The sequence below is a fragment of the Carassius auratus genome, chromosome 35 (assembly GCF_003368295.1).
Source record: "Carassius auratus strain Wakin chromosome 35, ASM336829v1, whole genome shotgun sequence".
Classification (NCBI taxonomy): Eukaryota; Metazoa; Chordata; class Actinopteri; order Cypriniformes; family Cyprinidae; genus Carassius; species Carassius auratus.
Window position 1 is genome coordinate 4,849,234 of NC_039277.1, and position 72,089 is coordinate 4,921,322.

The window sequence follows — 72,089 nt, forward strand, 5'->3', positions numbered from 1 at the left end:
ATTAACGGGAACATGGAACACATGGGGAAGAAACTAGACACACCTGAAATCAAATAAACAAACCACACGGGAGACAGAAACTTGGTCACTGGGGCAAAAGCACACATAATGAGTTCAGGGGTGTGGCAGATACTTCCAGGAATAGACTTTAGATCCACAACATGTTTTAGAAAAAAATGTCTGGTGTGTGACATAGCTTACCATTTTTCTTGATTATTGCTTAACTGTTGTACAGTGTAGCCAAACTCTTCTACTGCAACACCTGAGAAGATTTTAGCTCCTGCAGTCCCCACATTAAAACCCTGAGTGTGAACAATACAGAAACCTGTGGGAAAAGTTAGACGTTCTCTCTGTTTATAGATCGACAGATAGATAGATAGATAGATAGATAGACCTAAAATAATAGGTTAAATAAATTATCTTAAACTTATTTATTTTTTTAAATTGGTGATTTTTTCAATTTAGTTAGATTTATGCTTTAAACTATTTTTAAAAAATGTCATCACAGAAGGAAAATAAACTTATTTGAAGATATAATATATTATCTGAAAGTACAAATTCATACAATTTATATTTAGCATTTTAAGTTGATCATTTTAAGGAGGTTACAGTATTTGTGACTATTTAAAACATTTTCATTATTAGATCATTACCACAAAATGTCATGTCTGTCCACCCAAATGTAAAAAAAGTTATGAAATTATGAAGATTCATTAATTGTAAACCATATTTGGGAAGCAAAACAAGTACTCACTCTGCAATAAAATCACTAGTATCACAACTTTTTCCATTTTGTCCATTGCTGGAGAAATTGTTAAGGTGAAAGAGCAGATAGTGATTACTCCGGTCTTGCTGTCATGAAACAACCGAAACTACCCCTTGGCTCAGGGTAAAAGTTACTGTGAGAGGATATGATGTCAGCCCTTCAGATCTCTATCTTTATTTCACGTTGTCATTAGCCAAAGATATACAAATAAATGACCAAATAAGGTAAAGGTCTTTACAGCTGTTCGTTCATTTGGTTTAAATGGGCGTCACCTTTTTTTATTTCATGCCTTGTTAGAATAAAACTGGAAAAGGGAAGAATGAAAAGATAAAAATAGCAGATTATGAACTATGGAGAAGCCAGTAATGGACACAATTTAAACATGAAATAATGTCAGAAGACTGAGTCATAATAGATTGACAGCATGATGAGAAATAGTGTGCACAAGCAGGTGCATCTCAACTACACTGCTATTTTTACGAGTTACTATTGGCTGAAACTTATCGTGAGGTGTTCCCTCTGCAGACTATGACACACACACATACACACGCACACACACACACACATGTTTGTTTTTGTGAAAAGTGGGGACATCCCATAGGCGTAATGGTTTTTATAATGTAGAAACTGTATATTCTATCGCCCTTCAGCAACCCTACCCCTAAACCTAACCCTCACAGGAAACTTTGTGCATTTTTACTTTCTCAAAAAAAAACTCATTCTGTATGATTTATAAGCGTTTTGAAAAATGGGGACATGGGTTATGTCCTCATAAGTCACCCTCTCCTTGTAATACATGTGTCATACCCATGTGATTATACAAAGTTGTGTCCTGATATGTCACAAAAACATGCCCACACAAACACACACACACAGACAATGATTAACCCCAGACTTCTGACGGAATTTTATCTCTCAGACTGGGATGTAATTGAAGAGTTTACCTATCTGGCATGGTTTCAAAGCAAACAGGAAATGTTTTAAGCAATATCTTATCTCAGGCAACTTGTTCAATTTCTGCTGAATTCTGAAGTAGCTTTACAGGTCAAGACTCATGATGTAAACTACAGCTTCTGGCCAATAAAACATGCACAGAGATTCTGATTTGGCTTCCTTTGGAACCATTTACCGTACAATAAAAATATAAACAATTTTGTCTATGCTCACATTTACAGAAGTAAATGTAAAGACACAGTAAAGAACACTAAGGCTACATTTATAAAATTTAGCTGGACTTTCACAACAATGGTTGCAATCATCAAATGTATTTGGCTAAGCATTACACTGCTACATTGTTACACCAGTAACTGTCTTAATGAGCGAGTCATTGAATTATTCTCTCAAATGATTGTTCAAATACATTCAAGAAAGAAAGAAAAAAAACTCCCATGATTGTGTTTGCAAAGTTTCTGAAAAAAACTCCCATGACATGCAAAGTTTCTGCTTTGGCTTCCTTTTGTGCAATTTTTGTTGTAATTATGTGTATGCTCATTTCCTGTAGTACATCAGTACTGTATAAATAAAACACACACATACACACATGCACGCACGCACGCACAGTCTGGTTAACTATCCTTGTAGGGACTGCCCATAGGCTTAGTGGTTTTTATACTGTACAAACTGTATTTTCTATTGCCTTACACCTAAACCTACCCCTCATAAAAAACATTCTGCCTTTTTACAATCAAAAAAAAAAAAAAAAAAAATTATAATAATAAAAAAAACTAATTCTGTATGATTTATAAACTTCTGTACCCATGGGGAACTCAGTTTAGTGATACAAGTCCCCATGAGTTGGTGTGTATTTCTATGTAATACAAACCAGTGTATTACATAGAAACTTCACAGCAGAGTATCTGACAAGTGCCCAAGCAAACCCGGCAGCTTCAGCTGCATCCATGTTAGCACGTCACGTTTACACACAGGTTTAAAGACTTGTTCTCGCCCCCTACAGATTCGGCTAGGTATACATCCGTGCTAAAATATGAAGGTGAAAGTCATCATAGCTCGCATTGTATAGACCCAGCTCCCAACCCAACTTTGAGAATAGATTAACGGTGATATTTTTTTTCATTGCTCAATAAGAGTATCCCGTTAACGCAGCACGTTAACGCCGATAACGGCCCACCACTAGATAGACATATATAAATGTATGTGTTTGAAACATGAATACTGTTGATTGTGATAATTTTTACAATATAATCTTGGTCGACATCTCATTCAATAAATTTAAAAAGTGACTGGATAATACAAAATATTGACAGTGAATGTTAAAGTTACAGTGTCAAATATGAAATTAAGTCTGTTGACACCTTTTGAACCCACACAACAATAAAAAAAATTCATGACAACTTAAAATAAAAAAATATTATTATTATTTTCATATAATAAGCCGTATACTACATAAGACCACATGAATATTGAAGATGCCCTTTTTTTTTAAACTTCTTGCGGAACACTGTTCACATCTTTGCATTTATTTTTCTTGTTTTACTAAAAAAAACACTGATCTGTTTTTACCAATGAATGAATGTTCAATTAAACCACCAATTAAATAGAATAAAATAAATAATTTAATTATATGTATCACTCATATTCTAAAGCAGAAGAACAGAGTTGATATCAACTCTGAATATCTTCAATATTCACACTTTTGAGGTTTAAGCTGATGTTCTAACATCATATTTATCATTTTTGGCAATAACAGGAACATTAAAAACCAAATATTTTGCAAATGGTGAACTTAACATGTAAATTATGGTGGTTTGTGTTGCTTAAATATTTGCAATGTAAGTTTCAAAATTCTTCACATGGTCTTTATGGTTTATGGTTAATAAGGAGAAAGGAGAAGGAAAGAACTGGTCTAAAAAGAAAGAACCCTGAAAAGTACAATAACTGCTGAACCAGAAACATAGTTATATAGTTTGGGACTATTTAACATGTGCTAGCATGTCACTTCACTGCGAAGTATTGCCAGTTTACCTGCCTTAACGAGCGTTTTCCTTGTGATTATTCTGACTGCTTGTTAGATCACGATTCTGCCTGTTATCTCGTTCACGTCTTTTGGATTGCCCCTTTGGATATATTGCTTGATTGGAGTGATGTTTGTGTTTGACCTGTTCGCCTGCCTACTCGTCTCTGCCTATTGCATAACCTCTGTGTATGTTGAAAGATCCGATATGGTATTGACACATTGCCTGGTAACAAGACTCTGATTGTACGATCTTCCTTTAATAAGCTCCTGAAAATGGATTCACATTCAGCCTCAGTCTCTACGTTACAGAATACTTCGCCTCAACTGAATCCAGCAGAAGTTTCTAACATGCAAGCAGCATTCGCTTATCAAGTCTTATGAAGTCTTAAAGGGGTACTAAGATCAGTTGCGTAAACTTCAAGCAGTCAACGAGCACTTGACGAGCTACATCCAGTCACTTCCAGCAACCACGCCCAGAGCAGTGAGTTTCGCACTACCAGATAAATTTGATGGGTCTGCTGATAGATGTCAAGGCTTTGTTCGTCAAGTAAAGATTTATTTTGGCAATCAGGAGGACAAGTTTAATTCTGACAAAGAAAAATGTGCTGTCATGATGTCCTTGTTGTCTGGAAAGGCGATTGACTGGGCTACAGCTGTTTGGGATACTGACATGAGATTCAGACGATCCTTTGACTATTTCCTGCAACAACTTCAAGAAGTGTTTGAATATCCTGCAGGGGGCAAGGATATATCAACTCAACTTATACAAATGTCGTAAGGAAACAGAACAGCCGCCGAATACGCCATCTTGTTTCGCACCCTCGCTGCTCAGAGTGGGTGGAATGAAGTTTTCCTCAAAACCGTATTCCAGAGAAGTCTTAACACGGATCTCCAGGCAGAGCTCGTATGTAAAGGAGAACATTCATCGTTTACTGACTTCATCACGCTTGCAATTAGGATGGATAATTTGATGTTACAGACTCCTCAAGGAAAGTATATGAAGGAAATACCGCCTGTTACCACGACTGTGAATAAAACTATAACGCTCGAAGAACCCATGCAAGTCAACTATACCAAAATTCTGAAAATGAACGAGCACGGCGATGCCATCTCCGTCTCTGTTTCTACTGCGGTGAACCAGGCCATCGTTGCCAGAAATTTCCACACAAGGCCCAGAAGCCCATTTTGGTAAATATGGAACACTTGTTGATACCAAATAATCAATCCTTCAAGCTTCCCCTTACCTTAACCCCTTACCTTAACCCCTTACTATTAACCTCCCTTTTTTGGCATGGAGACAGAAATGACATACCCAAAATAAAAAGGTTTTTGCTCATGATTCTTTCTGACTAGATACATAATCAACCTTTTTTCACAAAGCTGACACTTCAAAGTTTTTTGTTCAGGAATCAGAATCACTCAGACTGTTATGATAATAGAGATATATAAGCTCAAACATGATAACAAAAATAAAAATATTAAAAACATATTTTTTAAATGTACTAAAAAAATTGTTGATGTAGGATATGAGTTTGAAAATACGGTGTAGCTAAAGCCACAAGTCTTTTGTCTATAAATCCTTATTGACGCTGTTCAGTGAGTCTATGTGAACACAAATAAACTGCTGCTGACGTGACTGAATATGAATGAGTGGTGAATTTCTATTCAAAATGTGGCATTATAGGATTTATTATTTTGCACTCCTGACATAAATCACTAAATATCTGTCACTGCAACAATGTTGTATCAAAATGTTGGTCAAATATCGAAGCTAGAGTCTTTAAACTTTCAATTGATGCACAGTTTGCCCAGATCAAGTAAGAGAGTGATGTTTAACGTGCTGTGAAAGTGAAACAATAATAAACTGGGGCCGTCGGCGATGTTTGCACGTAAAGGGGTTAAAAACTGAAGAACTGTCCATCTCATTGACAGCGATGATCGACTCCAGAGCAGCATTAAATTTAATTCATGAAGATATCATCAAGAAGTATAACTTACCCGTCCAACCATGTAACCCACCCATTAAGATCAAGGCCATGAACGACACAGCAATCGGAATGGGCATAATTCAACAAACCAAGACACTTACATTACAAGTGGGGTTATTTCACCAGGAGTCCATATCCTTCTATGTTGTTAACTCTCCTAAGCATGAAGTCATCCTCGGATTCCCATGGCTGTCCATTCACGACCCCGTCCCCGTGTGAAAGTAACTGTTTCTCATCAGTGCCTCAGTCTTGTTGTATCACTAGTGTTGAAAACCCTTCAAGCACCAAGACTGTCAACATTCCCTCCTGTTACGATGACCTAGCAGAGGTATTTAGCAAAACTAAGGCAACACAACTACCACCTCATCGTCCCTGGGATTGTTGTTTTGATTTACTCCCCAATGCCATGCCTCCTAAGAGTCGTGTTTATCCCTTGTCTCGTACAGAATCCCAAGCCATGGAGGATTATATTGAGGAGGCCCTGAGTTCAGGACTCATCTGACCTTCCACTTCTCCAGCTGCAGCAGGGTTCTTCTTTGTGGAGAAAAAAGACGGAGGACTCAGGACCTGTATTGATTATCGGGGATTAAGCAACGTCACGATAAAATTCCGCTACCCTTTACCATTGGTCCTTTCAGCTCTGGAACAGCTCCGTGAAGCAAGAATTTACACCAAATTAGACCTACAAAGTGCATACAACCTTATTCGCATCAAAGAGGGTGACGAGTGGAAGACTATGAGTATCAGGTTATGCCGTATGGACTTGCCAACGCACCCGCTGTATTGTCAGTCCTTTATAAATGAAATCTTCTGTGACTTGCTGAACCAGTATGTTATTGCCTACATTGATGACATTCTCATCTACTCCAAGTCTGAAGCAGAACACATTGACCATGTAAAGACCGTCCTCACTCGGCTCCTGAAGAATCACCTGTACGTCAACCAGACTTCATTCCTGGGTTATCACATTAGTCATCAGGGTGTTAAGATAGACGAAGCCAAGGACAACGCAGTAACGGAATGGCCCCAACCTTCCTCTATCAAGGAACTTCAGAGATTCCTGGGATTTGCTAACTTTTACAGAAGGTTCATTAGAAATTACAGCATGGTTGCAGCACCACTGACAACACTCCTCAAGGGTAAACATTCCAAACTCAGGTGGAGTGAGGAGGCTACCTAAGCATTCAACCTCTTAAAGGATAAATTCACCACGGCTCCTATCCTCAAGCACCCTGACCCCAACTTACCATTCATCTTGGAAGTAGATGCCTCAGACTCAGGCATTGGAACTGTATTCTCCCAGCGCCATAGACAACCGGGTAAACTGTACCCTTGTGCATTCTTTTCCAGAAAGTTAACGGCAGCTGAACAAAACTATGATGTGGGGAATAAGGAACTCCAGTCTATGAAAGCAGCAAAAGAGCAATGGAGGCACTGGCTCGAGGGAGCAGTCCACCCCTTCTAGGTGATTACAGATCACAAAAACCTAGAGTACATTAAAAGTGCAAAACGACTCAACCCTCGCCAAGCCTGATGGTCCCTCTTCTTCACACGCTTCCAATTTTCAGTAACTTATCGCCAAGAAAAAAAAACAGTAAGGCAGATGCACTATCCAGGCAGTATGATCTCCTCATGGCCAACAAAACCCCCGAATACATTCTTCCTCCATCAGTAATCATTGCCACAATTACTTGGGATATTATGGAGGAGATCCAACGGGAACAGATCCAAGATCCAGCTCCTACCAATTGCCCCCCTAACCTCCATAATGTTCCACAAAGTCTGCAAAGTCTGCAAAGTCTATCTCCCGCACTCTACACCTGGTACGTAACTCATTCTGGGGGCCTTCAATGTTGAAGGACGTCACAAATTATGTCAAAGCTTGTCAGGTTTGTGCTCAATCTAAGACCCCCAAGGAATTACCCACTGGAATCCTGCAACCTCTGCCAATTCCACCATGTGCCTGGTCTCATCTCTCAATAGATTTTGTTACTGACTTACCGCTGTCCCATGGTTTCACGACAATCTGTCAATTCTCCAAGTCCTGCCGGTTAGTCCCCTTGAAAGGACTCCCCACCGTCATGGAGACGGCACAGGCTATGTTCCACCACGTGTTCAGGAACTATGGAATCCCGGAGGATATAGTCAGTGACAGAGGTACCCAGTTTACATCCCAACCATGGAGAGCATTCTGCAAACAGCTGGATATCAAAGTCAGTCTCACTTCTGGTTATCATCCCCAAGCCAATGGTCAGGTGGAACGCCTGAATCAGGAACTACGCAGATACCTACGGTCCTATTGCAGCAGAGAACAGCATCGATTGTCAGAATTCCTCCCATGGGCAGAGTATGCACAGAATTCACTGGCTCATTCGTCAACAGGCCTAACCCCTTTTCCAGTGTGTCCTCGGATACCAACACGGCTCTCAACACGGGATCTCAAGTTGCGGCTACCAAGCAGGAAGCTCAGCCCAAGGTACGTTGGCCCTTTCAAAATTCTATGAAGAATCAATGAAGTCACGTACCAATTAGAGCTTCCTGCTAACTACCGTATCTCTCCCTCCTTCCATGTCTCACTGCTGAAACCCCAATCATGAGGCTCAAGAGCCACCACCGCCACTGGACATTGATGGAGCACCTGCCTACACGGTCAAGGAATTACTGGACTCTAGAAGGAGAGGGGGTCAGCTCCAATATTTTGTGGACTGGGACGGCTATGGACCTGAGGAGAGGTCATGGGTAGCCGCCAGCGACATTCTGGATCCGTCTCCATGGAGGACTTCCATCGAGCCAGACCCGATAGACCAGTGCCACGACCATGGGGACGGCCACGCCGAGTGCCAGGAGGCGCTCATAGGGAGGGGGATTCTGTAACGCTACGCCAGCAGAGGGAGCCCTCACCGAAGTATTGACTGTTCACCACTCCCTCTGCTTCTACAGTCATTTCCTGTTTGGGACTATTTAACGTGTTAGCATGTGACTTCACTGCAAAGTATTGCCAGTTTACCTGCCTTACAGAGCGTTTTCCTTGTGAGTATTCTTACTGCCTGTTTGATCATGATTCTGACTATTATCTCGTTCACGTCTCTTGGATTGCCCCTTTGGATATATTGCTTGATTGGACTGATGTTTGTGTTTGACCTGTTCGCCTGCCTACTCGTCTCTGCCTACTGCATAAGCCCTGTGTATGTTGAAAGATCGGACTGCCCTTACAGTATTGACACATTGCCTGGTAACACGACTCTGATTGTATGATCTTCCTTTAATAAACTCCTGCAAATGGATTCACATTCAGCCTCAGCCTCTTCATTACACTAACATTGTCTCTGGTTTAGCATAAATCATTAATTTTAATGCATGATTAATTAATTCATACATTCATTTCATATTTATTTATGCTTTAATTAAACGTGTGAGATAAAAATGCAAAGGAAGATTCTTCTTCCATTCAAAGACCCAGAGCATATAGGTGGTGCATTTGTAATATCTGTTGTTCTGCAGAAGTGCTTCTCCTTAGGCTTCATAATCATAAAAAATAAAATTATCGTTAAAAAATATCGTTAATAAAAAATACTTTTTCGACTCCAGATTAATATGAAGAGTTAACTATAAATCATGTGTAGGTGAGTCACCTTAAAAGTATAAACACTGCCTCAAACCATTTCTCTGTTTGTTTGATCCTCCCAACTGTCACGAATCTGGTATATGAACTTCCATTCACGAGTTCACACTTACATATAATTAGCTGAAGTATTATAATGCATATTTGGCATGCTGTCCGGGGACGGGGCTCCGAGCTCGGGAATGGCCTGAACCTAGAGTACCCCCCCCCCCCCCCCCCCCATATGTAAAAGTGTAAAATGAACTCTAGTGGAGGAGATGGGCTGGAGGGGGGATGCTGATAAACCGTCAATGGAGAGAGGTAGGTTAATTCAGCTGTATTTATACCCTAAGGTTGATTATCTTAAGTGGCTCCACCTGTGCTAATTAGGCTAAGTATCTGACGTGCTCCTCCCGAACCTTGTTATGAAATTACATTTCACGAGTTCACACTTACATATAATTAGCTGAAGTATTATAATGCATATTTGGCGTGCTGTCCGGGGAAGGGGCTCCGAGCTCGGGAATGGCCCGAACCTAGAGTACCTCCCACAAAGCAATAGCGGAAAGGACAGCCGCCAGACTAAGGACCCCCCACAATAGCTTTGACATCTGGCGGGGACTGATATTTTAAAAAGGCAGGTCGGAAGAGCCTATGTACTCCAGTGATTGCAACTTTACCTATTGGAGAAATAGGCACCACCGGCTGCTTGTGTCGGACTATGTGATTTAGGGCGCCCAGTCGGGGGGGTTCAAGCCGTTGCACAACCGGAGCACCTCACTGCATTGGAATGGATGAGCCCCACCGGCCGATAGCCGAGGAGCGACGTGATTGGATTGCCCGACCAGGAGGGCCCGAGTTGTCTCAACCGGAATAGGTCACGGTGTTGGCGTACGGGCCCTACTGGCTGATGAGCCCCTGCTAGTCACGAGCACAATACTCAACGGCATCAGTCGGGTAAGCCTCGCCGGCCGGGGAGCGGGAAAACGAAAACCCGACTGCGCGGGCTCTCGCAGCATCCGATGGGAGATCAGGACTCAGAACATCGAACGGGTAAGCCTCACCAGACGGGGGGGATTTAGACAGAGTTTGGCGGGAAGTGGAGACTCTTGTCGTCGTATGCGAGCACCGCCACCCGTCAAGCAGGAACAAAAGTTTAGGTGACCGTGAGACTCTCGCCGACGTCCGATGGGAGCTCAATACTCAAGGCATCGAACGGGTAAGCCTCCCCGACCGTAGCATGGAAAGGTAAAGTTTAAGTGGCTGGGAGACTCTCGCTGACGTCCGATGGGAGCTCAATACTCAAGGCACCGAACGGGTAAGTCTTGCCAACCTTAGAAAGGAAAAGGTAAGGTTGTCTAGCCGGGAGGCTCTCGCCGACGCCCAATGGGAGCTCAATACTCAAGGCATCGAACGGGTAAGCCTCTCCGGACGTAAGACGGAAAGGTAAAGTTGTGTTGCCAGGAGGCTCTCGCCGGCGTCCGATGGGAGCTCAATACTCAAGGCATCGAACGGATAAGCCTCGCTGACTGTAGGAGGAAAAGGTAAGGGTGTGTGGCCTGGAGGCTCGCGCCAGTATCCCGAGGGAGCTTAATACTGACAGCGTCGGATGGGTAAGCCTTTTTGACCAAAGGATGAAAAAAGTTGTCTGGCCGGGAGACTTAGCAACCATCTGACGGGAGCTCAATACTCAAGGTGTCGAATGGGTAAGCCTCGCCGACCGTAGAAAGGAAAAGTAATGTGGTCTAGGCGGGAGGCTCTCACCGACGTCTGATGGGAGGTAATTACTCGCGGCATCAGACGGGAAAGCCTCTCCGAACGTAAGACAGAAAGGTAAAGTTGTATGGCCAGTATTTGGCCAGACAGTGAAGGAGGGTTTTTTTTTTTTTTTTTTTTTTACGGAAAAGGCAAAGGTTGGATCAAGCTGGGAGCACTCTTGCAGTGCCTGACGGGGGTTCAATACTAAGAACAATTTGGTTGTCTAAAGGGTAGATGCTATGAGGATTACTGCATAATTGTTTAATGAATCCAATGAGCTGCTTCCGATATAAAGTCAGAAAATCTTGGTGCAGTCATTGTATTTGAAAAATTAAGCGTACAAAAAATAAATAGAATTTCCTGTGCCAGTGTACCTCAGATGAGTGCCATTAATCAGCGATATGGCCATTGTCAATTGTCATCTTGCCAGTGCGTGAGATCGACGATACCTATACGTATGTAATCGTGCTTGGGTGGAGGACGAGAGAGACTCTGTTCTTGTCATGGCATGACTTTTTGCTGTTTTAAACCATGCAGGTGAAAGAAAGAGAGCCTATGGAATCACCGATAGTCTAAAAGAATATACTTTCAGATGCACTGATAAACTGATGTTAAATATGAAATTATTATATTTAAAACAGCTAGTTCATGTAATCGGGTACTACGGTCATATCACTTGTCTTGTGAAAAATTTGCCGCATCTGCACACCGAAGTTATCTATCTAAATTATCTGGAAATCGGTCAATGGTGAAACAATAGAGGATTGCATTTAAAGTTCAACAATTAAACCCTAATATGGACGTAAACGAACATGTTAAATATAGTATTCAAAACCGGTAAATATATTTGGAGTAAGGTTTAGTTGAAACTGATGCATTGGTCGTATGCGCTCCGGACCATGCGCCTCATGATGAGACCAACACAACACCACAGAAACAAAAGAATGAGATACATTGTAACATAACTGAGGCATTAGACTTAGTTAGTGAGGCTTGTTTAAAATATTGCGCATACCAGATTACTTGTTAAAGTGCAATGAAATACCTTGTATCTGCAGACGATGTACGTCTGTTTGTGGATCGCCTACAGGCTCGAATCATCCTTGCAAGCACGGGCAAGCGTGAAATGGAATAACAGAGCAGTTTGGTAGCTGAATTATAGTGGCCGCCTAATAATGATAATAAAATACAATAATAGGAGAATGAGTCTAATATCGTCTTGACTATAATCGATACGTAATACTATCACCACCACCTAGGATGAATAGGCATAACTTAGAAGCGGAGGTGATGTCGACTTTTGCCAGAAGAGAACCAACGACCAATTGTTTTTTGTGAGGAGATACAGAAAAGGCTCCTGCGGAAGCAGACACTGCTGCGGCAGTGGGGAGATACAGAAAAGGCTCCTGCGGGAGCAGACACTGCTGTGGCAGTGAGGAGATACAGAAAAAGGCTCCTGCAGGAGCAGACACTGCTGCGGCAGATACAGAAAAGGCTCCTGCGGAAGCAGACACTGCTGCGGCAGTGAGGAGATACAGAAAAGGCTCCTGCGGGAGCAGACACTGCTGTGGCAGTGAGGAGATACAGAAAAAGGCTCCTGCAGGAGCAGACACTGCTGCGGCAGATACAGAAAAGGCTCCTGCGGGAGCAGACACTGCTGTGGCAGTGAGGAGATACGGAAAACAGATAAGTAAAGGGGAGCATGAGAAGAAGAGGAGTGATAGCTGCTTTGGCCGCCTGCGGAGCTTGCTTCGACTGCTGTAGTTGTTGAAAGTGAAAAAAAAAAGTGAAAGTGACATGACATTCAGCCAAGTATGGTGACCCATACTCATAACTCGTGCTCAGCATTTAACCCCTCCAAGTGCACACATACAGCAGTGAACACACACACACACACCATGAACACACCCCCGGAGCAGTGGGCAACCATTTATGCTGCAGTGCCCGGGGAGCAGTAGGGGGTTCGGTGCCTTGCTCAAGGAAACCACGGTCATGATATTGCCAGCCCGAGATTCGAACCCACAACCCTAGGGTTAGGGGTCAAACTCTCTAACCACTAGGCCCATCTTCCCCCTCCTTGGCTGTGGGAAGAGTAGACAGGTTAGTAACATTTGATGGGGCAACCTAAAAAATTAATGCGTAGCCTACTGTGTTGCCAGCTTAGCGATTGGTTGCCTAATTTGACAATTCCTTAAGCCTTTGTCCACATTAGTACCTTCCTGTTGGAAAAGCATCATTCCTCTTGTTTTGGCCTTCCGGCCTTTTTAAGCAGCCTCCAAAACTGATAAATTTGGAACACTGGTTTCACATTGTAGTATAGACTTTGGAAACAGAGGCTTCTGAAAAAAAATGAGCATCATTTAGTCTTGTAAAACGTACCAATAGACATGAGTATGGCAATAACATTAATTGCAGTTATGTGCTATTCACTTTCAAGCATTTTCTAAAGATATTTACTTGCATGCTTTTCATATTAAAGACCTAGAAAGACAACAGAATTTTACTCACACTTGCTGTCCTGCGGCAAAACGAGGGTAGTGGTGTATTAGATAAATTCTAAGCGATCACGCCAGTAAATGGTGAAATATATCCCTAAATAAATTGATCCTACCAGAATAAATGTCTGTGTGAGGTTTAAACATGCACGGTAAGGCAGATAATATCTTTGGACATTTCAGTGTGGATGACGACTATGGGAAAAAAGCCTTGGCTTCGTGGTAAAAATTGCCATCGTCATCCAACAGAACTATGTCATAACCTCATTTAACAAACTTTAAGCCACCTTCCATGGCACACGACATTTGGACATGATTGTCACATTTCTCCCTCTAGGCAGTCGTGCAGAACTTTCAAACTGGTCATGCAGCAACTGTTACCTAGGCATGTTCACCATGGTAAAATTAATAATTTTAATGAATATAATGCATGAATACATCGTCACAAATCAGATGACCCCCCAAATAAAACCGTAGGTTTTATGGGGCTAATCAAATAAATAATGGTTTAATAATTATTTCTCCCATAATTATTATAAACCACCATTTTACATAAATTGTGTTTGAAGAATAATGTTAAAGTTAACAAAATATTGGTAATTCTGACCTCGCACCGATAGATTTGATTAGAATACGTCACATCCGGTTGGGCGTTCGCATACGGTCTAGTCACAGAAGTTCAAAAATTTGAACGCATCCGAGGCTCAAATCGGATCTGAAATTTCCGTATACGTATGTGATCGGAACTCCACGCAGCCCCCGCACTACTTTCTAGCCGCGAACCTGTATTTAGCGTCTTCACCTGAAAATTTATTGATTACGACGCGCGGTCTGTGCCGCTAGAGGAGGCAGCCTCAAACTGCGTCTCGGCCGGAAAAGCCGCGGCGGCAGGCTGAGCCGCGGCGGGTAAGAACTGAGGTGTGATTCCAGCACTCGAGGAGAGCCCGGTCTTGATCGGATCAATCGTGGTGTCAAGCGAGGCGAGCTCGGGCTTAGCATGGTCTATTGGCCAAGACGTGTGGCTTGGCGAGAAGAGCAGCTGTCGCGATGATGTTTGATGGTGCTCAACGGCCGTGTTTAATGATCATGGGTATCAGCAAAAGTAGCAGATCTGAAAAATCCCCGGTATGGATCTCCTCGGTGGAAGGAAAATTGGGTCTGTGATAAGATGGTAGACAGAGCGAACCGGAATGCTGATAAACCGTCAATGGAGACAGGTAGGTTAATTCAGCTGTATTTATACCCTAAGGTTGATTATCTTAAGTGGCTCCACCTGTGCTAATTAGGCTAAGTATCTGAAGTGCTCCTCCCGAACCTTGTTATGAAACTACATTTTATTCATCACCAGAGGTCACCCGCTCACTACATGGACTCCGGCACTACACCCACTGTTGCACTTCACCCCGGATTACAGTTCCCATCACCCATTGCACTAATTGCACACACAGCTGAAGACACTTATCTCACACACACTGCTGAATATGCTGATTGCACACAGCTGTACCCACCACACGCAGTATATATAAACACTCAAGACACCTTCAGGATGTCAAGTATTGTATGTACTTATCGCTAGTTAGCTGATCGTTACCCTACGGAGCCTGCTTTGGAGTTTAAAGTTTAGTCTTAATCCTGCCTTGCCTGTTTCCCTGTGTTCACTTCTTTGCCTCCTTGCCTAGGATTATTTCCCTTGTTTAGCTCTGTTTGGATACTGTTTGCCCCTGCCTGGACCTTGCTAGTACCTGGATTAACCGTTTTGTCTCACCCTGCTGGATTACGTTTGCCATGGACTGACCCTTGTCAGTTTCTAGGACTGCTCTAGCCTTTCCTTCTACACACCTGTTTGCCATCACCTGATCCATGCCCATTTCTGACAATATCTTGTCAAAAGCTTGGATCCACATGTCTCCCGTCTGGTTTTCCCCCTGTTACACCAACAACAGCAATACTGACTCAACCAATGGTGTGAGTTTAGGGCAGGGCTATCGACCAATAGGAGAGCATTTGGGAATCCTGTTTGAAAATAGTCGTTATTTACTGTGCAGCTGCTTTAGTGGTGGAGGAAATACACATTCTTACTTTAACATTTCAATTTCAGTAAAGTGATTGTTTTTCTATTATTTACATATGGGAAAAAAATTAACAAGATAAGTCGATTACAGTCCAATTTTATAATTCCAGACATTCACTGGAAACCATCTGGAATACCTGAGAAATGCAGGCATGAAGATCCTTTCTGCTTCAGAAAACCAGACATGTATCACACTCAATGCAGATGACGCAATCATTTTGATAAAGTCATTAATTTATCATTAATGTGATATTGCAAACATAATTTTATATACACTTTAAAGCTTTACATTTACAGTACAGACCTTTTTCTCCTCATTCCTGAAGACAAAAAGTGGGAAAACTGTCAGTGCCAAAAAACTACTTCGTGAACAACAACAAAAAAAGTAATGTGCCAATATTCATAGCCCACAACACTAATCAAAATTAACACTTTGAACTGAAAAACATCACTGTACAGCGGTTCATCAAAACAAGCTCTAAAAGTGAGTTATTGGAAAAGACCTCCATATTGAAACCGGTTGCCAATAAGAGTGTCTGGTTGTGATTACAAGATTGCAGATCGCTGTAGACATTGCCAGGTCAGGTTCCTGATCCCTGCTATGCTGATGATGAATGCCGTAGGGAGGTTAAAGATGAGGGTTTAAGGGTGGCTGGTGGGATGTCAAGTTCAGGCTAGATGAATCTTTGGTACTCTGCTTTTCAAGCTTGACTCTTTGGGTTTGGCAAAATTTTATGGCATCTCAAAGGTTTACATGAGTTCGCATTTAGTCAAATTTTGCAGTGAGCAACATGAAGATAAATCACAGTGTCAAGCAAAGCACTGGGTTCTCTTTGGTATGACCAATAATTTGCTATGTGTGAACCCAGATGTTCTACATGACTCTCATTGTCAAATTCCTGAATGTCCCTGGTGACGCTTCTGTTTTGTGATCTCCATGACCTTGGCTAGCATTATAGTACGAGTTGACCTGAGGGTTGGAGGCTACAGATCCAAAGCCTTCAATTAGAATCCTTCATCTCTTCCTTCATGTCCTCAACTGATTTTCTCTTGAAGAATCCAGCCTGGAGGAGAACATTCAATATAGTCAACATTCATAGTCAACTGTGAGTGTGCCGCGATCGATACTCAGCATTGCATGTACAATCAGCATTGCATTTACAGAAGAACTAACATAAGCAAATTACTGATGCTTACCTTCCATAAGGCGAAGATAACAAGTGACAGTATTAAAAGTCCTATAAGAATACTAAGGATAATTATCCATAGTGGGATTCCACTTCGCACGTCTTTGGTGACTTGAATCTTCACCTGCAGTAAAGATGTAACACTAGTCAGGATTTCAAAGCTAAAATGGCGTTCAAGTGCTAATTTAAAAGTGCTCCAAGAGATTTAAACCATTTTGTTAACTTGGCGGTCTGTTCACACCAAGGATGTTAACTTTAATGATAACGATATAGTTTTAAAGTCCATACTACAACTATACAATAAAGGCAATTTAGTTGGAATCATTTTTAGAATTTGTTTTTTTTTTCAGTTGATGAAAGACAAAATCATTGACAGTCAATCAGAATCCATCCTGCTTTAAAGAGCTTGAGGCAGACATCACAACTGTAGCACATGCTTATAATAAACAGACTTCCTATCATGTGTTAGTGTGGACACTAATATAGTTATTATCTAGTTATCTAGATAACACGGTTATGGTGTCAATGGCCCTTTAGTCAGTAACCAGTAACAAATGAAGTAGCAATAGTTATTTTCTTCCATATTGTAACACACATCTGATTGAAAAAGATTATTAGAAAAGAGAAGGATGTTGGGGGGACTTGGTTTAGTCCATCAGTTGTTGATTGGATCCAGGCAGATCTGAATGTAAGCTTTTAATCAATCATGAAAAAGGGAGGGTTTAAGTAACAAAGTCTGGCATTCGTCACCAATGGGAATTCTGATGTTTCACTGGAAGTTATGACATGTTTATTTAAAATTAATAATAAAAAAGATCCTCATGAATTGTTCATAATAGGATCAATAACATGCATTTAGAAAATACACAGTGTGAATTATAATTTCCACTAGAATAGTATGAAATAAAGTATTATGTAGATATGCAAGAAATATTAGTACCATATTTGATAACTGACCATTTTATTTTATTTTTTTACAAAAAGCTGACTCGCATTGTTCACTTCAAGGAACTGACTCACAGAGCTACACATCAGTAGTTCCTGTTTTCATAACCCAAGCTGTTCTCATGAGTTTCTATGTATTACTCATTTGGTTAACTTTCTACTTTAGTTCTTTATAACTTGTGTTTCAGTTCAGTTTGTTCTCATCACTTTATGATTTGGTTTATGTCTGTGTTTTCTCCTGTGCATGAGTGTTTTGTTTTCATTAAATGTGCTGCTTGCAATAAATACTAAAAAAAATTATTTTGCCAACGTTCACTTAAAATAAATAATTAAAAACAGAGGAAATCTGATGTACATTATAATCCTAAAATGCCTAAATTCATTTGTTAGTTTTTAGTGTTTTATTTTTAGTTATCAGCCAACATGAAAATGACAATTCAGTTCTAACATCACTACGTTCCTCCTGTTTTTCTCTGTGTGTTGCCTACAGCTCAGAATAATCAGGGGTTACCCATCAATAGCAAAAGGTAAATATTCATGACTATAGTGTAGTCATGACATAATTTTAGGATGATTCCAGATGGATTATTCACAACACATACAGTACAGGTCAAGTAACTGGCTGGTACTAGGGATATTTTACGTGTGAAATGAAAAACAATTCCTCACAGCACTTTTATAGTATACATATAGACTCAACCTGATGCAAATCTAATTTAATCTCAATGGTGCTCATATTGATATCAGTGCAGAATCCAGGGCTGGTTTGATTTCATACCTCTCTGATCTTGATGTTATCATTTAACACAAACAGGTCCGGGTTCTTGCTCTCCAGCTTGGCGTCAACAGTCATGTGAATGTTGGAAAATTCTCCCTATAGATGAATTATTACTATTACTACAGAATCCCGACAGATGACATGCAGCAGAACTATGAAAGCAGATGAGAAGATGAAATGTGTACTTTGATGAAGGTGGGTCGCCACAATCTGAACGTGGTGTTGATGTGCTTGATGTCTCCAGGTGGGATGAAGCAGCTAAACGACATGCAATGATCTCCATTTTCTTTGCAACTCTGAAAGAGAGAGAGAAAAAAAATTATAAGATAAAAACTTACCGTCAGATTTCCATTTCACATTCACTCAAGAGAAAAGCAATGCTTACCAAGAGATATACACTCAAGGTCTCTTTTTTAGGATTCACCGGATAAGGCTTGTCAGGCTTGATGCCTAAAGGGTTAATCACTCCACTGGTATAACAGCTGATGTCCTATAAGAATGAAATGAGGTACTTGAGATATTTCTGAGCCAGTCACGTACTGTGAGAAATCGAACCACCTACCGCTGTGTGGGTGAGATCTGTCAAATACAGCAGAAAGTTTTTGACAGCTGTTTGATATGGGAACATTATCGTGAGGAGCAGTGGAGGACTTGGCATTTCAGGATCTCTCTCAAGCTGTTGAATGCAAAGGGAAATCAATCAGAAATGGATCAATACATCAATACAGCATTCACATACAAATCTGGATCATAGCCACACCAATTGACAATCTGGCAGATCCATTTGGCTTCAAGATGACTGGTCGGCCACACAGTATCTTAGTTGAGCCATTTTTACCATTTTAACTACTGTAACCCAGACATAGTTCTCCTTTTAAGTTCTTCTTTTTTTATTCACATGATGCGCTGAAAGAAGTGATTCAACCACCAGGTTGATGTTTTAAAGTCTTACCTTGTAGCTGATTTTCACCTCGTCCCCGATCACACTAGTGTGGTTAAAAACACTGGGTATCTTCTCCTTCTCTTTTAATACAATGTGGTCCCCCTTCATGTACTTGATTCTAAAATAAAAACATGATTTGATACTCTGTCCAGTACTCCTGGTGTATATACAATTTGAACATAATTTCATATTTAAGAAAAATTTACTATACAAATGGTGCCAATTACTTTATATTTGTTAAATCTAGAGTGAGTTTTAGATATATTACAGAATGAAATGGCTATAATGTCAAATTCAGTAAAACAAACTGAATAAATCTCATCTGTAAATATTGGTGCAGTTCATCTCAGTTGCTGGTTGGTTTAAAAAGCCACTTACGAAGAGAATCTCAGGTTGACTTCATGCTTCACAGGGATGACGATACTCACAAAGTTGTCTTTCAAATCTTTGTCCTCACTATCACTGCAGTCAAAATTTGAAATATATATCAAAATACTGTACCCTTATTTTATGGAAGCTTGTTTCCACCACAAAATGAAAGTGAAAAAGATAATTGCAATTGTAACTTTTTTCCCCAACAATTGTGAGTTTACATCTTGCCAATCAATTCTCACAATTCAGAATTGCATGATATAAACTCACAATTCTAACCTTTGTCTCAGAAAAACTCCTGAGTAACAAGTTATAAAGTCTAAATTGCATGATATGAAGTTGCATTTGTAAGGAAATATTCTTTTTTTCCCTCAGTTGAGAAAAAAAAGTCAGAATTGCAAGAAGTTTTGTATATATATAAATATATATACAAAAACCATTCTTTATTTAATTGAGTCAAACAGTAAAAAGTGGATTTAATTAGTAAGTAGTCATGGACATAATTCTTACCTAGTTGCAGTAACATTTATCACAATGTCCTTACGAATATGAGAGGGATTGGGCTCAAACTGGATTCTGAAACTTTCCTGTTTGATAAAAAATGTATACAGAATGAGATACAGTATAATAATGCACATTATTTAATTTATGTTAATTTAGCAGCAAGAGGCAAATCTCACCTTTTTATTGGTTTTAAGGAAAGGATATCCAACTGCACATACTATTCTGGTAAAATTAGTTTCACAGTCCTTATCTTTGGGCTGCAAAAAAGTGATAACAGATATGATGTTTTTTTTTTCATTGTAAATATATTTGTACATATATTTAAATGACATCAGCTTTCACTGATTTGTTCCATCAAAACGTTTTTATTTCCACATTACAGATGACAAATCCTACCTCAACTTTTACATAGTTGAGATTTTCTGTGTGGCTCAATATAACCTTGGTATTGTAAGCACTGTCTCCGCTGTTGTGGATGTCGATGCTGACATAAAACTTCTCCTGGCTGTTTTTTATAAGAAGACTACAGAAATACAGAAGTAAGAGAAAGACAAAGTCAGTTTTCATCTAGTGCCCTAGGTCGCTTCTGTTATCTTGTCTTAATGTCTTTCAGACAAAATTCTAAGGCTGATCATTTTAACAGAACAACTTGTGCTGAACCTAACAGGGAATATTTATTCTCTCAGAAGTCAACAGAAGGGGGCAGCAGACAACAGGAAATGACAAAAATACATGGGTATAAACAAGGAATAATTTACCATATGAATCATACAACCACTAACACCTCATAATTATCTGAATTGTCATTTTAGATATATATAAAATCAAAGAAATAAGCAGAAAGAGAAATATGACGATTTAACTGATCTCATATTAAAAACTACTAATAATACCTTGAGATGTTTGTAGTGGCTTTAAGGTGTAGATTAGCAACACACTTCTCGTCATTCCCGCAGTCCACTAATGCAATCTACATCAAAGAAAATACATAAAAATGTTAGAAAGGAAGATTTATTCTGACATATACTTGAATGGTCATAAAACAAACTTCAAAAGCATCGTCATCCCTTCAAGCTTGCCAAACATTGTTTGCCAAAAAATGTTGGTCTGAAACATTCTCCTGCCTGCTGTACAGTATCAGATTTAGCTTCGTACCCTTTCCCAACAATGTTATTTAATTGCAGTTTCCCACAGATATTTGTGTCGGGATTTGTTTTCATTCCTGATTGCTTTTACTAAGGAGAACATAAGAACAACAGAACTTCAGGGAGCAACAGAGACGAACAATACTCAGTGATGTCTCCAGGAAAATATGCTCTTCCTCCCAATAACCTTATCTTGTGAGTTTGCAAAGCTGTCTGCTTGGGTATCTTTGTGTATGTGTGTGTGTGGGGGTGTGTGTGTGCGTGTGTTTGTGTGTACCTACTTAACCATATTTTGGGGAGATATATATATATATATATATATATATATATATATATATATATATATATATAGGGTTAGGGTTAGGCTAATCACTTTTTTTTAGGTACGCCTGTTTAATTGCTTGGTAACACAAATTGCTAATCAGCCAATCACATGGCAACAACTCAAAGCATTTAGGCATCTAGATGAAGTGAAGACAACTTTCTGAAGTTTAAACCAAGCATCAGAATGGGGAAGAAAGGGGATTTAAGTGACGTGGAATGGTTGTTGGTGCCAGATGGGCTGGTATGAGTATTTCAAAAACAGCTGAATGGTCTGAAAATGCCTTGTTGATGTCAGAGGTCAGAGGAGAATGGGCAGACTGGTAAGAGATTATAGAAAGGCAACAGTAAATTGTTACAACCAAGGAATGCAGAATATCATCTCTGAACGCACAACACATCGCACTCTGAAGCAGATGGGCTACAGTAGCAGAAGACTACACCTGGTGCCGCTCCTGTTAGCAAAGAACAGGAAACAGAGGCTACAATTCACACAGACTCACCAAAACTGGACAATAGAAGACAGGAGATGAGTCTCGATTTCTGCTGCGACATTCAGGTGGTAGGGTCAGAATTTGGCGTAAAAATCATGAAAGCATGGATGCATCCTGCCTTGTCTCAACGGTTTAGGCTGCTAGGGGTGGTGTAATGGTGTGGGGGATATTTTATTGGCACAATTTGGACCCTTTAGAACCAATTGAGCATTGTTTAAATGCAACAGCCGACCTGAGTATTGTTGCTGACCATGACCATCCCTTTACTATACAATGTTCCCATCTTCTGCTTGTTTCTCCCAGCAGGATAATGCACCATGTCACAAAGCTCAAATCACCTCAGGCTGGTTTCTTGAACACCTTGTTGCATCTATGCCACAAAGACTTGGCAGCTATAAAGGCAAAAGGGGGTCCAACCCAGTACTAGCAGGGTGTACTTAATAAAGTGGCCAGTGAGTGTGTGTATATTATACATTACAGCTAAATTGCAAAATACATCTAAAAAATAAACAGGATCTAATGTTCAAGTAATCAAATCTTACAATGAAATTGTTCAGGTTGGTTCAGATTTGAATAATTATACTTCACCTGTCATGAGCAAAAAAGTGAGCATGTCATTTATGTTTAAGTTAATACAAATAAATAAAAATAATTTTGGCCAACTTGTCGACTGGCCTGTTGGGAAAAGTCTAGATGTTTCTTATGCCAGTCTATCCCTGTTTTAGCTAAATAATCTCAACATAACTGCATGTGAGAGAGCAGTTAAAACATTCAGAAAGTCTCAGAGTACTTGTAAAATTAGAGAGACTTCATTAGCCTTAGTTACAGCTGCCACCCACCCACATTCCCTCCTTCTTTAATGAGTGTTATTACTGCAGCGGTTACTGGAGCAGTGAACATTACACCCTGTGACCCACTCCGGCTCTGACAGAAGAAGAGAGAGTGAGATCTTACAGTCTTGTTGAGTGACGTTGGTAATTCCCCATCTAGGACTGGACCCGAGTCTTCATCCACTAGACCGAATTCCAGCGTGACCATAATGGGGTCTCTGAAATCCAGCTTATCCTGTGGGGGATAATAAAGGATGTTGCAAAAAATTGTTCAGCTTAACGTCTGTCTAGCAACTCATAAACGGACTGAAAAGCTACAGAAATGGTATTAGATTAATTCTGTTGCTAGCAGCCTCTATTGTTTTATTGGCTTGTATGATTGAAGTCATATTTCATATATATTGATCATGCAGTACTGCAGCTGTCCATCACTGACACAAGAGGGTGTCACTTCTTTCAGAATGTTCAGTTTGCTCACGGACAGCATACTTCCTCTAGATATCAGAGCAAGTATGCAGCGAAGCAGGACGTGCTGCAGTCTCTCGATGGAGGCTGGGTGGATTTTGCTGGCCTCGGGCCTTTGATCAGAGAAGCTCTGGCTTTTATTAAACTTAAGTCCTGTGGTTTCAAATGCTTAGTTCTATGCTCTTTATCTACAGAGAGATGTTAAACGTAACATAATCTAGATCAGCCGCAAGAAAGATAGACAGTTAATGGTTTCGGAGAAGAGGAGGGATGGTTTTTCTAAGCAGCTCGTCTGGAGAGAATGCACAGTCTCCATTACAAGCTACCACTGTACATTTAGAGATTTGGCAGACGCTTTTATCCGAAGCAACATACAGTGTGTGTGCACTAACAGTTTTTTTATTTATTTAACTTAAACCTAATCACTGTGTTCAGAAAGTTTTTATTATATATATATATATATATATATATATATATATATATATATATATATATATATATATATATATATAACATACATATATATATTGTATAACATACAATTTTTAACTATGTCTTGTCATGAAAGGTCAAATCATCTTAAAGTATCAGATGATTTGACCTTTTATGACAAGAAATAGTTAAAAATTGTTAAAAATGTATGTAAAGCTAGAAACATCATAATTCTGGAAAAGTATTTGTGATTATTGCCACGTTTATTTGTCAAAAAAAAGGAGCAACATCCTGTTTTTTGTTACTTGTTCTAAAAAGGAGTTTGATACTGGAAAAGCTAAACTATTAGATTACTGTCATGCTACTGAAAACTCTAGTAGTGCTTCTTATTCTTTCTGTATACACACATATGCAAACAAACACCATATACTGAACATAAAGAAGCTAAAAATGGCAGAGGTTTGTGGGTTTCTCTTGGGTATGAGAAGACTGATTTACTTGCCGACGTGTAGAAGGTGTGCTCTCTGCAAAGCTCGTGCACAATTGACTCGTTCTTTTGCACTCTCCTGTTGTCCGTTTGGTTAAACCGTCCTCTTGCAATCGCTCTCAGTGAGTCCAGCGTTAAACTGTACCTGATGACTGCAGGAAAACACTGTTAGAAAAATCAGATATCGAAAGATTTGACTAACAAAACATAAAGAATGTGCATCAGTGACTCACCAGTTTCTATCTTTGTGTCTTTGTCAGACTTGATTCGGTATTTGAAGCACACTATGGTCTTCACACATACTGTGGTCCTCCCTTGAACCTGACAGGTCTGTTGCAGATTGATCTTGCTAGGGTCGAAGGTCATATTGGCAAGAAGCTCTGCAACATCCCGAGACCTGGATTAAATAAATTCAGCAAGATATTTACTTGAACAGAGCTGCATATGGAGGATTAATAGGTGTCTCGTTTCATTCTGTGCAACAACAGCTGGATCATAGATCACTGAGTCCAACTAAACACTTTAGATAGTTTCCAAAAATACAATATGTGGTCAATTACAGGCAAATTGAGAGCTCCTAAAAGGCTGGGTGATGCAGTTTGGGGAGTGATACTCCATGTTTCTGCTCTACAGTCACAGGGTTTCAGTGTATAGGGGTCAATTTGTGAACGTTCTGGAATCTGTGATTTCTAAGAAAGGAAATGCTGCCAAGAGTTTCTTTGGTGAATGGAGGCACTCTCACACAGAAATGGGTCATAGCGGAGGGACATAACCCCTGACGGACAAGCCTCTGCGATGTGGGACGTTTAGGCTTGGGTCCAAATTTGAGACAGCTGCTACGGGTGGGAACGAGGAAGCTGGAGGTCCAGAGGGTAGTGGGTTCAAGTTACAGACCAATGATTTTATTTTAGCCCCAGAGATTAGTGGGAATTTAAAATGTTGTAGCTACTATGGGATAGAAAAAGAGGAATACATTCAATGAAAGCTCACCAGAAAAGCGCGGCTCCTCCTATTCCTCCGATAGTGACATCAATGATGCCGTCATCATTCAAATCCATGATACCGTGAATTGATTGGCCGAAGAACTTCATACTCTCTCCGTCTCCTCCGGCAGCAATGCGCTAAACACAGACATAAACAGATCATATAAACATGACTAATTCCTGTATGCGCTTAGAGCAGGGTCTTAAATTGGGGAGCAACACTGGAGGAGGTCCAATAATTTATTGTTCGATGTGTGGAAATTTAAATGTGCTTTACGTAAAATGCAACTCAGTTTACTAATATGTACTTAATCAATACTTAATTGTATGAGTTAAACAGAAATGCAATATTTAATTAATAAAGCTTATAATAACATATTTAATATTGCATTATATGCATTAACCAAGAATACAACATTATTGCAGTTTATATAAATAAAATTAGCATGCATATTAATAGCATATTGGCTGTTTGTTAGTGCTTATAAAGCACATATTAATGCCTTATACTGCATGACCATATTTTAGATCCTTTAATCCTACCATATACCTAAACTTAACAACTTCCTTACTATTAATAACCAGCAAATTATTTTTTTGAGGTTTTGAGTTTATTGAGGTAAAATCATAGTTTATAGTTAGTTAATAGTGAGAAACTACAGTGTGACTATTGTTATTATTATTAGAAACATTTATATTAATATAAAATTAAACATCAAGTCCAGATAAAGTTAAATAGATTTAAACTTTATTCAAATATATAGGCTCATGCATCCCTGTGACGCTATATAGGACATATGTCATAAATGCATGAACAAGCATATGTATATATTTTAATGGCTTGCAGTGTAAGTATCACAAATACACTGTAAGCACTGAATACGTGAATATATTAATGTTTGAATGTAAACATGCAACTGTTTTAGAAAGGAATCCTTTCTACCCACCAAGGGATCTTTGATCTCAAACATGCTGAAGACCATTTGATGCTATGCTTAGAAGATTCTTTACCTGTACATACTTCTCCTTTATTGATTTCTGAGAGCCGTGGTAAATATACACTGCCCCTCTGTGGTCGTTCTCCAGAGGTGATCCGATCACTATGTCATTGAACCCGTCCAGGTTGAGGTCGGGGACGGCAGCGATGGCGGTGCCGAAGCGTGCGCCACAGGGCTCGTTCTTACTGACGCTCTTACAGTTGCTCTGGGAGTGAGCCGTACAGCAGGTCTGATTCACCGGTTTCAGCGTCATCTCATGTTCAAACAGCCCGCTCTGAGAGGAACAATCAGACACATGATGTAAATGCCTGAGACTGAAGATCTCACGGTGGCCTACAGCCTAGTGGTTGAAGATATGGGTTAAAAAAATGTCAGCTCCAACCCTGCCAATCAATAGTTATGTTTCCATCCAAAGTTCTGAATTTAACTCATGCAGAAAATTTGTATATTGAATATAACATTTGCCAGTAAGCACTGTTTCCATTCCATGTGTCCTGGGAAACTGGCTGAAAGTATTAATTAAAAAGAAATGAAATTTGCTGCTACCAGGGAAGACTGTGGCTCTTATTTCCTACATACAAAATGACTTGCGCCTCAGAGCACGCAGAAGAAATTCAATAACAAACTCGAAGCGAATTCTGCACAGGGAACTTCACTTCACTGTAACTTCACGCCAAACTACCAATTGCACCTATTTCAATTGAAATGAGTGGATTTTCTACAATATTTTGCAGAGTTGCTCCATGTAGTTGGGTGAGAATTTACAAAGCCCCTAAAAAGATTTTATTTTGAAGTGCCCCTATTATAGATTTTTTTTAATTACCTTTCATGCAGTGTGTTACACAGTTCTGTGAAAACGTGAATTAAAACATCCTGCAAAGATTTAAATCTGAAAGTGCACCGTGTATAAAGTTATTGTCTCTCAAAAGAAAGAGTCGACTCTGAATCATTGAAACGAGTCATTTTTAAAACGAATCCCAAGCTGTTTCATGGTGATATCAACATGAAACATTAGCATATTACCCGCACACTTGTTGGTCTTTTCGCATTGGTCTGAATGACCATGCAAATTCATTCTTTGCCACTAGTTCCGGCTTTTAGAGTGGTAAAAATAACGCTTTCCTTGGTAATGTTGTACACAAAGCAGCACTGTGCTCACAGTTGGGGAAGTTGTGGCCTAATGGTTAGAGAGTTTGACGCCTAACCATAAGATTATGGGTTCGAGTCTCAGGCCAGCAATACCACGACTGAAGTGCCCTTGAGCAAGACACTGAACCCCTGGGTGCTGCGGCTGCCCACTGCTCCGTGTGTGTTCACTTTGGATGGGTTAATGCAGAGCATGAATTCTGAGTATGGATACACCATACTTGGCTGTATGTCATGTCACTTTTTTTATGCTGCTTTATCAGGCATTACAGGCTTAATGAAATAAAAACTAGACCAATTGGACCAATCACCGTAGATTAACGTCACGCAAAGCAGAGGTTTGGAAAAATGAATCACTGAGGGAATTGTTTGGGAGTCGTTGGGCAAGTAAGGTAAAAAATCTTCATAATATAATTCATATTATAAGACAATGGAAGTGCTTTTTGATCTTGCATGCATGCCCAGCTGTTGTTGGGACTCCCAAAACCAAAATTTTATCATTGTTGGTTAGATTTCCTGAACATTGGTTAGACCTTCTTGGCAAACACTGTAAGAAGGTCAGAGGTTTAAGAGGTTTTAAGAGTTGAATTTATGCCCAAATATTGAAAGGAGTCTCAATGTTAAGCAGTGTTCATTTTGACAGCAAATATTGATTTAGTCATTTAACTTAAATGCCATTTACTGAATTGTTTTAGTTTTAGTCGACTAAATATCTTAAGATTTTATTTTATTCTATTGACGTTCACTTAAGACTTAATTGAGTGTGTTTACGTGAATACTTATCAAAATGGACAATTCTAAATAATTTTGTGAGTATTTCCGTTCATGTGATGTGAAAGTGAGCTGAATTCAGTACTTGCGCGCTGTGTGAAAGGCGTTTTTCTGTGTGTGTGCTTCATACTGTATGTGTGCGCTCAGAAAACCGTATCGAACTGAGTTTTGTTTAGTGTCGTCATGCTTTTCAAATTTATCCACGTCTGCTCTTCTCTAACTCCCAGATATTGACATTTGGAACTTTTTTTATGGGACGTGCAGCAAGTGAATGCTAGCTTATGTCCCGCCGGATAGATCAGTAGCTGTTACAGTCATCCCTCACTAAACATAGTCTCATTTTTATTCGTTTGACGAAAATTGCAATTTCAATTCGATTTTATCATTCAAAATTAGTTTTTATTTCATTATCGTCGGTGAAATTGGCGAAATTGGCGAAAATTATGAGAAAATTATTTCTCAACGAAATTTAAACTGATGTTAAATTATTTGAATTGAAAACTGTGGAGATAAAACATGAACAATATGTGCGATCAAAACAGTGCTGCCTTGTTAACACGAGTGCTTCACTTAAAAACACTGACCACTGCAAAACTAACTAAAAACAGATGGAAATTGCTCCATTTAAGCCACTATTTGGAAGCTGTTGAGAGCAGGTGCTCCACAGAGGCTGGTATTTTGCTGGAGATTTTACAGTTTCATTAGATTCCCATTCCCATGATGCCAAGCTCTACCCGGGCTCTCATTCCAGCCCTTCTCCTGCTCTGGGAGCACTTATCTCAGGCTTAGCACCAACACAACACACACTCCCCGAGGACAGATCCAGATTTACTGCTCCCACATGCTCTCTGTGTGGAATGGAGGTACTACACTCTCCTTCACATGTTTTCAGTATGTGGAATGAGGCATATCACACACAGATTAAAGACACATACACACCTCGTTGAGTTTGTAGACGTAGACTTGACCTTGTTCATTCCTCTCTGGACCCATATACATGGGAGCTCCTACCAGAAGGATGTCAGTGTAACTGTCACGGTCTATGTCATGCGTCTGGAGAACACTGCCGAAATAGGAGCCGATCTAACAAGAACATGACACACTTAATAAATACTACTGAGAAAAAAACTGCAACGGAAACATGCAAAAATCCCTAGATAAAACATATTATTCACTTTTATGCATGTATTATTTCTTTATATATTAAAGTAGTATTGCTTTTAATGTACATTGTTTAAAAACATTTAAATAAAAAAAAATTATCGCAGTAATGTAAATCTTTTAAAAATTATGGCAATAAAAAAAAACTCAACAGTTAAAATTACATTAATAATGTTACAGTGACAATTTGGGGAGGAAATATGCTTACTTTAAAAACTATACAAAATTATATATTTATATAATGTGTGTTGTGTTACCGTATATATGTCACAATAAAAAATATGTTCCTAAAAATATATTTTATATACATTATAGAATATAATGTCTAAGTATAACATAAGTTTTTTATTTTTATTTTTTTATGGTAAATGTGGTAAATATCTTGTTTTGTTTTAAAATTAATTTTATATGAATTACAATTTAAAATAAAATTTATTTATATAATTAAATTTTCCTCTTTCACTTTTTTGGAGTGAAAAGTCATATAAAAATGTCATATATATATATACTTAATTTTAAATTATAATTTATAAAACATTATAAAATATATTATTTATATAATATGTATTATTATTATATATTTTTTATGTATATAATGTTTTATTTATAGAATAATTTTTTTTCTTTTAAATTTGATGTGATCTGAACATGTTTCAAAATTCATACATATTCATTTATAAAAATTTAATTCTTTATGTAATTTCTATAGTTTCTTTTGATTTTGGGGTAAAATATGGTCTGTTTATGTCAGATCCTCCCAAAATTTGAGTTTGTGATTCTGAAGGTACCTGCTCTCCTTCCAGCGTCTGTGTTATGGTGACATTTTCTCCATCGAAGCGGTAAACCGTGACCCGCCCGCTGTGGTTAAACCGTGGTGCTCCTGTGATGTACAGCACCCCGTGGGGTGTGTGCGCTGACTGCACGTCATAACCTGCAAACAAAAAACCACACTGCAACCTTTACTATCACAAAACTAACCTAACTTCACAGCCATTTACAGCAGTCTGCACGCTTAATACAAAACAGCTGGGGCCCAAATCATAAACTGTTTCATTACCGCATACACAGACATTGTTGGGAATAATGCTAAAATAAACCAGCTTGACTGATTATAAATCTTTTTCCTCAAATCAGCATTTACAAAACACTGCTTCCGCGCAGCTTGTTATCAAAACACGTTTATCAGGCAGAGTCGTTTCAACTTACTGCTTTTGTTTCATTCCAGAGCGACGTCCTTAAAAGGGGATGTGCGGACAGTGTGAGTGTTTGCACTTGGTGTGTGAGTGTTTGTGGGACAGCAGGAGATCATGACAATGTGTTTAGACTACTAGCACCATACTGTCCTCTATTTAAAGCTTCCATGCCTCTATCAGGAGAATGGTATGAAGGAAATAAAATTCCTGATATGTATATACGACATTTTTATTGTTGATTATTTAGTTGTAATCATTTAAGGCCTTGGCTTATTGCCATTCTAGTTTTCTAGGCCTTAACTAGGCATGAAGTTAGAGGAATAGCTAGTTACTAAAGCTGTTAGTGACAAAAACCAAAGCAGTTGTTGCCATGGATGGGACGCAAACTTGTTCTGTGGTGCTCATTTCAAATATTATTTATTTTATTCACTCTTACTAATAATAAAAGTGGCCCAAAAGAAGATGTTAAATGCCATTCATAGTCCTCACCCAGGTATCCTGTCATGCCTTCGTATCTCTGCACCGCAGGGTCGTGGAAGCTGTTTTTTTTAGGAACGACAAACTCTTGCCCAGACTGCATCACTACCGTCCCGTTCCAGTCAAAAGCACCCACGGCTCCCAGCATCACACCTGCCTGTCAGAAAAATATACATTATATTACATATATTACAATTACAAGCACATTTGAGCTCCAATTGCCATATGTGAGGTGCCATATGTGAAGAAGTGGATATACTGTATATGGATTTCTTTAATGATGTTATGATGAGCTCTGATGTGTCAAAGTTTTGGTAGAATCTGAAATAACTCCATGAATTGAGCACATTAGTTGTATAAGCATTTGAAGATTTAATGTGCTTCCTATATAATCATGGCATTTCACAAAATCACAAAAATGTGCATAAATATACATGGGGAGAAACATGGCTAATGAGGCACTTATAATGGAAGTGACTGGAAGGTAAAATACAGATTCAATAGCATAGCTACAGACAATATGTTTATTAATATGATTTCACTGTGAGAAAAATCATTTTCTGTATTATGTCCTATTTTACTCTGCAGTGCCTAACAACTAAAACCGTTAAAATTTTAACGGCTCTGCATCTCACACAAGTTTTAACGGAAGAATGAATGTGTGAAAGAGAACACGGTGTGAAAGTTCTCCAGAAACTGGCTTCATTTACTTCCATAAGTGTCTCACCCCAAACTCCATTTGTGAATGTGAATGTGAAAATGACCTACATTAAAATGTTTTTACAAACAATTTATTTGTTCTGTTCACATTTTACGACTAAGGCTCTATGTGTTTGCAGACAACCCAGCGATGCGTTACAATTTTTGCTTGAGAAGTAACACTGCATGCAGTCTGTCAAACTGAGAAAGGATGTGACTGACAGACTCACAGCACTTCCTTCTGTGATTCATAACCAAACACTCAACGTTTTCATATTTCCTCTGCAGTGACATATGACACACCAGCAGCAGGATGTCAGAATAAGATCAATCAGGCGTGTCAGAATCTGATCTGATCTACTGTATACTACAAAACTTACTTTAGACGTGTGAGCGCTGAATCCCGACTGAGACATTTCCATCTCAAACGAGGAGGTGTGGTTCTCAGATGTGGCTGTTAGACAGAGGCCAGTTTTACATTTTTGACAAAGATTTCATGAAAATTGCTCAACATTTTAAAATTATTCACATATCTGCAGTAAGATATAGTTATAACTGTTGTATTTTTGGAAGAAACTGGGAGAGTGCTGTTTGTGAAAATGCATCGATGTAATGCTACATTTCTCCAAATCTGTTGGATGAGTAAATTGTCAGTCAATTCTCTTTTTTGGGTGAAGCACTCCTTTAATGTCAGTCTACAGATTTTTTTCGCCTGATTTATTGTCTGCCATATAAAAATCTTATATCTAACTGTACGTTTAATGCTTAAGGTTAGGGATTTGAAATTTTGTTGTTGTACTATTTTAGGTACGTTACCCTCTAAGGCAAAGATCTTGCTTCCTAAGGCATCCACGATGGTCACTAATGCTCTTTCATCCGACACATTGAAGAAATGATCACTTTTGGGATCGCTAGCAATGGATTCAATTTCTTTAATAAACTTCTTTAATTCGTTGATGCTTTTATTCTGTCGATTATAGTCACCAAGGACCTACAAAAGACAAATTATACATGCCACGTTAAAAATGAACAGCAATCTATATTGCCAACAAGAACGATTTAATCCATGCACCACAGGATTTATGTTATTATTTTTTTTTAATCATAAATGGATGAATATACTTACAGCAACAGCGAACCGCTCAATCCCATCTTTTTCACACTCATCGGTGACATGTTTCAAATTGTAGTGGTCATGTGACTCTCCATCTGTGACGATCACCATGACTTTTTTGACCCCTGGTCTTGCTCCTCGCTCCACTGTAAAGGCCTCTTTCCTTCAGAAAACAAACAACATCAGGTCAGCAGATTCTGTGCAAATTCTCAGATTTTTCACCAGTGAAAATGCTTTAAATTATTATAATTTTATAGAGTAGTTTTCATTACAAATAATAATGAAAGTGAAAAGTGACATGACATACAGCTTAAGATTTTAAGCTTACTTTCAAATTTCCAATAAAATTGTGAGACTTGTATTTTGGTACCTTGCTGTATCAATGCCGAGAGCTGTCATGGTTTTGTGGCCGGTTTTTTGAGGTATTTTAGCAGCTTCCTCAAGAAGGTCTTTTGTGTTAGTGAACTGGCTGAGGTTGAAGGTGTGGCTGACGTCGTCTCCGTAAGACACAATGCCCACCTGGAGGAGCAAAAGCCCAAACAAAAACTCACACATAAAGCTCAGGCGTTAGTTTGGGTGGCCCTCAGACACACCGTTGTCTCTCTCTGCTAAATGTCTCTGTCTGTGCTGACTCAAAAGTGAAGTCATTCTCTCAAAAAAGCTCTGTGAACATTTATTTAACCATGGAATATGTGGTCTTCCCCCAGCTAAACCTTCTGGAGCCGCATTTTCCAACAGCGTGCTCAAGAAAGCCTTCAAACCACCTAGCAGCTTCTCCATGGAAAGTCTTTATGTAATACTCCTTGTAAGGATGTTAGTATAAGCTGATGACAGTTCCACTTAATGTGCGACTAACAGTACACAACTTTGACAAAACCAATCGCTTTGGTTTTCAACAAGTATATAATTTAGAAAACAGTTTTAAATCCAATCACTAAAAACCCCTATGTAAAGGGTTATTTCAACATTATCAGTGTTTTTGTAGTATCATTGAGACACTTATCTTTTTAGGGCCAACTATTCCTTTCAGAAATCAGCTTTTTTAAAATATCCAATGATGCAGCAAGTGGATATTTTATTTTTAACTGATGTCATTTCTAAAGTGTTTCAAGACAAACGACATGGTTGCTCTCCAGAGCACCATAATAATAATAATAAAAATAAAAAATCTCACCCGGGCTGGTCCAATTTCAATGCTCTGGAGAAATTTGACCAGGAACTCTGTGATGTGTTCCCAGGGGTAGATGCTGTTGGATCCGTCCAACACTATGACAATGTCCATATCCTGCTTGCACTCTGAAACAAGCAAATAAACTATTCTATAGCTAGAAATTCCTTAAAGGAAGCTGAATGCCAACAGCCACTTGAAGGTTTACACAGGAAATAAATTGCATAGCTGACTGAAACTGTGCACACTTAAAAATGTTATGAAACATATTGAGCCATGAAACTGGAAGTGACTCTGACCTCGCTGTGACACAGAAAAGCAGTGATTAATCACAGCTGATGTTGTTTCTTCAGACACTTTTGTATATGGAAGAAATTGTGCTTTAAAATTATATGACCTTTCATTAGAAACTGAAACAAAAATAGTCTGTACATCTGTTTATACCGTGGTAAATAAAGGGCGTAGTCATGAAATAATGAATGTAGCATCAGACTTTCCTGTGCTGGTTGTTGCTATGAAACATCATACAGTATGTATGTGTGTGTTTATGATGAGTCACTGGTTCCAGGTTGTGTTTGGAGATGTCAGCCCTCCTAAAACTGTCCTAACTTGGACATGTGGCACAGGGGGACGGGCTGTTGTTTACACGGCTGGAATGTGCTAATGTACACTCACAACACGTGTGTGTCGTACCTCGTACAGTCGGAGCGATGGAGTTGAGGACTTTGAAGGAGGAGCTGACATTTGAGCAGATCCCAGTGATGTACTGCTGCTTTCCACAGATGTAGCCATACTGAGGACCACAGGCCTGTCCAGAGGGAAACAGAGAGAGGGACCGGGACACTGAGTATCGGACATGACATGAATGAAACTTTATGGTTCCTCACAGAAAAATAGCCTAGCATTTTGTCTTATATTTTCATGATTTGGCTGGACAGCCATATATATATATATATTTACACTACCCTTCAAAAATGTTTGATCACTAGAGGTTTCTTTTAAGCCTCATCAAGGTTGTATTTATTTGACTAAAATACACAAAACTAAAATACAGTAAAACAGCAATATTGTGAAATATTATAGCAATTTAAAATAATTGTTTTCAATTTCAATATACTATAAAATGACATTTATTCCTGTGATGCAAACCTGAACTTTCAGCATCATTACTCCAGTCTTCAGTGTCAAATCATTCTAATATGCTGATTTATTATCAATGTTAAAATTGTTACTTTTTTTTTGGAACCCTGTGATATTTTTTTTCAGGAATCTTTGATGCGTACAAAGTCTAAAAGAACAGCATTTACTTAAAACGATGCTGAAATTTCAGTTTTGCATCACAGGAATAAATTGCATTTTTAAATATATTCAAATATTACAGAGCCACGCACATGACACGCAGGAAAAAAATATAAGGCTAAATTGTGTGCACGATTTACTAATTAGTTCCCTCAATGTACTAAAACATGCACACGATTACTATAGCGTTCCGTCGATTTATAAATTGTGAGCACAATTTACTAATTCGTTCCCTCAATGTACTAAAACATGCACACGATTACTATAGCGTTCCCTTGATTTATAAATTGTGTGCATGATTTACTAATTCGTTCCCTCAATGTACTAAAACATGCACACGATTACTATAGCGTTCCCTTGATTTATAAATTGTGTGCATGATTTACTAATTCGTTCCCTCAATTTGCTAAATCATGCTCACGGTTTAGCAAATCAAGTGAACGCCATAGTAAATCGAGGGAACGCAATAGTAATCGTGTGCACGTTTTAGTAAATTGAGGGAACTAATTAATAAATCGTACACACAATTTATTTATATTTTCTTGCATGTCATGTTCGGGGCTCCGTAAAATATAAACCACTTATTTTAAGTTGTAATTAAATTTCATAATATCACTGTTTTCATAATATCACTGTCGCAGCATTTTTCATCAAATAAATGAAGCCTTGATGAGCGTAAGAAATTTTCTTTAAAGACATAAGAACATCATACCACACCTAAACTTTTCTTGTGGAGTGACTCTTTTATATAATAGTTGCTTTTCCTCCCACAAATAATTATTTAAATTGTAATGTTTATGTGGAACAATTTCCGTTTCAGTCCTTTGCAGCTTATGGGAGCTGGAACTGCAACTGCAGTTGGAAACAATGTGTCACAAGACTTAATACTTACATGGGAGTATTTTGGTGTGACATGCTGAACTCCATATTGTTTTCATTACCTTGTTTTAAACTGGTTACATGAAATATTTGTATTTTTAAAATATCATCTGTCACACTGCAGGTCCATTTAAATAAACAAGCGAAATGAAAAAAGTGATAAAAAGTAGTAAAAATGTCCAGTTGTCACTTGCTCTAATACGTGATCATCTGCAGTAAGTTCTGTTACACACCTAATGGAATTGTATGATGATTTGGACTCAGTTCTAATGGGATCAAACAAGAACCTACTGAAAAACTGAAATTCCTGTTTATCCATTACTTCTTTTTTTTCCCTCAGAAAGTCAGTTCAACCAGTCGGATTATATTTGATTCATAAAGGAGTGTACTGGAAAAGATGTGTGTTCATGATCTGCAATCACAGATTGCTGGCAGTTTGTTCAGTCATAAAATAAAACCATTAAGCAGAATAGTGCCAGCATGTCATGGCTGTTCTATAATTATAAACGTGAACTGGAAAAACCAAATGTTTCCACAAACCTTTTTTAATGTGATGATTTAAAACGTCTGTGATCAGACACTATTAATTAACAGTGGCTAAAGTAACAGAAGACATATAAAGGTCTCCAGAAGATGTTCCCTACCAGAAAGCCACTGCCGTCTGGGTTGACCACCAGCGTCGTCCCCATAGTCATGTTTTCCTTCACTTCATTTATGTTGGGAATTGTTGTGTTTTCTGTTAGAAAAATAGACAGATACTGTATGCACTCATAGTGAACATCCTATGAAAAGAATATCTGAACAAAAACTCCCCTGCATTTTCCCATAGGCAGAACTAATGCTTTTACTCAAACACAGACCCTTGAGATTGTCTTTCTATTTGACTTTTTAAAAACAAAAAAGCATTGCTGGAGTCTTTCATGCATGTTTTTAATGGGTAAAAAAACACAGTTTTGCAGTGTTTTTGTCCCTTCCTGTTTCACAAACACATCATGCGAAAACAATTTACTGTAAGCCACATGCATGACAACTAATAAGAAAAATAATATTGTCAAACCATTCAACCAAAATTTTCCATATTTTAGATAATGCTTTGTGATTTTAAACACTAACACAGAAACATGTTTAAAATGATGAACTATAAAAGTGAAAACACTGAGGGTAGAGATTCATTTGCTCTGAGATCAGAATTCCTATTGGAAGTATTGGAAGTGTTTGATATTGTTGTAGATCCCTGAAGTAATTAAAGACGACATGCAGCACTGAGTTATCTGGTGAAGGATTATGTAATTATGTGAAGATTATACATAAAACATTTTTTTAATCAGTTCCTGTGTAGGCCTCCTCTGAGAGTCAGACATTTAGGCATGAATCTTACAAACAAAACACTATATCATTGATAAAAATGTGCAGTGATGCAAAAATACTCTCTAAAGGCCCGTTCAAATCAAGGACGCCAACTATAAAGATAACGATAAAGATTTATTTTTAAAACTTGTTCTAAATATTAAACAGCAGAGTCCACACCGCAACTATAACAATAAAGGCACAGAGAAACAGTATTGCTGGAATCACTTTCAGAATTATTTTTTCCAGCTGATGAACGTTAAAAATATCGACAGCCAATCAGAATCTATCCTGCTGTAAATAGCTTGAGAATTTAAAGAGGTAGACACGTATGCGCTTAGAATAAACAGACGATATTGTTCGGTGGTGTGGACAATAATATCGTTATCTTCATGGTTATATTTATAGTTATCGTTCTTGGCGTGAACGGGGCTTTAATGTGAGAATTTTATCAAAATAGATCATATTTACATTCAGAGTGCACACTCTTGGACTTTCTTATCTGATAATTCATGGTTCACGTTTTTACAGATCTTTTACAAACTGCGCCCAACGTTTTTTTGTTGTTGTTTTTCTACAATAAATATGTTTTACTCAGAAATGTGTCACAATATTAAACTAAAATGAGTTGCACATTCTCGGTGTATTCTAAATGTGATATATCGCCCTCTGAAGGGCACTTCGGAGTGAAAACAATCATGGCCACCATACTGAAGGGTCAAAACTGGTCACTTCAAAGGGGAATTCGGAATGAAGGATTTCGGAGGGTACAACTGATGGACACTTCACGCTCCCATGATCCTTTGCGCATATTCTTTGCATGATAACGGCGAAGCATGTGGGCACTTGATGATGACACAGAAGGGCACTTCTAGAAACAGTTGTTTGGTTCCCTACATAGGGAATAGGGATGAACCCTTCCGAATGGAACACAGGCTCTGTTTTATGCTGATTTGAAGTAACGCTGCACTTTGGCACCACTACCGCCACCTGTGTCTGAAATGTAACATTGTAGAGTTGTTTTCATGTATTTCTTTTCTGCATAGATGAATCTGATGATTTTAGCTAAACAGGCTGAAATCAGGCTCACTGGCAGAGTATATATATATATCTGAAAAATGTTGTCTGAACAAGTAGGTAGCATATCTGCCACCATTAGTAACTAGCCAGAGATTATTTTCTAAACTTAAATAATGCATGACATATACAAAACCAAATTTACCAAAAAAATGTATCAGTCGCTCCAAATATAAAGAAATGAATGGTGGTAATGGTAATGGCTCTTACTAGCTCAATAATGGAATTTGTACATTTTTACTCCCCAAAACAGTACTTGCTGTTTTTTTCAACTGTATTGAATTGCTAGAATTGTATCATTCCTCATTTGTAAGTAGCTTCAGATAAAAGCATTTACTAAATAAATGTACTAAATGTAAATATAATGTAAATGACCCATGAGTCAAGGTCAAAGTCTCTTTGGCCAGTATCAGCATGAACTCGCAGGCTTTTGCTACTCTTGTATTCTCAGAATAACACCTCTAGAAAGTGTTCACAGATGTTTCTGCTGTGGGGTTGTCTCTGTGCACGTTTTACAGACAACCAGGTGGTGTTAAAGAGGTCATGAACTGGGTGTGTAGACAGAATAGCCAATTATAATGGGTTCTGTTGTCTATAGTCTCGTAACGCTGTTTGCGTCTGTTGTTAACACAGAATAAAATCAGCAGTGAAATTCTTTTTGTTTGTTTGCTACAGATTCATTTTTAAACAAGACAGTATGATGCAGGCTTTTCAGAGAGACTGAAAGTAAGCGTTTATGCAGCACTGACTCTGACTAGAATGGATTCAACAGTAATGTCGTGACACAGAAGTGTGAGTAAATGTGCTTTAACCACTATTGCACTGTTCCAGACCGTTTGATGTATACTGAGTATTTATACGTTTTGAACCCAAATGACCCATGCTGTTTTCAGAGTATGTCACAGCAGCATCCATCTGTTATTTTAAGTTAAACTGTTGGCCAATCACAGCAGTGGGTGTTAACTTGCGAGTCTTGAATATGCCCCGCCTTTAAAAACAGACCGTTCTGCAGAGAGGCTCAAAAACAGGATAGGAAATAATTGGTTATACAATTGTCTTAATATATTATTTATATATTTATTTCATAAAATCACTATACATTATAATTGAACGTCATAGAACACTATAAAATCATTTTTAAAAAATGCAGTTTATGGCCCTTTTTACACATTAGCACTCACACAAGTTTGTGTAAAGTTAAAGGCTTCCTAAATTAAATGATCATATTAGCTCCTGAATTAGAAGGATGGGAGTTTCCTCTGGAACGCACCTCTGCATTTGGTGAATGATGATCACTTGATCAGCTGACTTATAAGGACAAAGCAACAGATCTAAATTGTAAACATGAAATTTCTTTTGCAATGCATTGTGCTTTTGCTATGTGAAATACAGTACAGTACAGTTCAAATGTTTGGAAAAATATCTCCTACTCAACAAGACTACAGACAAAAATACAGTAAATCACCAATATTGTAAAATATTCTTAGAATTTACAACTGACTTGAAATGACTTCTTTTTATTTAAGGTATTTCTGTGTCAAAAAGATGTAATTAGGATTGAGGAAGCATGTACCATTCGCCCTCTCTAGAGGTTTCATTTTGGAAAGATTATTTGAGTAGCCCATTCTCAAATCTGGAAGAGTTTGCATGCCATGTCAAGGTGCCATGTTCGTGCATAGCATATTCCTCATCATCTAGTACCCCTAAGTCTCGCAGCAGTGTTTGGGATGTTCAAAGTAACAACTGAGGAAGAATGACATCTTCTCACCAACTGAGGTAATGTCTATTACCCTTCCTTTTACAAGTTTTCTGGTATCACCACACCCAAATAGTAAAAACACACTGCAAATGCTATAAATACAGACGGATGAAGCACAGCAATCAACAAAAACAGTTTACAGAAAACATGATGGCACTAACCAAACACACATACACTTAAAGGAAGGCCACCTCTCACCTGGCAATAGGAATTTTTCACATCCAGTCGTTTTGTTTTGTCCCACAGGGCACCTGTAGACATCTCCGGTCCGCTTAGACGGCTGTCCAGTAAGAGGAGAACCAATCAGAACCCTGCAGAGAAAAAGCAGGAAGTAGAGAATGGGGTCATTTATCCCTGACACGAAAAACCCCTTGTGCTTTGTGAGAAAGTGGATGCACGCTGAGCCAAAGTGCTATTGATTGATTCGCCAGTTCAGAGGGAAAGAATAGCGTAGCATAAATATGCACATGCTTTTTTTATATTACAGTAAAATGGAACATATGTGAGATGCCAGAGCTGGGGAGAAAAGAGTTCCTTTTTCAGCATAATAACTAATAGAGAGTTTGATGTGATTTTTGTACTTTATAGTGAGATGAGTGTAAAAGGTTGTCTACATTTCATTATGTTCTTTGCTACACCTGAGTGCACTTAGATGAATCAAGAATATTCACCATGTTCCTCAGATTTCTAATGCTATTTTTTGACAACAGTGCTAAAAGTAGACATCCATGTGTAAGCACGTAAACAACTTGAGTCATTAACATTCCTGTGCACAAATGGGCCTTGATACAACACAACAGTGGATGCTACTGGGAGCCCACACAATCTTCCCTGGTTACAACTTTGAACACCAATGACCTCCTAAGTCTACAAAAAAAAAAATAAAAAAAAAAAATAAATATATATATATATATATATATATATATATATATATATATATATATATATATATATATATATATATATATATATATATATAATTTTGATAGGCTTCATGTCTTTCCAAACCTGTGTTTATGTTTGTGGAACACACAAGGAGAAATACTGCATAATGTCCCGAATGCTCTTTTCCATACCATGAAAGGGTTGGAGGTTGTCAAGTTCAAAAATTGCCAGAATGGCACCAAAATGCAGCATGAAGTTTAGCCTACTTCGACTCTTCTGAAGTCATACAAGAACTTTGTTTGAGAAACAAGCTAGAATGTATGTTCTCATCCACTTTAAAATTTTGTATGTTGTCATATATATTGAAATATAATGCATGAAGACATTTCAATCCATTAAAAGGGTCATATGATTCGATTTCAAGTTTTCCTTTCTCTTTGGGATGTTACAAGCTCTTGTTGTATGAAGAAGATCTGTAAAGTTACAAAGACTAAAGTCTTAAATCCAAAGAGATGTTCTTTATTAAAGTTAAGACTCTGCCACACCCCCCTAAAACGGCTCATTCAAACACGCCCCCACATGTCTACATCACTATGTGGAAATATTTGTGTAATGCCAGCCAAATGTTCATGCAAAGAAAAAAAACGAGGTTTTAGTAACCACAGTTAGGGTTGAAGCTGTCATGTCAGGGAGATGCTGTGTGTATCGAGGCGAAAGCAAAAGCACTTCATTTGGCCTTCTGAAAGTAGATGCATTTAGGAATCTTTAAGATTACATACAACAGAACAGCAACGCATTTTATGGACGACCATTTTGTGAATTTAGGAGAGGAGGTCATTCTAACTTTACTACTACAATCTGACATAGCAAATGTTAAGTATGAATCAGCTGCTGTAATTATCTTTTGTTATTTGCTACTGAATGTTCAAATGCTGAGTTTTGTGCATTGTGTGTGTGTGTGTGTGAGAGAGAGAGAGAGAGAGAGAGAGAGAGACGGTCACATCACAGTGGAGTCAGCTGTCTTAACCGTCCGTGGCTTGTGTACTGAAACACATACGAGCTTCATCACTGTGTCTGTCACGCCACTCTGTACCTCTCTCGAGCTTGAATTGATGGTAAAACTAAGGACATTTTTTAACTGTCTTTACATTTATTTTGATATATGAAGCTCGCAGTTATGGGAAGGGGAGTTATATTGCCAACGAGTGCTTGCAGTGTTCAGCCAATCACAATGCACTGGGTCAGTTGGCCAATCTTGTCAGAAAGCACTTGTCAGAAGGAGGGACTTTGTAGAAAACTACGCGTTTGAGAGAGACGGTGCATAGAGGACCTTCAATAATGTACAGTATTTGAAAAATAATGTGTTTTTTGAACATTAAAGCATGTACAAATATTCTGTTACACCAAATATGTAAAATAATGATCTTTGAAAAAGCATTATATGACCCCTTTAAACATTCAAGAAACATTGTTCATTTTACATGATTTAGCATTAACATACTTCTAGGATAATTTTATGATGCTTTATGTTATTTTTGACACTCAACACCTTCTGCCCCCGTTCACACTCATTGTATGGAGAAGATCAGCAAGAACAATGCAAAATATCTTCTTTTTGGACAAAAGAAATAGGGAAGAAATCCAATCACAGTGCTTTGGGGTGATATGAGAAGTTAATTTAAGTCTCGTCCACTTATTTCTAGTTAATGAAAGCCGTTTAAACTAGTTAATCTAAAACCAAATTGCACACAATATCAGTAAAGCTAACTTCTTGTACAAATATGATTTAAAGACATGTTTATGACTGATTTTTGAAAGCTTTCAATTGAACAATTTTTGCTGTTTCCTTGTTTTTGAGATCCTCAAAAATAAAACTATTTTACTTTCTAAAATCCATCCAGATAACATCTGTCAAATCGTCTAACTGCCCCAAACAGGTCATTGGTAAGGTTTACAAGTCAGTCTAGACCACCTGTGAGAAGTTTGTGTAAAGCTGTCTTGGGGGTTTCAGACCAGCTGAGGTTTTTCTCTGGAAGTAGAGGGTTAACCATTACAAGCAGTAAGGACCAATTTTTAAGAGACTACAGCTTTTACTGAGGGGAACTCTTTCATACAGTAGGGAATCCTTTCCATTTATTTATTTATATTCTTAATGGAGTTGGCAGGCCTTAGTACATTAGCTTGATGGCTTTATTGAAAGAAAAAAATGAGCTGTTAGAGATGCAGACTACATAAGTGTTGGCAAAAAGAAATGACCAATCAGAATGCAGTATGTATTGCAAATATTACAATGACATAAATCAGTCAGAGTCTGAATAGCGAATGTTCTAATCATGTACATCGATTGGAGATTTTCTAACTTTCAAATCTAATAGTTCCTTAAAAATAGAAAGTTTATACAGAGTAAATACCAAAACAAGTAGCACACCAAGGAATTTTTCAGATTTAATATAGAAACGTACCACTTTCCCTCACTGTTCTCAAATTGTTGGACGGTGTATCCAAACATGTCTTCCACTGGTCCACTGAATGACATCTGGTTCTTCTCGTCCACATTGAAACATGACAACTGTGGCAGCAGCGCTATCAAGACAGGATACAATAAAAAGACAACATAAACTTAACACGCAATCTCACATATATCTCACTTTATCTTTTACATAAAACCAAGGGTCATTCTGTCCAATAAAACAACCATTTCAAATGTAAATGCTAGTATTAACCAATAACTATGGTAATCTCTGCTTGGAAGTCTGACAAATCCTAATTTGATGCTTTGCCAAAACAAGATGAATGGAATGCAAAAAAGTTAATGAAATTACTTACGTATAAATAATAATCTAAGTCAATAATAAACACAAAGTCTTTCCATTTCCCTTTTTTTGTTTTAGGAGAGAAAGAGAGAGAGAGAGAGAGAGTGAAATAGTCCCAGTTGTTCATACCCAATTGTGTGGGAATAAAACATGCGATGCAAGGGAGCAACACATGCATAGTAGGCAAAAGAATTTCACAGAGCAATGTGCAGTAGCTGTCCTGACCTCTTGGACAATGTCCTCCTCATGAAGACTTTAAGTACTTTATATAAAAGAAAGCCTAAATATAGTGTATAAATGCCTCATTGTGCAGAGGCCACAGAGAGTCTTTTCATGTTGTGTGCAACGGAATTCCATTCAATTCCAGAAGTTTGAAGATTGACAAGTCAGTTGAGTACATTGCTGGATCTGGATGAGAACACAAAGAGACAGAAATCCAGTTGTGCTGCCTTACATCTGTTGTCGATAACAATCATGTTCTGAGCTAATGAATACAGAACATGTAGCAGTGGCTCAATGAGGCAACAGAGAGGCAGTGTATGTTTGTGGGCATGTCCACTCATAAGTAATTAGGATTTCCAGCCAAGCCTCCAAACCCACTTTCCATTTAGTCTTACTTTTTTAAAGAGGATGTGCATGATGAGTGACCATCTGAAAGGCCATTTATACACTCTCTGCAATGATGGGCGAGGCACAACCAATGTGTTTGGAAAAACAAGCAGAAGAAAAATATTATGAAAGAATAAAAGAAGAAAAAAAACATGTTTATAAGAGAATAGCTGACCGGTGGGCCTTTCTTGGCCTGAGGAAGTGCTGTTTTGTTTTGAGTGAGATTTGCAAGCTAGATAAGAAGAATAGATTTCCTTTGCAATGCAGATGTAGCCAATGTGTTTTGTAATGAGATAAAGAACAAGCTGAACAGAAACATGCAGACATTTAAAACATTAAAAGACACAATAAAGCTGAAGACTAAGAATAATCTGAAGATGAGGTTGAGGCTTAAAAGAAGCTGTTAAAAGTTACAATGCAGAAGAAGCTGAAAAGGAGCTATTGAGGCTCAAGAAGGCCAGGAAGAATCTGAAGAACAATGAAGAAGAAGAAGAAGAAGAAGAAGAAAGGAGGTGAAGACACTGACAGTAAGAATAAGAAAGTGAAAAAGAAGAAGCTGAAGATGAAGACAAAGTGACGTGACGTGACATTCAACCAAGTATGGTGACCCATACTCGGAATTTGTGCTCTACTTTTAACCCATCCAAAGTTCACACACACACACTGTGAACACACACACACACTGTGAACACACACCCGGAGCAGTGGGCAGCCATTTATGATGCGGTGCCCGGGGAGCAGTTGGGGGTTCGGTGCCTTGCTCAAGGACACCTCAGTCATAGTATTGAGAGCAGAGAGAGCACTGTACGTGAACTCCCCCCACCTACAATTCCTGCCGGCCCGAGACTCGAACTCACAACCTTTCGATTGCAAGTCCGACTCTCTAACCATTAGGCCAAGACTTCTCCAAAGAAAGTTAAGAGAAAAAAATGAATGAAGAAAAGCTGATGAAGAAGAAAGAGAACAAGATGATGAAGAAGATGATGATGAATCTCAAGAAAATGCAGCAAATTCATCAACGGAGCTAACAGTGAAGCTGAAGACTACTTGAGGATTTGCAAGTTTGTTAACAACAGACGTCCAACAAATGTGCCATCTTAGACACAACAAGCATGATTTGGAAAAGCAAGAAGAGCAACTAAAATAAGACATACTGTAGACAAAGAAGATGAATAAAAAGAAGAAGACGAAGAAGAAGAGATGTGCCAGCCCATGGGACTTTCACTTCCTGAAGAGTGGCTGTTCTGTTTCGGGTCGGATTTGCAAGTTAGAAAAACAGAATGAATTTCCTCTGCAATCTATTGACTCTGAAAACAAAGATGTAAAGGGCCAAAGGCAACCGGACAGCTGGCTTCCTCCTCGACTACGTCTGTCTCCTCACAGATGCACGTCACCATCCTCTAAAAACCAGGAGAACTGACTGCTCTCTCAGTGAAGCAGTTGTTTGTAATGTGTAATGAGAGGAAAAAGCAAGACTTCCTGTTAAGGTTTAATGCAGGAACTGCTCTGAGCTAGTGCTCTGCAAACACGCTACAAAGCACACAGCACTTTTGTGAACACACCGACACGTATAACTCTGAGGACCTTGGGAATACATCAAAAGAGAGACCCTTACCTTGGAGATTAATAATCTCCGCTGCATTCATTCTCATTTTTAATTTTTTTGTCTTTGTAGTAGTTCTAGTTTTTTATATATATGTCTATATAGTTTTCACTCATTTTTGTTTCAGTTTTTTAGACTGATTTGAACTTTAACTATTTACAACCCAATATCATAGTCATAATTCACAATTTAAAAAAAAAAGTCCACAAATAAACTTAACCAACAATGGAGTGTATGCTAATTATATAAAAACTTTTATATAAAAAAAATATTACAATATGAATTCACCACCAATTTGCCAAAATGTTAAATAATTGTCATGAGAGCGTGTTGACTACTTGCAATGAACTAGCTCACATTAGTCATTTGCTTTGGAAATTGGACTGCACTGATCATGCTGTATGTTCTTTATTCATGAAAAATGATTGACTCATAAGAGTCATTTGTTTGTGAATCGGCTATGTCATATGTTGCTTTTGCGTGTAACCTTTGAAGAAAACTCAATAGAAACACATTTCTTGCCATTATTTTATGATACATAAACCATTATATTCAGTGCAGAAATATGGATATTATAAGGTTCTGTTTAGGCTCTAGACTATAAAGTCATGGATAACTGAAGGAAAATGCTCAATATCTTGACATAGGTTATCTTTTTATTCATCTTGACATTGGCTTGTGACAGTCTCACGTGTGTAGAGCATATCCTGAAAGTCACACTTCAGCATCTGTTAAATGTTTCAAATATAAATATAATGCACATGCATCGAATAAGACAGGACATCCTTTATGCGTGCATGAAGGGTTTAAGAGTGAAACAAATCTATAGCATATGAAGATTTTCCGTGAGCATGCATTGAGTTTTCTAAGTGTTGCAAAGGTCTTATCATGTTTTCTTGCCAAAGTAACATAGCTGTATGACTTCATCAAAATGTTGTCATCACGCCCCAGTGTTTGTGATGCATAGCCTTGGTATCCGTGGAGATGTAAGAAGAAAATGGAGAACACGTTTTGGAAGTCTTTAAAGTGATTAGATCCATGCTTGCATTGCAGACAAGGTCAAAGCATGTTAAATGATGCTGTCTTTCCCCTTAGGTTTGATCGTGTCATGTGACAGTGCCAAAATGTGATTAATTGTATTAAGACGTTATATTTTGTGTCCTGTTGCACACACTCTCCTTTTTCGCATTCTTTCTTTTCTGGCTAAATGGACTGATGTATCTGACTGAATTCACGTACTGACATGCACACAGTCTAGGAAGCACTTCATTACATACATTTCATACATATTTTGTACAAAATATATTAAAAAAATACATAATGCATTTTAAGGTTGGAAATGTATTATTTGCCCCATTTTGCACATAAAAAGAGGTGTTTCAGTACTTGTTAAGTTGTATTGCGGGTAATGATTAAAAAAAAATATTTCTTGCACTATAGTGCACTCTTTAGTGAATTCCCCAAACAACCCCAATATCCCGTTCTTGAATATGCTGCCTACAGATAAGCCTTGTGGAGGACCAAATATTTATTGGGCAAGAAAATGTCTGCCCACAGAATGACATAATGTTCCCTACTAATTACAGAAGCTTTCATTCCTTTCACTCACACGTGAACACACCCAGACACTCCACGAAAACAGCCGTTCCTACACAGTTTCGTAAGTGTGCAGCCAGACGGTACACAGATAGGCCAACAAACCAAGCTTGCTCAAGCATCACACGCAAGGTTGTGAGTATACACAGCGCAGGGCAAAGCAGGTCACTTCCTGCATCTCAACTCAAAAAATAAAAGCCAGTGTATCACTTTCCAATTCAGTAAGCTAAATACATCTCAATACATGTGTTTAGTAAATAACATAGTAAATAACTGTCCTGACATCCCTTATGTCAAAAAACTGATACATTTTTAAATATATATAAATATGTTTTGAATTTAATATAAAAAAACATTTGCAGAAATAAATATATTTGCATGTGTAATTACATTTCCTACATAGTATATACAAAATATATTAAAAAAATGCATAATACATTTTAAGGTTGGAAATATTGTTTGCTCCATTTTGTAAAACATTTTAGCATTTGAAGGTTTAAACAAAATATATTTTCCACTAGGCCAATAAATGTAGCTTATATTCTGATCCAAAAAAATATATAGACATTGCAAATGAAAAGATTTTTAGATTTTTTTAATATATTCCTGTTATAAGAAAGCTATTTCTCAACAACCATTAGTCAGACATCTACAATGAAATCATGGTTTCCACTAAAAGAGTAAGCAGAAAATGCTTTACTATTATTAATAATTGATCACCAATATTATCCATATTTGACTGATTTATGAAGGATTAAGTGACTCTGAAGACTGGAGTAATGATGCTGAAAATTCAGCTTTGTGTCACAGGATTATATTTTAGAATATATTCAAATAGAAAATTCATTTTAAATTCTAGTACTCTTTCACAGTATTACTGTCTTCTACTGTATTTGATCAAATAAATGCATCCTTGGTGAGCAGAAGAGACTCTTTTCAAAAACATTATACGTCTGACTGAATTTTTTTTTTTCCCATATCCATGACATTGGCATTCATATGGCCCCCTCCAATCAGAAAGCAACATTAGCCAAAAAATAGATGTTTTAGCAATTACTGCAAATGAACTAAAATAAATAACTTTGCCCTCCTTCCAAAAGGAAAAGGTTAGGCTGTCTATCTGCAGCATGAGATAAAAAAAGAAACATCCCTCCGTGGCTAATCACACAATGTAAGTGTAAGTGCGGCTCTGGAAACAGTTAGCTTGTCCCGCTGGAGGGGAGTTCGATTCTCTGCAGCAGACATTATCCAGATCACTTCCTGGAGCAGCACTGAGTGCCAACATTCCCCAGGACTGCCGTTTTACATGCAGCTGAAATTAAAACAATCCTCCATCATGTACATGGACTGACTGATGTCTCTCAGCTGGAGTGTCCGTTTAAGTCAAAGCTTGTTAATTTATCCCGGATGGCACTTGATTCATGAGAGTTTGGGTATTAGATCTCTGTAGAGGGCAAAGTTCAAGCTAAACAATATGGTGAGATGGGAAAAAAAGCTGCACTATTTTATGTTCTGCCACCAAATTGTGACCTTTCTTAAATTTTATAAAGGAGTGTATATGACAACCGTAACTGGGGAATAAGTAGCTGAAATCAGTCAGTCTTTTATCTGTTTCTTTTAACTATTCAGTAAACAGGAAGCTAATATTGAGTTTTTTTTACATCTTAGCCACAATTTTTAACCACAAATTACCAAGTGAGTTTTGTCAACCAAAACATTTACAAACATAGTAACACAGCAAAAATGTTTCATTCCAAGCAGTGTTTAACAAATTGTAAGTGAATGATTGAGTGAATGATTCAATGACTCATTCATAAAAACAAAGGCTGTGTCAAAATTCGCATACACTCGGTCGGAGTAGGTACTTCTGTTGAATAATTAATTTGTGACCATTAAAAATTATGTTCTATATAGTATGAATTTGTGCAATATGAATGAAATTCAGTCATACTACATTCATTTCATAGTTGCGTAACTTCACTATCATTTACACATCCTCTTCTGTGGCCTCATGACCACTTCAGTCCATCCTATCTGAGGTATTGTAGTAGGTTATCCGGATACTTTGCGCCTACTATTTAATGAATATTTTGTGAATGACACAATACTCTTCTCACATACTGTTTTTCACCAACTAGTACAGAAGTATGCATATTTGAATGCAGCCAATACTTGTTCCATTCCCAAATGGATCAGCAGCTCTGAACAAATCTACTGAATGAATGATTCATTGCAGAAAGAGATGCTAAAAAAAACCACACACGGACAGCCCTGATGACATTTACTTCAGAAATAGCAAATTATCAAAATATAAAAGAAAACCAAATGTTTCCATTGGCATAAAAACACGATACACAAACAAGGCCTAGTGATGACATAGCATGCAAAATAGCATTCGACAATGTCCCAGCCAGCTCATAAACACACACAGATGAAACAGCACCTGTAAAGTATCTGTTCTGTCATGGTTTTTGTGCTGTGTGGTTTATGGTCTCTGAGAGAGAGGTCAGCGGGTCGTGCCCCTGGTGTCATGTTCTTTAGCAGCTTCTAAAGGTCTGGCTTGTTATGTTGCACATTTTATGGGACGTCAGGGGTTTTTCCTATAATGTTTCATTGCAATGGTGCTCATTTTGAGGAATGCTGCTTTAACAAGAACAAGCGCTTTCCTTTTTCGACTGACATCAGAAATCCCTCTTACTGTTCAGCTCCTATCCTCTAACTGCCTGGCTCCTTTCTGGTATGTAACACCCAAACATTTGTGCCTGATGTGTTCAGCTGCCGGTAAACTGGAAGGTTTATGACAGTAATCGGAGTGATATAGTACAGTAACTTCTTACATGAACCAGATGCTGATGCAATCACACATCTGTCATACAAACTGTTTCATCTTATTTGATATTTGGTTAGGAACTATAATTTATGGTGACTCATTTCTAATTTCTAAAACATATAGTTTTCCCAGTCCCACATCTACTTTTCCTCAAATGATGGTTAATTTACCCAGTACTGTAAGCACAAATAAACAAAGGATTGTTTAAAGATTTCTAGTCATCTATTTACCAGAATAATCACTATAATTTATGGGGATTACTGAAGTATTATGTTGAAAGGTTTCAAATGTTTAAAGGTTGCTCTGTAAAATCTCATTCACTGTAGTAAGAGGCCATAGTCAAATTGTTTTTATTAAATCTGACAGTGTGTAATGAGTGTTCAGTGAATACGACGGCGTTAATGTATGAAGTCTTTGTAGGCAAAGTCTGACTGATATCAAAGATAGCTAAGTTTTGAACTGGTTTTTGCCATAAACATTTGAGGTTTGTATTTAACAGTTCTGATTTTGTGGTTATTGTTTTGAGAAAAGTGTTATAATTCATCATAATGTGTCTAATCAATTGAGGAAAAATGGTGAAGTGCACAAAATCTGCAGAAAGCAGGACAAAGACGTGCAAAAGCATCAGAAGATCTCTGTACTAAACTAACAAAGAGTCTTCCGGTTTCAGAAATGTTGCTTCCTGTGCATCTTTTTTTTAAGTCAGGCATGAGACCCCAAGAGTCTGTTTCGTATGTGCAAGAAGCTGTTCCATTGGAAACTGAAACCATCTTAAAACTTTTTCAATCAGATGCATTTTTATATCAAAAGTTCAGTTCATGTGCACTATTGTCATCATTTACAATAATGGTGTTTTGTCATTTCAAAGCATTATGACTTTATTTCTTCAGTTAAACAAATAACAAATAGATTTTCTTTTGTACATACAATGAAAATCAATGTGGTCCAATGTGGCACTGTTTTTTGTATGGTCAAAAGGAGTTTTTTATTCTTCAAAATAGCTTTGCTTGTGTTCCACAGAAATTTTTTTTTTTAATCCATACAGGTTTGGGGGGTGAGTAAATGTTGAATTTTAATTTTTAGGTGATCTATCATTTAAAATACAGTTTTTGGGGTTAAATTATATAACCTTACTAAACCTTATGTCAATCTATGAGTGCATTTGTTTTTTAAGTGACTGGAAACGAAAGACACAATTTTCCTAAGTAGACTTGTAGATCAAAGTTGGAGATGTTTTGAACCTAGGGAAGCTAAGTATGCACAGATGTGATGGAAACTTCACATCTGATGGATCTGAGCACCAGCGAGGGATGTGTCTGCCTCCGGTTTACTCGCCCAAACAACCAACGGTACTTTTCCAGCATCTGACAGCCGCTGGCACAAAGCAGATGACGGGAGCAGTTTTTCCAGCTAGTAGTAGTAAGAATGTCTAAAATACCCTGGAACCCGGAATACTTCCTGCGATCATTGCATAACAGCAAACAACGTGCCTTACAATGACAACTTATAAGAAATCTTCCAGATCGCATGGTTGTCATGTTGTATCATATTCAGTGTGAATGTTTTCACAATAGCTTGCTGAGTACTTATTTAAATTGGAGGCAGACCAAGGCAGTAATTATTTCTATTATGATCATTTAAACCAAACTGCCCATTATGTGCCCGTTCTTAGACAAGTAATTGTTTTGCCAAATCATATTGATGCCACTATGACATTTTCCATGAACATCCTGCTCTTGAACTCCTCACTGGGTACTATGACACATCAACTGCAAATATGCAAGGTCTGGAGATTATTTTTCTAAGGGAACATACTGTAGCAGCACAAATGCAGTACATGACCCACTATCTACAATCTACAACTGTCTTCTGCTATAATTATGAGTCAGAGTGTTTCCATTAAGAAGACTAGGGCTTGTCTGCATGTAATGGAATGCATTCTCCAATCTGAAGTCTCCAAGTATAGAAGAAGACAGTTCACAGCTAGGTCTTCTGGGAGATTTGAAGCCCTTCCAGTAAGTGCTCTTGATTTATGACTGTGGAGATCTTCATGCCAGCAAGAGGGGAGTGGCAGATGGCAAACGGCTAACTTCAGCCCGTCTCACTCTACAATTGACCATTCTTCTTCTAATGACTCTATTTTTGGTTCCTTTATTAAATTAGAGGAAAAGGACTGAAATTAAACTACAGTCAGCCATATAAGATGCTCAGGATAAAAAAACAAATCATTTAATGAAGTGAAACAAGTTTATTGAGTCTGTGCTGAAGATGACTTAAAGGAATATAATTTACTCAGCTTCATATTTCATAGCATAATGAATAATGTTGCAATGTGAAACATAATAGAAGATATTCAGATAAATGTTTTTACATTTACATTTAGTCATTTAGCCATTTAGCAGATGCTTTTATCCAAAGCGACTTACAAATGAGGACATTGGAAGCAATCAAAAACAACAAAAGAGCAATGATGTGCCATAACAAGTCTCAGTTAGCTTAAACACAGTACACAGCAAAGGCTTTTAAATAATATAATAAACAGATATAATAGAAAAAGAATAGAACAAGCTAGTGTTAGGTATTTTTTTAATTGTATAATAAATAAAAAGAAAAAAGAATAGTTAGATTTTGTTTTTTTTGTTTGTTTTTGTTTTAGTTTTTTAAGAAAAGAATTAGAAGAGTGAGTGCTAAAAAAAAGTGATAAAAAGTAAATTAATTTAGGTTAAGGGGTGCAGAGCTAGTGGTGGTTTTGTATGCAAACACCAAAGCCTTGAATTTTATGCGAGCAGCTATTGGTAGCCAGTGCAAATTGATAAACAGAGGTGTGACGTGTATTCTTTTCGGCTCATTAAAAATTAATCTTGCTGCCGTGTTCTGAATTAATTGTAAAGGTTTGATAGAACTGGCTGGAAGACCTGCCAAGAGGGCATTGCAATAGTCCAGCCTGGACAGAACAAGAGCTTGAAGAAGAAGTTGAGTGGCATGTTTCAAAAGAAAGGGTCTGATCTTCTTAATGTTGAATAAAGCAAATCTGCAGGACCAGACAGTTTTAGCAATGTGGTCTGAGAAAGTCAGCTGATCATCAATCATATCTCCAAGGTTTCTGGCTGTTTTTGATGGAGTTATGGTTGATGTGCCTAACTTGATGGTGAAATTGTGATGAAACGATGTGATTGCTTGAATCACATGCAGTTCTGTCTTGGCAAGGTTGAGTGGAAGGTGATGGTCCTTTATCCAGTAAGAAATGTCTGTTAGACAAGCTGAGATGTGAGCAGCTATTGTCACATCATCAGGATGGAATGAGAGGTAGAGTTGAGTGTCATCAGCTTAGCAGTGGTATGAAAAGCCATGTTTCTGAATGACACAAACTAATGATGCAATGTAGACAGATAAGAGAAGTGGTCCAAGAACTGAGCCCTGAGGCACCCCAGTAGTTAGATGTTGTGACTTGGACACCTCACCTCTCTAAGATACTTTGAAGGAGCTATCTGATAGGTAAGACTCAAACCACTGAAGTGCGGTTGCTGAGATGCCCTTTGTCAGTAGGGTTGACAGGAGGATCTGGTGGTTAACCGTGTCAAAAGCCCCGGACAGATCAAACAAGATAAGTATTGAAGATTTGGATTCTGCTCTTGCCAGTCTAAGAGCTTCAGCAACTGAGAGCAAGGCAGTCTCAGTTGAATGTCCACTTCTGAAGCCAGATTGCTGTCAAGGAGGTTGTTCTGTGTGAGATAGGCAGAGACTTGGTTGAACACAGCTCATTCAATTGTTTTTGCAATGAAAGGAAGAAGGGAAACTGGTCTGTAGTTCTCCAAAAGAGATGGGTTGAGGGTGAGTTTCTTAAGTAGTGGAGTTATACAAGCCTGTCTAAATGGTAAAGGAAAAAACACCAGTGTGGATGGATATGTTAATGATGTGATTGAGTACAGGTACAACTGCAGGAAAAATGGCTTGAAGGAGATAAGAGGAAATAGAATCAAGCAGACAAGTAGTAGGATGATTAGAAAGGATGAGTTTGGAGACTTCTGCCTCAGAAAGTGAAGAGAAGGATGTGAATGAGTGTATGTTTGCTGGTGATATGTGCTTGACAGATTGTGCTGTGGAAAATTTTGCTTTGATGTTTTTCATTTTATTAATGAAAAACGTGGCAAAGTCGTCAGCTATTAGAGATGAAGCAGGAGGAGGAGGAGGAGGAAGGATTTTTTTTTAAAGCATGCGAGAGACAGTATTATGTCCTTTTAACAGTTGAGACATTAGCAGAGAAGGAAGAGAGGAGTGACTGATACACATTAAGGTCAGTAGTATTTTTGGATTTGTGCCGCACCCTTTCAGCAGCTCTAAGCTTAGAAAGATGTTGGTGTAGAACATCAGATAACCAAGGGGCAGTACGGGCTGGCCTGGAAGACAAGGGGCAAACAGTGTCTAAACAAGATTTAAGAGTGGAGCAGAAAGTATCAGTAGCACTTTTACACATTCATCATTTCATTGTCATTCAACATTTCACATTTGTTCATAGCATGAAAGTCAGTGTGGTTGTTTTGGACTGATTTTCATATGTTCAAAAAACACAGTGACATTTTTCTAAATATCTTCTGTTAAACATTCAATGAATTCATTATTTATCTGAGACAATGCAGGCATTTGTACATAAAGCACACACAGAGAGAAGGAATGCATTCCAGTCGAAGCCTGGAGATAAACCGGACACACCGTTTATCCATGGAAAATATCTCAGCATTCACAGACTGAACTTTAACTTACGCAATCTAGTTATAAAAAAAAATCGTAAAATATTAGCAATATGTTTAAAATATAAAAAACTAATATAATAGTAAAATATAAACAGTACCATTATTATATCATAATCTCCAATGACTCAGTCGGCACATCTGAGGAAATAACTCAATCACTCAATAATCTACAAAGACAACAGAGCTTTTTGTGTCAAGGTACACAGGCCTTAGACATGTGTAGGTGTCTGATGTCCCATGAATTCATATGCAGATTGTTGACAAACAATGAATTTCCTATAATGTCTCAAACCAAAAACACCTGCACACTCATCTCATCAGGAATTTACATGGCTTAAATGTCGCCACTACAATAACCACATCTGGGTCTTTGGGGCTGTGGAGGGGACAGACAAAGACAAAAAGGAATCTTGACTGTTGTCTTACAAGGGTGCTGATCTGTAATCTCAGAGGATCTAAAAAAATAGGTGAATGACAGGAACTAAAATATAACAACCAAACAGTATCATTGTACTCATTTTGTAAAGTAGTATCATGGAATGCTTCACATTATCATATACAGTAGGCATGAATATGTTAAAAGACCAGTATTTAGAAGTGGGAACAGATTTGAAGAAATGTAGCATTACATTACTTGCTCACCAATGGATCCTCTGCAGTGAATGGGTGCCATTACAATGAGAGTCTGACAGCTGATAAGAACAATAATCCACAGAGGATCCATTGGTGAACAAGTGATGATGCAATAGGCCTACTAAATTTATCCAAATCTTTTCCGATTAATAAACAAACTCATCTACGTCTAGGATGGTCTGAGGGTGAGTTAATTTTCATTCTTGAGTAAAGCCTCCCTAAAGTTCATGGATGGTGTAACAGTATGATGACCCTGCACCTAATATGAGTCAATGTGTTGTGAGCCTCTATGTGCAGCTGCATCCACAACTCAATTCCTTAACACGGGTCACAAGTCTGCATCACATGCATTCCTAAGAATCTGATCCCAAGGAGAAGTCGGAGTTATCTTTATTTAGTTAAAGTGACAGGGAGGGAACACTGATTGCTATTCATTTTTTTAAAATGTGGTCTTCCTACTCCCATTTAATAACGTAAACACTTTATTTTGATTGTCCCCTTTGAACATTCTGTTGACAGTGTAATTTTGTAATGTTGCACATACATATCTACAATCTCTTATCAGAGTATCAGTACACTCTTTGCTTAATATATTAATATTACTTTGCTTAATAACTATTTATTGTCAGGGTCCCCCAACAGACTGACTATAAGTAACTATGCAAGTTTGTAGAATAAAAAAGCTTTGCATGCTTTTTTTTTTATGTGCACAATTTTGTTTATTTAGCAAACAATTACAGAGTGCACCTTTAAATTTCACTGTAACCCAGAATGCAGAATGTCATAGTAAGAGTGATAGAATAAGAAAGCGGTAACAAAACGGCATATGATTCACATCCAGTGGCTCTGAATGTAAAGCTAAAAGTGCGTTGCAAGAGAAACATTTCCTATACACATCTACACACTGTGCAAGCATGGGCATGGTGTGATGCGCAAAACGCCGCGTAAACATGCGCTTAAGTAATGTTCTGTACGTCTACGAGAAGATAAATAACAATCAGAATAGCTTAATAGACCGCATTATGTCAAACTGGATTTAACACCGGATCAATAAAACATTATAATCCATGTATGGTCTATTGAATATACTAGTGACATGCACCGCAAAAAATTACCTACACAGGTTTCTGACAACATAACAGACACCGAAACCCGAACAAATAAGACCCAATAAAAGAGAAACGTACCCAGAAGCGCTGCTAATGTCAAATGAACGATTCCAGAAAGCATCTTCCAGGTTCACTGTCAGAGTCTGGAAGCGCAGACGCAACCGAGCAGCAGTCAAGGACTCGATTCAGTTACTCTCAGAGTTATCTACACGGCCTTTCCTCCGCAAAGTCAATGTCCCAGTGCAAGTCTCACACCTTGTGGCTGAGCTTCAACTTGCCTGACTTTACAAAGCGTCTTTGACAGCGTGAGGAGTGACGGCGTTTTAGGGGAGGACTCCCCTCCACTCCTTCACATTCAAATACTCTGCTGTAGTACTCGGTGAGTTTTAGGCATTAGTAACGTTACAGTATGCACGCATTTACAAACGTATAGACAAATAATTCAAATATTACTACTAATAAAAATAATGATCATTTATTATATTATTACTATTTTTATTATTATTACAATTGTGTTTATTTGACTGGTCTAAACTGGCATTAGATTATTTAAACTGGTCACTATAGCTGGTCTAAAGTTTCATTATCTGGTCCAGACTTGTCACTGGCTGATCTAAACTAGTTATTATTTGGTCTAGGATAGTCATTAGCTGGTTAAGGCTGGTCTGGTCATTATCTGGTCCAAGATGTTCATCAGCTGGTCCAGTCTTTCGTGTGCGCTTTACTTAAGTTCCTTTTTCTCTGAATAATTTTTTAGACACATCCATTTTTAGAAATGCTGTCTTGACGTTAATAATGCAAACCATGCAAGATACCAAACGCAACCTGAAGTGTAAGTGTGTAGAGTTCCCTTGAGTCCTGTGTATTTCTGAAAAACTTCAAATCCTCTTTTCTTTAGATCCTCTCAGAATCACGTTTCAGGACAACACTGATTAGTGTTTTTTGTCTGTCTTTCTTCAATCAGTTTCCTCCTCCACACCCGTCTGCAGGCCTCCCTTTGAACGAGCAGACACAGCCTGTTAAAGAACCCAGCAGGCACCGGACGTCAATATAACGTCATGCTGACATTGGATCCCAACGTTGGTCAGACGTTGTAATTTGGTTGAAAATGAAAATCGGGTTGACGACAGAACCCAACGTCATATTGACGTCGATCTCCAACGTTGGTCAGACGTTGAATTTTGGGTGAAAATGAAAATCTGGTTGACGTCAGAACCCAACGTCAGACTGACGTCGATTTCTAACGTTGGTTAGACGTTGCATTTTGGATGAAAATGAAAATCTGGTTGACGTCAGAACCCAACGTCAGGCTGACGTCGATCTCCAACGTTGGTCAGACGTTGAATTTTGGATGAAAATGAAAATCTGGTTGACGTCAGAACCCAACGTCAGGCTGACGTCGATCTCCAACGTTGGTCAGACGTTGAATTTTGGATGAAAATGAAAATCTGGTTGACGTCAGAACCCAACGTCAGGCTGACGTCGATCTCTAACGTTGGTTAGACGTTGCATTTTGGATGAAAATGAAAATCTGGTTGACGTCAGAACCCAACGTCAGACTGACGTCGATTTCTAACGTTGGTTAGACGTTGCATTTTGGATGAAAATGAAAATCTGGTTGACGTCAGAACCCAACGTCAGGCTGACGTCGATCTCCAACATTGGTCAGACGTTGAATTTTGGATGAAAATGAAAATCTGGTTGACGTCAGAACCCAACGCCAGACTGACGTCAATCTCCAACGTTGTTCAGACGTTGCATTTTGGATGAAAATTAAAATCTGGTTGACGTCAGAACCCAACGTCAGGCTGACGTCGATTTCTAACGTTGGTTAGACGTTGCATTTTGGATGAAAATGAAAATCTGGTTGACGTCAGAACCCAACGTCAGGCTGACGTCGATCTCCAACGTTGGTCAGACGTTGCATTTTGGATGAAAATGAAAATCTGGTTGACGTCAGAACCCAACGTCAGACTGACGTCGATTTCTAACGTTGGTTAGACGTTGCATTTTGGATGAAAATGAAAATCTGGTTGACGTCAGAACCGACGTCAGGCTGACGTCGATCTCCAAAGTTGGTCAGACGTTGCATTTTGGATGAAAATCTGGTTGACGTCCGAACCCAACGTCAGACTGACGTCAGTCTGCTACGTTGGTCAGACGTTGAATTTCGGATGAAAATCTGGTTGACGTCCGAACCCAACGTCAGACTGACGTCAGTCTGCTACGTTGGTCAGACGTTGCATTTCGGATGAAAATCTGGTTGACGTCAGAACCCAACGTCAGACAGACGTCAATCTCCAACGTTAGTCAGATATTGCATTTTGGATCAAAATGAAAATCTGGTTGACGTCTGAACCCAACGTCAGACAGACGTCAATGTCCAACGTTGGTCAGACGTTGCATTTTGGATCAAAATGAAAATCTGGTTGACGTCAGAACCCAACGTCAGACTGTCTGAAAATGTAATACACAAATGTTTTGTGGTTTTATCAGAAAAATGACTAAGAGATGAACTGGATTATAACAAATAAGATTTATTTATTCATTTGTTGTATCATTTACATTTAACATAGAACAGAACATTTACAAAATAATTACATTTTAACATCAACATTATTGGAACTGAATATGTTCATATGTAATGTTTGTTGATAGGATGACAAAAAGTTATAAAGTTTAACTTTTAACTGGTCTAGAGCCCTGCATTTCACCCTGACTTTTTTTACACTCCAGGCCGGGCTTCGGGCCAATTTCCACATCATAGTTCAGATGCGGGCTGTCCTCAGGCCTGTTTAAGGCTTCTCCTTATTTTTATATTTTAGACATCCATCAATTAGTGATGAAAAAATTGCCGCACTGAGGGAAACAACACGAGACCGTGCTAACGTGACTGTCAATAGCGGCTTAACATTGTTAAGTGTCCCGCAGCATCACAGTGTTCTGCTTTTAAATGCACGCAATAGGCTTAAGCTTGACATAAAGCATCTTCAAAAAAGTATTACCATAAATGAGTCATGGGGGAAATAGGAATGAGATATTTGAATTATTTACTAATAAATAGTTTTCTGAGTTGGTGTAGCAAGGATGATGTTGCTAATCCTGACTCGCCAACTCTTCATTTTACGAGCCTTAAGAGAAAAGTTCATCCTTATGGATTATGATTATAATGAATGAGTTTTTGTTTCTGATGTGTTGTATTTTGTTAAGTAGTCATTTAAAGTTTTCTATAGATATATTTGTCACGTCCGTGAGCCATGTATTCACTGAGCTTTGGTTCATTTTTGTGAAGCGCTCCTGTTCAAGACGAGACGGTAGAAAGCGCATCATGACTATTTTCTTTTTTTTTTTATAAAAGCACAACGATTTGTTGATAATGTGATTGCACACAAATAAAAGTAGACAATTTACAGTTACGAATGATGCATTACTCTTACCTTTATGAGCAAAAATGACTGCATATCCACTGAAAAAAATGCAAGTGATTGCGCTGGCCAGCACGCTTTTGCTTGCACTCTCCGCACAAACTACTGGATATAGCGCACATTTATCTAGGTTTAATTTTTAAACATACTTGAACTGTTTTATATATCTATAGATTTTATTTTAGGCAAGTCGTGATGATTTAAGAAGGCTAAACTGATCCATAGGTTCACTGTTTGGCACTGGCCGCTTGGCCATTAAAAAAAAAATCTAGGTCTCGAGATAGGGCTTAAATTTGAGGTCCGTGCAAGGCTCTAGGCTGGTCTGCCTCAGTGGTCGAGATGGCCAATCATATCAAAGAATGTGGGTCTTACTGTCACAACATAACTAGAGTTTGTGGAAAAATGTAAGCAGTAGCCTATGGTATTAGAGAACTGTTTTATGATTGAAATGTTCAGCGACCAACATAATAGACTATCTAGAGATGCAAACTACTCAACCTTTTATGAAATTTCGCCCTTTTGAATTGAAAAAATGCGATAGGTTAATGATTCGTGTAAAACATAAAATAAAAGTGACAATAGACATTTGCGTTTTCGACTATTAAACATACGAATAAGAGTGAGAGTGCACATGTTAAAAGAAAATATTATTTTCAAATAGTGCAAATTGATTTTAGATGTAAAGTTCAGCTGCAAAAACCTAGTACCGTTTGAAATTTTCTTCTAAAAAAATACTTTTTTATCAAGCTCTCATGTGTAGGTTCAGTATTTTCACTTTAATAGCAATGTACGGTTTCTTTTCTTTCCCAATAAAGTGAAATACTGAACATAAACATAGGAAGATGAGAAAATAATTATTTTAGAAGAAAATGTTGGATCGCACTTTCCATCTGAACTCTTCATATATAACTGTCTACAAGCCTAGAACTAATTTAAGCATTCTTATTAACTTATTATAATTATGATTGTAGATCCTTATGAGCTAGTGCGTGGCCATGATTTGTGCGCAAGCATGTCAGTGAGCAAGGCATCACAATTGAACAGATGCATGTTAAAGTTGAGTTTGTTGCGGTTCTGGCTTTGCTACCGTTCGGATGTTCTAGCCTACTGTTCTGCGCTTCGCTTATTATTTCTGTACTTTTCTCAGATTTTTCTACGATTTTTTACTTCAGCAGATCAGCACAGTGCTCAAACAAAATATTTTTGGCACAAACGCTAAAACTAAAAACTTTTTTTGACTGGAATAATACTACAAAAGAATACTTTGCCTCCCACTGCCAGCAGCTTACATTCTGGAGATGGGATAACAACTGCCTACATTCAAATAGAAGAGAGAGAAAATGCCTCCTGTTGGATCTACTTGTTGCATGAACTGCTGCAAACTTCTACAAAGGATTGTGATTCTTGAAACAAAGTTACTTGCTGGACTTCCAAAACAGGTGAAACACTCAGCAGACTGTCGTCATGGACCCTCTCAGCATACAGCCGGTGAGTCCCATGAATCTTCTGAATCTCAACAGTTTGTACCAAGTGTAGAGGAACAAGCCGAAACGGATCATCACACTAATCGATGGCACAAACAGGGAGCAAGACCCAAAGGAACACAAGACATCAGATTGTCATGAGTTTCTCGTATTGCTGCTGTAGCTTTCTCTACCCCAGATTCAAGTATGACAAGGCTTGTAAATACCAGTATTCTACCTCTCCCTATACATCTTGAAAACAGATTTGAAGAATTAATGAATGCGGGTGAGGAATCCCCAAATGTGATTAGCAGCTAACACCGTTACTAACAGACAGTGACATTCAGCTCATAGCGTAGCCGAGCCCAGGACTCTGATAGTGGGTGACTCTATTATCAGAAACATCCGTAGCAGGACTACAATAACATTCTGCCTTCCTCAAGCAACGGTCTCTTATGTGAACAAGGAACTTCAGAAAATGAAGCACAAGACTACAAATCTAATTATCAATCCATGTGGGGAAGAATGATACTCTGAAAAAGCAGTCAGACATCCTTAAGAAGGACTTCAGTGAACTCTTTCAAACACTTTGAAGACTCAAAGTTCAGTCGTTCATCAGTGGACCACTCCCAACTGACAACACCATGCAGCCACAAAAAGCACTGCTGATGGACACCATCCCGGAAGAGACCTGCCCTCAGAGCTCCTCATAGTCAGACTGTGATGTATCAAAACAGATACAAGACTCAGCACTCAAGGATGGCTTTCTGGAAGACAGCCGGGGAAGCCAAGACAACATATCACAGCCACAAGAAACACCAGAGACACAACCCATCTCACCAGACACATGATTCCTCTCTCCAGCATCTCCACTTCTGTGCTTTTCACTGAAAATGGTAGAATTGGTGTATGCTGGGACTAAACTCTCTCACTCATTCGCTGCAAGCCCGCAAATACCAACAAGAAAAGCCTGGGGGCCCTGCTCCTGTGAGAGCTCTCAGACCGCTGCAACAACAGCAGGCCCCAAACCCTCAATCTGCTGAAGGTGAACCAAAAACAACTGATAGAAGCTCTCAGTGATATGTGTCGGGTCATTGCATTTGGAAACAAAGATGAAGTCTTCAAGGTGAATGCATACTTTGACTCTAGGGTTCTAACAACTAAAAATCAAGTCAGGAATCTTGTTGTGATTCTGGAGACAGACCTTAGTTTCAGTAGTCATGTCAAAGCAGTAACTAAATCAGCATACTATCATTTAAAAAACATTGCAAGAATTAGATGTTTTGTTTGCAGCCAAGACTTGGAGAAACTTGTTCATGCCTTTATCACCAGCAGGGTGGACTATTGTAATGGGCTCCACACCGGCCTTCCCAAAAAGACCATTAGACAGCTGCAGCTCATCCAGAACACTGCTGCCAGGATTCTGACTAGAACCAGAAAATCTGAGCATATCACACCAGTCCTCAGGTCCTTACACTGGCTTCCAGATACATTTAAGATTGATTTTAAAGTACTTTTACTTGTCTAGAAGTCACTCAAAGACCTAGGACCAAAGTACATTGCTTCCAGAATCAGCTTCCAGAAGAGATCAGATGTGCTAAAACACTAGTCACATTTAAATCTAGACTCAAAACTCATCTGTTTAGCTGTGCATTTATTGAATGAGCACTGTGCGATGTCCGACCTGATTGCACTGTATTTTATGTATTCACTGTATTTTATGTAAAATCATTTTCTATTTCTAACTGTTTTAAATTCAAGTCAATTTTTAAATAATTTCCAAAGTTTTAAAATTGCTTGTTTTAGTTTTGTTCTTCATGATTATTTTACTTAATTTTATGTAAAGCACTTTGAATTACCATTGTGTTCGAAATCTGCTATATAAATAAACTTGCCTTGCCTTACTACAGCAAACTCCCCCACCACACACACACACACACACACACACACACACACATGCAAAATTGTAGAGGGCCTCGCACATCAACTTTGCACAGGGCCTCTCACCCTCCTTGCGACGGCTCTGCTGGGGCATATTTTAAACAAAAGGCGGTGGCTGCTGCAGTATTTGCCCCGTCTCTTTTGATGTTTTCTGGACACTCTCTGTAAGAAATATTTGAATAAGAAAATGTATAAGTATAGGATATGATGCACTATAGTAATCACTGAATGTAATCATTAACTATTTATTTGCCTTCCACAGAATACATTTAGACCACTTACACTATTGATTTGGTTTCTTAGAAAAAAATAAAAATCTACCCTAGCTTTAAGAGCCATGAATGTAAATTACATGCTATAAGTCATCAAAATATATTTCAGCTTGTGATGCAATTCACAAACACTAAGCAGACAATCTAGCAAAAGAAAACCATGACAACAAAGACACATTGCAGTATTTTTTGCAGAGTGTCTTAAGGTAAATTAACATTTAATGTCTAATACATTAAATGCAAAAACAATTGTTAGAGTTCTGAACAATAAAGATAGGCTGGCAACAGGAATGACCTGCCAATCAATAAGAAGTGTATATATGGAAGTTTGTGTGATTTCTGTGTGACAGATGAGTACCTACAATACGAGGTTACTGGTTTTCACTAAACCAACTAAAACAGAAACTAAACAACGCTGAATGTCACAATGATATGATGCTAATATTTGTATTATATGTTAATTTTGTTTTACCTGTGACAACAGTGTACAGATTGATCTTGGTGAAAGCAAGCTTCCCCTTCCCCCATTTCATACTGAAACAGGCCATGACCTCATTTGTCATCAACCTGTGGATACAAGAGTAATGCCCAAATAATTAATTATACATGACACATTATGAGGCAGGTGTTATAGTTTGTCTTACGTGTTCATCATATCTAGTATAATGCAGATATCATACAGGTCCTCCAGTTGGTACTAGATTAAAAGTCATAGGCTCACCCAAACTGGCAGGTTTTTATCTTATTGCAAAACAACTTATATTGTGCAATTTCAAAATGTAAAACCAACACTATTTCAACAACTTGGCCTGTAAATATTAATTTCATTCATTTTCTCCTTGCTAGCAACTGTAAAGTGCAAAATTATAGGATAACAGAAGAGCACACAAGAAAACCAGAAGAATCAGATTAAATACCTTCAATCTATTAATATTTTTAATCTAATTAATGTAATATATTAAAGCAGATTGTTCTAGCGGCTCTTTTATAAATGAACAAAAAAACATACCTTACAACAATATGGCTTCTTCAGACCATGGCAAAGAAATAAATGCAAAACAAAGCAAAAACAAAAGTTATAACCTCATATAGTATAGCTCCTGAATTCACACTATATTAAATACTAGACTTTAGTGATAAACTTGAACCCCAAATATAAAACTAGAGCTTGTAGAAGAAAATGCTGTTTTTGCTTAAAATAAATAAAAAAGGAGCCTCTTTACATCGTGTGTAGAAATCTGACAGCTAAAGGAGATCCAAAATTAATTAAACAACTTGTACAGCAGAATATTAAGTTACTATAAACATAACTAATTTGCATGACACAATTGAAGAAAAAAAAAGCATCGAATCGAACAAATTTCATGATGAAAAGCTTAACGTTAAATTATTCGAAACAATAATAATAATAATATAATAATTAAAAACATATGTCTCAAGTTTAAACTTTATTTGAACTGTTTTTCAGCGCTAACAGTTAGATGGCTTTAATGACTCAGGCGTTTTTATTTCAGGGATATAACAGTTAACGTTACCATTTTCTAATTAATTATCTCTACCCATCGTCTTGCAGCTAAAACACTTCGATGTATTTGATACGTATTACAAGTAATATCATTATATAGGGGGGCATAAACACTTTTACGTTATACATGATCTAATATCCAGATATACTCACCACAGTTTGAGCTGTAAGTGCACCACAGGCCGCCTGATAAACTGATGCCTGCCGATCCAAAAAAAGACCGCCAAGTAGTCGCAAAATGGCGCAATAGCGCGATGTCACCGCGTTGCATTCATGCATTATGTTTGGGCATGGGATTATGGGGGGTTGGCAAAAATAAAATAAATAATAATAATAATCATAATCATAATAATAATAAAAATCCAAAAAACAACAACAACAATAATATACTTTAAATTAACTTGTATTATTCTGTAGTGCTTATTCACAAAATCCATACACAGAAAAAGTTGAAGGATATTCATCATTGATGGATGAGATCAACATTTAAATATGAAATTTTTAATTTTACATTTTTAACTAGAATGTACTTTAAATATGAAAAATGCTAGTAAGAAGCAGCAATCAATCTGATCAATTATTTTATATATTTTAAATATATATAATATAATAAATATATATATAATAAATATATATATAAAGAACAGACTAAATTATAGCAAAGGAATTAGACAGTTATATTGCATAATTATAAGACTGTACAATAAACAGTAATGCTTGCATTGTCTGCATGCACTCACTTTACTTTCCAACACAAAGATCAACAAGTTTATGTTTTGATAAGCAATGTTTCCAGCCCAGAATTAAGTAAGCAATACTGTTTTGATCCTCCTAAATATGTCTTAACAGGTTTGAGAGTGTTTGAATTGCATTATATTGCAAACAAGATTGTGTCACGGGCCGGCAAAGAAAGAACAGGGTGTGGGTCAAAATGCAGGAAAGATTAACTTTAATAGAACAAAAAAGCCAACACGGCAAAAACAAAACCAAGATGCAAAAAACACGAGAACCAGTAACACTTACAAGATGTTGAGGTGACAAGGTGGGCGGAGTCAGAAAAGAGACAGGACAAAAGCACATGGCACCAAACAAACACAACACTCACAGAAGACTGTGACAGAAAGACATAAGACTGTGATAGAAAGACAGAAAACTGACAGATTGGATATCAATTTATATAAACTGTTATGGTTCATGAATGGTCATGGGTCAAATTGAAGTCATAACACTTTATTTTCATAGTCCCTTTTGAATATTCTATTGACAATATAAGTATTGCACTTACATGTCAACTAACTCTCATTACAGTATTAATAGACTGTCTGCTTAATTTCTAATTCTGATGCTCTCCCAAAATATGTTTGACTGACTACAAGTAACTTTGCAAGTACATCAACTTACTCTAACACTCTAATGAAAGCAGGTACAGTCGTGGCCCAAAATATTGGCACCCTTTGTAAAAGTGATCAAAGAAGGTTGTAAAAATTCTGCTGCATTGTTAATCCTTTTGATATTTTATTTAAAAAAATTCACAAAAATGTATGCTTTCATTGGATAATAAGAAATGAAAACGTTTTTTCTCAAATGGTCATTGGACACAATTATTGGCCCCCCTAGAAATTTTTATGAGTAAAATATCTCTGGAGTATATTCCCATTCAAATTCACAATTTTGAGCACTCAAGCTTGATTATAAACATGAAATTATCCAGCTATGGCTACCTGTTTCACAGAAATATAAAGAGGAGGGAAAACAAAGCCCAAATTCCCTTAATCATTCATCACAATGAGAAAAACCAAAGAATGTATTTCTGATGTGCAGCAAAAGATAATTGAGCTTCACAAATTGGTGAAGTGGCTTTAAGAAAAGAGCTAGAGCAGTGAAAATTCCCATTTCCACCATCAGGGTAATAATTAAGAATCTCCAATCAACATAAAATGTTACAAAACTGCTTGGAAGAGGACTTGTCTATATCGTCCTAATGTGTGGTGAGAAGGAGAGTTTGAGTAGCTAAAGACTCGCCAAAGGTCACAGCTGGAGAACTGCAGAAAATAGCAGAGTCTCTGGTTCAGAAAACCTTTAAAAAAAAGTCAAACAGAACCTACATCAACACATGTTGTTTGGGAGGGTTATAAGAAAAATTATCCTAGCTCATTCAAAAACAAACTAAAGCATATTCAGTTATCAGCCAAGACTGGAACTTTAAATGTGAATGGCTTCTATGATCAGATGAAACAAAAAAATGAGATTTTTTTAGCATCAAACACTCAAGATGGGTTTGGTGAACACAGAGAGAAAAAAGTAACCCATGTGCACAATGAAATATACTGCTGTATTTGTTTTTTTCTGGGCCTATATTTCTGCTGGAGGCCCTAGACATCTCGTTTAGAAACATGGCATCATGGATTCTATCAAATACCAACAGATAAAAAAATCAGTAAGTGACTGTTAGAAATCTTATAATGGTCCATGTTTGGATCTTTCAACCATACAATAATCCAAACACAAACCTCAAAAACAACACAGAAATGGGTCACTGAGCTCAAAACCAAGCTTCTGCTATAGCCATTCCAGTCCTCTGACCTGAACCCTACAGAACATGAGAGGAGTGAACTGAAGAAGCACCAACATGGAGCTGGGAATCTAAAGGGTCTGGAGTGATTCTGGATGAAAGAATGGTCTCTGATCTCTTGTCAGGTGTTCTCTAACCTCATCAGGCATTATAGAAAAAAAAAATAGACCTGTTAATCTGGCAAATGGAGGTTTCAAAAAGTACTGAATAAAAGGGTGCCATTAATTGTGGCCAATGTGTATTAGAAAAAAACATTTATTTCATAATGATATTTCCCCCTGTTTTAAATTCTTATTATCCAATGAAAGGATACATTTTTGTGAATTTTTTATATAAAAGTGCAAAACGATTTAAGCAGATGGATTTTCACACCCTTCTTTGATCATATTTACCAAGGGTGCTGATATTTTTGGCCACGACTGTAGGTGCAACAACCAAACAACATAAATTTCAAAAGGGACCATAAAAATAAAGTGAAACCACTATATTAAATAACAATAAAAAAAACAATAAATTGATGTTATAATTTGACGTTGTTTGGATGTTACCATTATGATGCCTTGAAAACACTGGATTATGGTTGCCATACCTGACGACTAAATATCAGTATTTGATGTCAATCTGACGTTGGCTTAAGAGGTTGACTCGACGTTGGATGTTGATTTGCTAATGCCACAACCTAAAACTAACTACAGATAAACATCAAATGATGTTTCAATTTGACGTTGTGTGGACGTTGCCATTATGACGTCTAGAAAACGTTGGATTATGGTTGCCATACCTGACGACTAAATATCAGTATTTGATGTCAATGTGACGTTGGCCTGAAACGTTGACTCGACGTTGGGTTTAGGTTAGTTAATGTCACAACCTAAAAACAAACTAAAGATCAAAGTCAAATGACGTTATAATTTGACGTTGTTTGTACATTAACGTTATGACGTCTTGAAGACGTTGGATTTTAGTTGCCATACCTGACGACTAAATATCAGTATTTGATGTCAATCTGATGTTGGCTTGAGACGTTGTCTTGATGTTGGATTTTGGTTAGTTAATGCCACAAACTAAAATTAACTACAGATCAACATCAAATGATGTTTTAATTTGACATTGTGTGGACGTTGCCATTATGACGTCTAGAAGACGTTGGATTATGGTTACCATACCTGACGACTAAACATCAGTTTTTGATGTCAGTGTGACGTTGGCTTAAGACGTTGGCTAGACATTGGATTTTGGTTAGTTAATGCCACAACATAAAACTAACTACAGATCAGCGTCAAATGATGTTTTAATTTGACGTTGTGTGGACGTTGCCATTATGACGTCTAGAAAACTTTGGATTATGGTTGCCATACCTGACGACTAAACATCAGTTTTTGATGTCAATGTGACGTTGGCTTGAGACGTTGGCTCGACGGTGGATTTTGGTTAGTTAATGCCACAACCTAAAACTAACTACAGATCAACGTCAAATGATGTTTTAATTTGACGTTGTTTGGACGTTGCCATTATAACGTCTAGAAAAAATTGGATTATGGTTGCCATACCTGACGACTTAATATCAGTATTTGATGTCAATGTGACGTTGGCCTGAGACGTTGGCTCGACGTTGGGTTTAGGTTAGTAAATTTCACAACCTAAAAACAAACTAAAGATCAAAGTCAAATGACGTTATAATTTGACGTTGTTTGGACATTAACATTATGACTTTTGGTTGCCATACCTGGCGACTAAATATCAGTATTTGATGTCAATCTGACGTTGGCTTGAGACGTTGTCTTGACGCTTGATTTTGGTTGGTTAATGCCACAACTTAAAACTAACTACAGATCAACGTCAAATGATGTTTTATTTGACGTCGTTTGGACGTTGCCATTATGACGTCTAGAAAACGTTGGATTTTGGTTACCATACCTGACAACTTAAAATCAGTTTTTGATGTCAATGTGACGTTGGCTTGAGACATTGGCTAGACGTTGGATTTTGGTTAGTTAATGCCACAACCTAAAACTAACTACAGATCAATGTCAAATGATGTTTTAATTTGACGTTGTTTGGACGTTGCCATTATGACGTCTAGAAAACGTTGGATTATGGTTGCCATACCTGACGACTAAACATCAGTTTTTGATGTCAGTGTGACATTGGCTTGAGACGTTGGATTTTGGTTAGTTAATGCCACAACCTAAAACTAACTACAGATCAACGTCAAATGATGTTTTAATTTGACGTTGTTTGGACGTTGCCATTATGACGTCTAGAAAACGTTGGATTTTGGTTGCCATACCTGACGACTTAAGATCAGTATTTGATGTCAGTGTGACATTGGCTTGAGACGTTGGCTAGACGTTGGATTTTGGTTAGTTAATGCCACAACCTAAAACTAACTACAGATCAACGTCAAATGATGTTTTAATTTGACGTTGTTTGGACGTTGCCATTATGACGTCTAGAAAACGTTGGATTATGGTTGCCATACCTGACGACTAAACATCAGTTTTTGATGTCAGTGTGACATTGGCTTGAGACGTTGGCTCGACGTTGGATTTTGGTTAGTTAATGCCACAACCTAAAACTAACTACAGATCAAAGTCAAATGATGTTTTAATTTGACGTTGTTTGGACGTTGCCATTATGACGTCTAGAAAACGTTGGATTTTGGTTGCCATACCTGACGACTAAATATGAGTATTTGATGTCAATCTGACGTTGGCTTGAGACGTTGTCTTGATGTTGGATTTTGGTTAGTTAATGCTCAACCAAAACTAACTACAGATCAACGTCAAATTATGTTTTAATTTGACGTTGTTTGGACGTTGCCATTATGATGTCTAGAAAACGTTGGATTTTGGTTACCATACCTGACAACTTAATATCAGTTTTTGATGTCAATGTGACGTTGGCTTGAGACATTGGCTAGACGTTGGATTTTGGTTAGTTAATGCCACAACCTAAAACTAACTACAGATCAACATCAAATGATGTTTTAATTGGACGTTGCCATTATGACGTCTAGAAAACGTTGGATTATGGTTGCCATACCTGACGACTAAATATCAGTATTTGATGTCAATGTGACGTTGGCCTGAGACGTTGGCTTGACGTTGGGTTTAGGTTAGTTAATATCACAACACAACTTAAAAACAAACTAAAGATCAAAGTCAAATGATGTTTAAATTTTACGTTGTTTGGACGTTAACATTATGATGCTTTGTAGACGTTGGATTTTGGTTGCCATACCTGACGACTAAATATCAGTATTTGATGTCAATCTGACGTGGGCTTGAGACGTTGTCTTGATGTTGGATTTTGGTTAGTTAATGCCACAACCTAAAACTAACTACTGATCAACATCAAATTATGTTTTAATTGGACGTTGTGTGGACGTTGCCATTATGATGCTTTGTAGACGTTGGATTTTGGTTGCCATAC

At 37.9% G+C, this 72,089-nt stretch overlaps 2 protein-coding genes and 1 long non-coding RNA gene across 3 annotated transcripts in view; all 3 read right to left on the reverse strand.

Annotated features, from left to right (window-relative positions):
• The window catches only part of LOC113054095 (integrin alpha-2-like), a 15,476-nt gene extending 14,604 nt beyond the window's left edge, over window positions 1-872 (reverse strand). Inside the window, exons 1-2 of the mRNA XM_026219413.1 lie at window positions 755-872; window positions 202-325 (exon numbers count right to left, since the gene is read on the reverse strand). Of these exons, the coding sequence (XP_026075198.1) occupies window positions 202-325; window positions 755-800 (170 nt within the window). The 5' untranslated portion in view covers window positions 801-872. The remainder of the gene's footprint in view (window positions 1-201; window positions 326-754) is intronic.
• A 14,864-nt stretch (window positions 873-15,736) lies between these two features.
• On the reverse strand, window positions 15,737-57,753 carry LOC113054097 (integrin alpha-1-like). Its single transcript, XM_026219415.1, has 30 exons — window positions 57,535-57,753; window positions 43,975-44,095; window positions 40,826-40,938; window positions 37,089-37,180; window positions 34,960-35,074; window positions 34,273-34,394; window positions 33,469-33,617; window positions 33,111-33,261; window positions 32,801-32,975; window positions 32,365-32,438; window positions 31,298-31,442; window positions 30,404-30,546; window positions 29,394-29,537; window positions 26,551-26,811; window positions 25,547-25,677; window positions 24,790-24,953; window positions 24,572-24,708; window positions 23,297-23,407; window positions 21,276-21,352; window positions 20,779-20,905; window positions 20,559-20,639; window positions 20,389-20,465; window positions 19,885-19,968; window positions 19,516-19,624; window positions 19,126-19,239; window positions 18,949-19,053; window positions 18,749-18,859; window positions 18,564-18,659; window positions 16,851-16,964; window positions 15,737-16,717 (listed from the first exon to the last, which is right to left on the reverse strand). The coding sequence occupies exons 1-30, from the start codon at window positions 57,575-57,577 to the stop codon at window positions 16,655-16,657; spliced, it is 3,549 nt and encodes a 1,182-aa protein (XP_026075200.1). The 5' UTR covers window positions 57,578-57,753; the 3' UTR covers window positions 15,737-16,654.
• A 6,554-nt stretch (window positions 57,754-64,307) lies between these two features.
• Window positions 64,308-66,299, reverse strand: LOC113054811 (uncharacterized). The gene is made up of 4 exons (XR_003277437.1): window positions 66,236-66,299; window positions 65,567-65,584; window positions 65,030-65,124; window positions 64,308-64,447 (listed from the first exon to the last, which is right to left on the reverse strand). It is a non-coding gene; the product is annotated as an uncharacterized LOC113054811 (long non-coding RNA).
• Between the last annotated feature and the right edge of the window lie 5,790 nt (window positions 66,300-72,089).

Excerpts from the sequence above, each read along its gene's own strand:
- LOC113054097 (XM_026219415.1), bottom strand. The coding sequence starts at position 57,577 with ATGCTTTCTGGAATCGTTCATTTGACATTAGCAGCGCTTCTGG. Across the intron at positions 29,538-30,403 it reads AGACGCTGGAAGGAGAGCAG|ATCGGCTCCTATTTCGGCAG; the intron begins GTACCTTCAGAA and ends TGTTCTTGTTAG. Across the intron at positions 19,240-19,515 it reads AGGTGAAAATCAGCTACAAG|CTTGAGAGAGATCCTGAAAT; the intron begins GTAAGACTTTAA and ends TGCATTCAACAG.